Below are 72,089 nucleotides of genomic sequence, written 5' to 3'. Positions count from 1 at the left end.
ACAGCTTGGCTGAGTCCCTTGACCATAATGAATGGTGTGGGAAAACAATGTATATATATATATATATATATATATATATATAGTAATGATCCTATGAGACCCTCCCACACCCATGTGTAGGACCCTTAAGAATCAACATTAAATTTGGCACAGATCTCTAGAAAAGTTATCACATGGGTATGGGACTTGATTTTTCTAGATATCTGTGTCAAATTTAATGGTGATCTTTTGGGGTCCTACACACATGGGTGTGGGAGGGTCTCACAAGGTCATTTCTTATATATATATATATATATATATATATATATATATATATATATATATATATATATATATATATATATATATATATATATATATATATATACGGGTGCAGTTGGCAGTTGGCGTACGGACGCCACTATAGGTATAGAGGTAAGGTGTCGTTCAAATTTTATTACGGTATATAATTTTGATGTAAAATGTTCTTAGGGTTATCTCTAAATCTATTTTTATATTTAATTATAAAATTTTAAATTTCAAAAATGGTTAAAATCAAGTAGATCCATAAACATATGAAAATATTGAAAATGGACGGTGTAGATAATTTGTTGTAAAATGCACTAGTTTGGAGACTTAAAATCTTTTTATTTTTCATAGTCATGCATTTCGATGTCGAGATGATCAATTAAAGGGTTTTTCAACATTAAAACTACCTTTTCCGATGGATTTTTTAGGGGCATCAGTACTTCTACATTATAAGGTAGCATCTTTTTATAAACTTTTTCTTATATATTCATGGGGAGTGATTTCATGTAATGGTTGTATAGTAATACAATGAAACAATCTTCAAAAACTGTATTAAAGCCATTCATATTACCCAAAATTTTAAATATACACTCTTTTCATCCTAATGAACAATCACAAAAAAGAAAAATTTGAAAACACAACCTAGAAAGTGTTTTTTAGCCCAATTAACATAAGTCATCCATTCTAGTGTGATGCTTAGATCAAGGCCTTGAAGGATATTTTTTCTTTTTAAATTGTTTAGATAACTTTATTATCATTAGACAACAATGTTAAAAAATATTGATTTTGAATTTATGAAGGCCTAGATCTTGAAATTCACCAAATATACCGTCTCGATTCATTGTTGGAGATGACTCATTTTGACCTTATGTAGGGTGCAAATTTAATTTTATTTTTTAGATTGATTATTGAGATGAAGAAAGTCGTATGTGCAAAATTTTGGGTCATACAAATACGACAAACATGATTTTCAAGAAGTGTGGTTTCATTGTATTATAATTGCATGGTAACATAATATCATTTCCCTATTTTATATATGGGTATGGTTTCTATAAGATTGCAAGTTTGAACAATCCAATTAAGCTACACCTTCAAATTTTATTATAACATGTAATTTTAGTGTAAGAAATTATTAGGATTATTTGAAAATCCATTTTAATATCTAATTATAAAATTATAGGCTCCAAAAATAGTTAAACTCAAGTAGATCTACAAACATATGAAATTCTTCAAAATGGTTGGTCTAGATAATGTGTTGCAAGATGCACTATTTTCAAGACTCAAAATCTTTTTTGGTCATATTCATACATCCCTATGTCAAGATGATCAACTAGACGGTTTTTCAACATAAACGATCTTCTCTGATGGATTTTTGAGGTGCATCCTCATTTCTACATTTTAAGGATGCAACCTTATATATATATATATATATATATATATATATATATATATATATATATATATATATATATATATATATATATATATATATATATATATGGGTGCAGTTTGTATAGAGCTCTAAACAATCAAATTAGAGCCTACCTTCAAATAGTGTAGAGAAATGTAGTTTTACTACTGGAAATCTTTGTGATAGCCTTAAAATATATTTTCATATTTATTTGTAAATTTTAAAGCTTAAAAAATAGTGTAGATCGACAGATCTATGAAAACACTAAAAATCTTGAAAATTGACGGTCCAAGAATGTGTTACAAAATTCACTAATTAAATTCACTATTTCAAATCTTGAAATCCATTTTTTTCTTATGTCCATGCATCTTGATGTTGAGATTATCAATTTGAAAATATTTGAGCATCAAACCAACCTCTTTTCGTGAAATTTTTGAGGTAGGCTCTAAATTGATTGTTTAGAACCTCGGCTCTATATAAATTTTTCCCTATATATATATATATATATATATATATATATATATATATATATATATATATATATATATATATATATATATATATATATAGGGAGTCACTATTGTACGCCCATACGCGAATGAGGTTGTTTTTTCTCATGTCCATGCATCATGATGTCTGATTAATTTGAGGATATTTGGGCTTCAAAACAATCTCTTCTAGTGAAATCTTTGAGGTGAGCTATATATATATATATATATATATATATATATATATATATATATATATATATATATATATATAAAGAGACTACAAAACACCTATGGGCGAAAATGAACAGTATTTTCACCCATAGGCTCGGCGCCATCCGGTTTTTTCCGACAGCAAGGATTAAAGACCGTCACGGACTTAGCATGTATGTGGCAGCCCATCATGAACATAGCAAGTCCATGATGGGATTTTAAGCATGAAAGTATAAAATTTAAGCATGTATTTCCATAAATCGTGAAAAGAAAAGGGTGCACATATGCTCTGTTTTCCAGGAAATTAAGCCTTCAATTCTATAATAAAATGAGCACTTAAATTAACTACTATTGATCATGAAAAGCTGTGAATTGGTGCTCATATGTATCTAGTATAAGATATAAAATGTTTCATATTAATGTCTGACCTAAATTGGGAGTAATTGACTGTTATTTGAGAGATGCCATGTTTACACCTTGAAATTCTAAGGAAGTTTCATGTTTTTGTGGCACTCCATTGACCTATCAAATGATATCCAAAGGATACCAAATCACTTTCATTGGAAAGATGTATATGTCTAGTATGATTTTGATGTTTAAATACAGTCCAAATTCTGTAAAATTGGAGAGCTATGATTCAAATTGTGAAAACGTGTCACTGTTAGCAGGTTTTAGTAAATTTCATAACAGTTGCTTCTATTGTCTTGAGCTTTTGAATTACCAAATGAAGTCCAATTGCTTTCAAACTACTAACATTTGAAAGATCTATGTGTTTACTTAAAGTTTCATGTTGAAATCATTACTTTCTAGATTGAAAATTATGTTCCTGATAAGAGGGATATATCACTGTTAGCAGAATTCAGAAATTCACTTTTGTTGCTATGAGCTTTTGATCTACCAAATGGAGTCCAAATGCTTTCAAATCACCTTTGTTGGAAAGATATGTGTTTCTACTTGAATTTTGGTTTTGAAACCATCGTAGAATTCTCTCAAATTTGGGAGTTATGCTTCTGTTGGTGTAAGATGTCACTGTCATAGATTACTGTAATTTCCAGAAACTGTTGCTCTTGTTCTGTTGGGCTTCTATCTGATCAAATGATGCATAAAAAACTTCACATTCTCTTTGAACGAAACATATACATGTCTATTTCAAGTGAAGATTGAAGTTGAGTTGAAATTCCTTATGAATTGAATGCCATGTCTCATTTAGTATGTGCATATTTATGATGGGAATAACAGTAAATCCCAAGCTATTATATGAATTATGAAAACGTTATATACTGATGTTTATGAACATAGCTAAATCCCTTCATAAGGAGATTGAAATTATCCGTCATGAGATACTGAAAATGCTTGCTTATGAATACTATGAATGTTCGTAAAATCTTGAAATGATAAAGCATGAGCAAATGAATGCTTGAGCACACATATACGCAGCGCAACTAAATGTGATATATTGTAATACTGATCACTACGCAATGGGTCACCCATTGGTAGTTGGATACTGTTATATTGTGACTGTGAGATACTGTAATACTAACCACTAAGCAATAGGTCACCCTTTGGTAGTAGGATATTGTTATACTATGACTGTGATATACTATGATACTGACCACTACGTAATGGGTCACCCATTAGTAGTGGGATATTGTTTTACTGTAATTGTGATATGCTGTGATACTGCCTATTGCGCAGTGGGTCACCCATTGGTAGTAGGATATTGTGATGTCGACAAACATTGACTGTGCCTCGAATTTAAATGGGCACTATGCATTTAAATGGGCACTACGCATTAAGACACCCCAATAATAGTATAACGCCCTCTCGCCTAAAAGCATAAGGAGAGGATCGTGTCTTGCAAGGTCACTGCCTATCGAAAACCCTAAGCGCATTGGGGATTGTATGCGGGAGTGAGGACATTATGAAATGGGACATTCATTTGTCATTGTCCTCTCTCCTGAATAAAGGTAGAAGTTTCAAGTTCAAAATTGGCTTGGCCTGATCAATGTGACTTCTACTACGGAAGTAGACAACTCTAGACTTTGCTTGTGTGCTTTTTGCGTTCTTTCTGGGGTACTGACCTATTACTGTGATAAGAGGTGAAATAAATGTTAGCCCATACAATATGTACTGCCTTGATATCTGAATCATACTCTGTCTTACACTACTAATGAATTGTGATGCATGACTTTACTTTGTGACTCGTATGAATTGTGATGATCTGCGGACCACATTATTTTATATGTGTTCATGTAGGTGGGAATGCAAGGGCACTGATCTACTTAGTGGGCTTTTGGCTCATTCTTCTTATTTTTCAATCTGTGTAGAGTGATAGCCAACCATTCTTGAGGGAGCAACTTGATAGTGATGGCAGGTGGTTGAAGTTCGGGATCTGACAAGGAACTTTTTGATAGTATGTGTCGGGTGACAGTGCCACAATGTTGTTTTGATGTAGTATTAAAATTTTATTGTCAAGCCGGTAGTACCTTGGGCAAAATTGTAAAGAACCTTTGAAGATTGTATATGTATATAATGGTTTTAATTTGCGCAGTCTTGTGACGCATGATGAATGAGTTTTTATTTTCTTTCGTGGTTGCTTTGATTCCTCATTTCTAAACGCGTTAAGCCACTCCCACCTGAGTGACATTCGTGACCTTTGGTCGCGATCCTGCACTCTATCGCCTTTTGGCAAGTACGGTAGAGGTCAGGGAGCGGGGTCGTGACATTTATATAACCACAAATTTTGTGTTGGTACTCTCTTAATCTAACAGTCAATTCTAAATAATATGAAATTGAATTTGCACTGCCATAGAGTCAAAATGGCTACTTTAAAATCAAAACTTTTAAGAACTCAAAATCAATTTTTTCTTTTTAAAATTCACATATAATGATAACAACGCCATCTACAAAATTTGAAATATATAATTCACATCTAATGATAACAAAAACGTTTACAAATTTTGAAATATATATATAGATATATATATATATATATATATATATATATATATATATATATATATATATATATATATATATATATATATATATATATATATATATATATATATATATATATATATATATATATATATATATATATATATATATATATATATATATATATATATATATATATATATATATATATATATATATATAAGATACTTCAACATGCCTATTGGCGAAAATAAACAGTGATTTCTCCTACCCTCATCACCATCCAAAGTTCATCGCATGGTCAAGATTGTCCGATAGTATTTTATTTTGTATTTTTTTCTACAAATCGAAATGATCTAAAATTATGTTCATGAAAAATAGGCGAATCTATAAAAAATATCAAAAACATATTTTACATTAAATAAATTGACTAAAATACCTCTGAAACTTTTCAGAGGTATTTTGGTCAATTTTGTTTTTGTGAATTATTTTTTTTATAATTTTATTAGGTACGCCTCACTAAGATGTACACATGCTCCAAATTTCAGATCATTCCGATTTGTAAAAAAAAAAGAAAAAATTAAATACTACGGGACAATTGTGACCGTGCAATGAAGGAAAATGAACAGTGATTTCGCCTACCCTCATCACTATCCAAAGTTTATCGTACAGTCACAAGTATCTGATAATGTTTTAATTTTCATTTTTTTTTCTACAAATATAAATTACTTGAAATTTGGAGTGTGTGTATATCTTAGTGAGGCACACCTAATAAAAATATAAAAACAATAATTCGTAAAATATAAATTAACCAAAATACCACTGAAAATTTACGGAGGTATTTTTGTCAATTTATATTTTACGATTTTTTATTTTTCATATTTTTATTAGGTGCGTCTCACTTAGATGTACACACGCTTTAAATTTCAAATCATTTCAATTAGTTAAAAAAAGCGAAAAATGAACACTACCGGATAACTGTGACCGTACAATGAAGTTTGGATGGTAATGAACGTAAGCAAAATCATTGTTCATTTTCGCCTATAGGCGTTTTATAGTATCTTTTATATATATATATATATATATATATATATATGGTTTGTCTAGCGTGAACAACCCCTCAAAATACAAAGGTTCAAGTTAGAAGAGGTTGTGATAGGTGCATTTATCAAAACAATAATTTTTTTTATTAAAAAATTATTTAAATATGTTACTTTACCTTTAAGCAAGGACAAATTTGAAATTTTCACAAAAATACAATGGCATTTTGAAAGTTATTATCCTGAAACTTTATTTGTAGAAGGCCCTTGTCCATTATGTAAAATTTCAATTTTACCCCTTATGGAGATGACAAAACTACCGTTTGACTTGTAGTAATATTTATAAAATTGCCCCACAAATGTAACTTTTTAAAAAAAAATAGACTACAAAATTAATAAATCCACCCATCACAATTCTCTATATCTTAAGTGGCTTACAAAAACACTTTTTAAGAAACATTTTTAAATTTTGTTTTTTAATAATTGTTCATCAAAACGAAAAGAGTATATACTTAAAATTTTGGATCAAACAAATAACTATAGCATAATATTTTGATATTGTTTCGTTATATTACTAATTATTACTTAAAATCACTATATATATATATATATATATATATATATATATAGAGAGAGAGAGAGAGAGAGAGAGAGAGAGGGGGATAATCTAAACTTCACAACCTTTACATTACAAAGGTTAAAGATAAAAAGACTAGTAAATGGTGAATTTACTAATTTTGTTGTCTATTTTTAAAAAAAAGTTACTTTTATGATATCTTCATCATTAAGTAAAAGGAATTTTCTAAATATTACTACATGACAAGGGGTACTTTTGTCATCTCCATAAATTGTAAAGTTGAAATTTTTACTAAAAAAAGAGGCACTTTACAAATAAAATTTTTGGACACTAAGTTTCAAAATGTCATTGTACTTTTATAAAAATTTGCCCCTGCGTAATGGTTAAGTTACCTATTAAAATAATTTTTTAAACAAAAAGTAATCATCTTTTTGATAAATACAGCCATCACAACCTCTTCTAACTTTAACTTTGTATTTTGAGGGGGTTGTTAACTCTAGACAAACTCAAGAGAGTCACTCACCGTTTGATCTTAGATCCGATGTCCCAAAGTATTTTATTTTTTGTTTGTTTTATAAAAATTGTATGAATTTGAAATTTAGTACGTGACATCTTCTCATTGGGGCGCACCTATAAAAAATATTAAAATTAATTTTTAGATAAAATATAATGATTAAAATACCCCTTCAAACTTTCAAAGGTATTTTGGTCATTTATTTTACTGAAAATATTTTTTATATATTTTTCACTAGTGCGAGTTTAATAGAGGATTGGACGTCCAAAATTTGGTGTCAAAATAGTTTATAGAAAAAAAATTAAAAATAAAATAGTATAGAGACGTGACATTGTGATTGGAGCAATCTTAACCCTCCATTCAGAATGGACGGTTGGATAAGGAAAAGTATATAAGTTTTATGCTGTAGAGGAAGAATAAAAAGTTATATATATATATATATATATATATATTAGATCGTGTGTTGGAAGGAGAGGATTGTTTGGCGAAGTGTTTCAAAGCCCATAGGATTCTCATTACTGTATTTTTCAACTTCGGTACAACGGTTAGCACCAACATCACAAGGCGCAACAAAGATGGGCATCTAATAATAAGAACATAAAAAGAGACTATGGCTATCTTAAAACATTTTCAGCGTTCATTTGAACTCTGCCGAAAAATCAACGGAATAGATTAGAGCTACTAAGGGTCGCCGTCACCACCACATCACATCATCCTTCAAGAAAGGGCCACCAACGACTCATGATACACCTTCCCACTTCAGACCCAACCATGGCCAGTTCCAAAGCACAAAGGCTTGTCGCCATAGATACTAGCTCCCCATTTTAACAACGCATGTGCGCTTCACTTTTAACTTCCCTGTTGTATCTAATCCTTGTCTTCCTCTTGATCTCTAGTAACTGTGCTGGGTCCATCATCGAATCCACCACCTGAAGCAAGCTCATTCAATCCAAGAACCAGCCTTTCCTTGAGTTACCAACTTCTTGTGAGGTGGGGCTACGAATTGGCTCATTTTCTTGGGTTTCTGACATGCTCTCTCTGGGTTTTAGAATGATGGGTTCATTAAAATTCTTGGTCTCGTCCTCCTCGCTTCCCATAGAGTCATCCTCTAGAGGGGGGCGGTTATTATTGCTTCCATCATCAGAATGAATTCTAGCAGACTTGTCAATCTTTCTCGACTCAGTTTCGGAGTCAGAAAGCTCATATTGTCTGTAATCAATGCGGGTTCGTTGTGTGGATGGGAGGTTCTTTGTGTGTTGATTGAGATTGGTGTAAGCTTGTTTTAGATCTCGGGGTTGAGGCTAGTGTGGCGGTAGCGGTGGTGGTGGCGGCCATGGTATTTTAGCGGGTTAGCGAGACCCATGTTTCCATAGTCGGCTAAGATCTGAGTGATCGGCTTGTGGGTCACGGGGTATATCCCCATCTTCCAAAGCTTCGTGTTCCAATAATTCTTTATGTCGTTGTCCGTTAGCCCCGGCAATTGGGCTGCTATTGAAGACCACCCTGCAATCAATTATGTACACATAATGGTAAGAAAGAAAAAGAAAACAAAAATAGCGATTTACGGATGGACCCTAAGAAATATAAAATGCTCCACTTGTATGTAGAAATTACAACGAAGGTCATTCAACCTAATTTTTTTTTCTCAAAGTTACCCCTCAGTCAACCCGAAATTTGATCCTTTTTTTTTAGTTAAAGCTTGGGCACTGCCTTACAAACAAAAAAAAAAAAAAATGAAAACAATAAAAAAAAATTTAAATTTATATCCAAGATCAATTTAAAAAAAAAAAAACAGATTGATCAACTTTTTTTGTAATTTATACTTTATCTATAAGTAGAACATTTTGTATTTTACTTAAAATTTTAATGTTCGTACGTAAATCAATCAAAAAAAATAAAAAATCTCTCTCCCACTCCATGCCTGGTTTTCTTCCATCCTACTCGGTATAAAAAACTCTCAGAGTTGAGAACGGAGGAAGAAAATATGTGTGAGAGATCATGAAACTGAGCCTGAGGCACGCCTTATGTAACTTGTGAGAGAGAGAGAGAGAGAGAGAGAGAGAGAGAGAGAGAGAGAGAGAGAGAGAGAGGAGTGCCGCTCAGTTTTAGACGAAAAAGCGTTTGTGTTTGTGTGAGGGATCATGAAATTCATCCAGATTCTTGTGATGCATGCATTATGTCATAAGAGGGAGGTATTCATTAGTTTTAATTATTTATTGACGTGGAAAAATTGTGCTGCTACAGTTGTCAAATATCCCTCAAACGAATTGGAAATTAAACTAGTAAATCTCCACCATGGCGCAAGTGCGATGCAGGTTATTCTCCATCACATTAGTTTATGACAAATTAACTTAGATCTAAAGAAAGAAAAGAAATACAAACACAATTATTTCACTTACTAGTAAATGTGCAATTGGATTCAACGGAATTCCCTGCAAACGTCAAGAAGACAAAAAAAAAAAAAGAAAAAAAAAAAGGGAAAAAACAGAAAAAGTTTATGTAAAGTTGCAACTTTAAAATATAAAATCAAGGTGCAACTCAAAAGTCCATCATAAAAGGTTGTTTTGATGTTGGAAAACTCTCTAATTGATCATCTAAACATTGATATATATATGAATATGAAAGGAAAAAAATATTTTACACTCTAAAAATGGTGTATATTGCAACATCTTATCTGGCCTATTCATTTTCAAGTGGTTATAAATCTACTTAATTTTTACCATTTTTTTAGTTTAAAATTTTATAATTAGATATCAAAATAGATTCTCAAGCTATCCTTAGAATCCAAATTATATTTATGATAAAATTTGGAGGTGCGCCTAAATTTGATTGTTTAAGGTGCAACATTATGCAAACCACACTTCCTCTTTCTTATTGTACTTATGGAGCTTCCCTCTTTTTATTAATGAATTTAACCGTGAACATTCAAATAAAAAAAGAAAAAGAAAGAAAAAATATAAAAAGCTAAGCAGGACCTGGAGGCTGACCATGAGGTCCTCTTCTTGCGGAGTGAAGCGATCATGCTTCAGATCTGGCCTCAGATAATTTGTCCACTGTAGCCTGCAACTCTTTCTGCTTCTTTTCAGTCCTGTTAATGCAACAACCACAAAAATATAGGTACCAAGTTGTTGTTAGCTTATTCCCAACTTAAAGCATCACTATTTTTACATCTCAACAAATTTGCCAAAATATTGTGAGCATTTAGAATTTTGTTGTAAAAGTTGTGGAAATTGACATTAAGCAATTTTTAAAACACGGAAATTTTGCTAAAACATAGCATCCATTTTTACGATTTTCTCATAAATAAAAGTTTAAAGCATGTCAAAATTTTACAAATATAAGAGATATAAATTTTGTTTTTTACTTTTGCCGCGGGTACAACATATTTTCTTTGGGACACTTTAGAATTTTGAAATTCAAATTTTAGAAAAAGTTAGGTAGTATTTTATACTTAATGTTATCCTGTTGTAATATAAGTCAGTGTTGTCCAATTTGCTTCGCTTTGGCCAAAAAGGCCGAAGCCTTCAGATTTTAAGCCTATATTGAAGCGAAACGAAGCCGCTTCGTTCGTAAAAATATACTCCCTTTATATTTATTGCACCAAAAACTATTTTCAACTATTTCAGATTTGAGATAGGTAGATTTTTTTAGGGCATAAAAATTGTCTAAAACAATATATGGAAAGACATAATTGTTTTTCATAAATTGCAACAATCATTTAAGATAGCCATTTAAAATTAGTTATTTCTCAAATGGACTCATGGCATGGGTAGTTACCACAACATGACATCTTAAGTTCCATTTCTACTACGGTAGAGAGGCTTTTCCCCACTAATCTACCTAATAAATAAATAAATGAAAACATGAGCATATTACAATTGTTTCTTTTTTTAACTTTGATGTTTTAGTTTTTGTAAATATTTTTAATTTGAATTGGGGGGCACACACAAATTTTAGGAGACAGGATTTCCCATATAAATATGACATTTTAGGAAGGAGTAGTGTTGTTGGGGGAAGGGGAAGGATTAGCATTGATTTTAGAAACAAAAGATATGTAAAATAGGGTCTTAAGAAATGGGAATCATATACCCTATAGCATACCCTGCATTCTTTTTCATTTCAAAAAGTCAACTGCTCTAAATGATATCTAGAGGTAGGGTCATCTCTCATTTTTACAAAATATATCCACCCTTAACTATGGCTTAATAATATAGTATAGTATGTATAGATAAGAAATAAGAAAAGCTTTCTATATTTTCCTGGCTATATATATAAATGTAGACACAACTCTAGAAAATCTAGCTAACGAAATTCCTAAAAACCCTGATTCTAATTCCCGATGACCCCATAAACTCTAGTGAACCCTAATACACCGCAACCCAGTTTAATTGTCCCAAAACCATTCAAAAATTATCTCAAAACATAGCAGACCCTGAGAACTTTCCAATAGTTCAAGAATCACTCAAATTAGACCTACATATTAGAAATTAAAAGCCTCGGAGGAACCAAAGGAAAAATGACAAGAATGCCTATGCACGGGCTGCGGGCCACACGGCGCATCGAGCCGCACGAGGTGGCCCATGTCGCACGCCAACACGGGCCACGTATCGCACTACCCGATGGGCCCGGGGAGGTGGTTCTCTCCCAAATTTTGTGGATTAACATAATAAAATTGGTTTTATTCTAATATTCTAGAAAAATACAAGAATCAAGACTATTTTACTAAATATTGACCCTTTGATTGAATTGGTCTATTTTCAACCATAACCCTAGTTCAACCTATAAATACCACCTCTTAAATCCTAAAAAATACACCAAAAATACTGAAAGTCCCTAGAACATTAGTTAGAAAAATCCAGATAAGTGAGAAATTTCCAAAAATTCCAGATAATTAGGAAAACCCCTCTAGGAAGCCTAAAACCCCTAGAAATACAGTTTATCATTTGCATGTATTATTTTAGGTAATTTTTATGCCCTCAAAAGTTCTACCTATCTCAAATCTAAAATATTTGAAAATGGTTTATGAGGAAATAAATATAAACGGAGTGGATTTTTATAAATGGAAAAGGTAAAATTTCTTTTTATAAATTTGAAAAACTATTTAAGATTAGTCATAAATGAAAAATAATTAAAAATTATTAAAAATTAGTTATTTCTGGAATGGACTCATGGCATAGGTAGTCAGGGTGATGAGTGTCAGAACAAGACGTCTTGAGTTCCATTCCTACACAGCAAGGAACCCTTCCCCACCGATCCATCCAATAAATAAATAAATAAAAATATGAGCATATTACTATTGTTTCTATTTTTCACTCTAATGTTTTTTGTAAAGATTTTTAATTTAGATTGGGGGCACACGCAAGGATATAGGATAGGACATTTTAAGGAGTAGTGTTGGGGGAGAGAAACCTACATATATGATGGGAATAGAATTGGTTTCAAGAGCAAAAAATATGCAAACCAGAGTCCTAAGAGATAGAAATTCATCTACCCTATAGCACCGCGACTATATATAAGTGTTTACGCCCCTTAAGAAATTATGACTAAGGGAATTCCTAAAAACTCTGATGTTGTGTCCCGAGGACCGCACAAACTCTAGAACCCTAGTACACCTCAACCCAATTTAATTGTCTCAAAACCATCCACTATCCTAAATCATAGTATACCCAAGAGCTTTCTGAAGGCTCAAAAATCACTCAAATTGGACCTACAGATTAGAAATTAGAAGCATCGAAGGAATCAAGAAAAAATAACAAAAATACCCCTGCTATAGTCGTGCGCCACACAACGCGTCGAGCCGTTCCAAGTGGCCCATGTCATGCACCAAAGCGAACTGCACATCACGCTACCGGATGGACCCGGGGCGATGGTTTTCTCTCCCAAAATTTGTAGATTAACATAATAAAGTTGATTTTATCTAAATATTCCATAAAAATATGAAAATCCAAGACTTTTTTACTAAATCTAGACCCTTTGATCGAATTGATCTATTTTCAACCACAACCTTAGTTCAGCCTATAAATACCCCTGTCTAAAATCCTGGAAAATACATAAAAAACATTAGGCAAATGCTCCTAAGTCCATATCCTCTCAAAATCCCTCCAAAACAAAGACCAAATCCTAGAAACAAGTTCTTCTAGATCCAAAACTTTAGAATCTCGCTTCAAGAAGGCATAAAAAAGTATAAAGCAACATGCGGCACTGATACAGGCCCCAACTCCGGGTTTCTCAGGTATGTCCTCTTTATTCCACTTTTAGTTTTATTAATTTATTTCTTATTTTATATTTATTTTTTTTTACTTTTCTGGAGATTTTTTTTATTCATAGATTTAGTTAAATTTTAGAAGCTTTTTACGGTGTAACATACGGATTTGGAGTTGGCGTCGCCAATGAACTCAAAAAATGACCGGATCTATATAGATCTACAATGTTTTTTAGCCCATAATTTGAGCAATCCTACTCTCTTTACTTATCTCCTAAAAACTAACTTGTTTCACATCAGATTTAAGTTGATATCACTTAGAAATCGCTGCAAATCCGAGCGTAAACGATAAGTTATATACTTCTCCCATTCCAGCCGTCTGATTTGATTGGACGGTTGAGATGGACCCAATCACAATATCATGCCTTTACAATGTTTTAAGTTTAATTCTTTTGTTACAAAAACTTTTGACATCAAATTTTGAGTGTCCACTCTTTTCTTAAACTCACACCTGCAAAAAATATCTAAAACTTTTCCTGAAAAAGTAAAATGACCAAAATACCTCTAAAATTTTTAGAGGTATTTTGGTCATTTTACTTCATAGAGAATATTTCTAATATTTTTTTAGGTGCACCCCATTGAGATGACGTCAATGACTAAATTTTATATTCATATGATTAGTAATAAAAATAAAATACTCTAAGACGTTGGATCTAGATCAAATATCAAACGGTCAATGGCTCACTTGATATAAATTGGACTGCTGAATGGGAGAACTATATAATTTATATACAAGAGGAAAACTATAGAAAGCTTTCCCAAAGAAATATACCAATGTAATAGATATAATAATATACCAATGTAATATATATATATATATATATATATATATATATATATATATATATATATATATATATATATATATATATATATATATATATATATATATATATATATGTGAAACATAAGAAAAATTATTTGACATATTCGTATATTATAAAATCTTATAATAAATTATAAACTTAAATTATGAAATAGCCAAAATTCTGTGGATAAAAATATGTGAAACATAAGTCGGCACATGTGACATATACGTGTAATAAACATGTCACATATATAAAAATATGTGACAAAATTGAAATTCTTAAAAGAATGGAACTTTAGATAATGGGTGCGGTTTGTATAGAGCCTAGGCTCTAAACAATCAAATTAGAGCCTACCTTCAAAAAGTATCGTAAAATGTGGATTCAATATTGAAAATCTTTGTGATTGCCTTAAGATATATTTTCAACTTTATTTATAAAGTTTAAAGATTAAAAAATAGTATAGATGCAAAGATCTATGAAAGCATAAAAATCTTAAAAACTGACGGTCCAAAAATGCGTTACAAAATATACTATTTCTAAAACTTGAAATCCATTTTTTTCTCATGTCCGTGCATCTTGATGACAAGATGATCAATTTGATATATTTGAGCATCAAAACAACCTCTTCTAGTGAGATTTTTGAGATTGGCTCAAATTTGATTGTTTAGAACCTTGGCTCTAGATAAACTTTTGGCTTAGATAATTATCTAAAAATAACGTGATTCCTTTATGACTCCTATAAAAAATCCTAATCTTCCTAAAGGAGGGGATAATATTTTATTTTTTTAAATATAAAATAGAAAGTACATAGATTTTCTCTATCCTATTCTAAAATATCTCTCTGTCCAAAAAGTAGGATTTACTAATGGGAAAGTATACAACGAGATCATTTACCTCTAATACAAGATGGTCACAATTAATCATATACCACTCGATGTGAAATTGGGTGGCTGCATTTATTTCAATGACCAGGCTCAAAGTACATAAGAAATTTTCTCAAATTTTATGACACATCCAAGCTATCAGATTTCATATCGTATGGGTATAAGTAATTGTGATCATTTTGTACCAAATATAAATTGTCTCATTGTATACAATCCCTTTACTATTTTTTGAAAAATAAAATGATACCCTACATCATGCCCTAAATTTCTCTATTTAACAGTCTTGTGGGGTCCTCCTTTATTCTTGTGGCACATGTCCAAATCTACATCGACCGGAGATGATAGTGAGGCTTCTTCAGCCCGTCGTAGGATGGTGAGTCCGACCCAGGTCAAGATAGGATCCATCTATCTTGCCTTGCCCCCTATGCCGATAGGGTAGAGTTACAAAAGAAAGTATGGGCTCACAGACGAGTTGGATTTCGCCTAAAGATCCAAGTTACGGTGGATCCAAAAAAACCAGCCCTAAGAGAGAGAACATCCAACTCAGAGCCATGTATTCTTTCTCACTCATGGATCTATGTTTGCCATACTCGGACATCCCCGATATCATACTTAATAACAAAAACTGATTGATTTTGAATTCAACCCACAACCTGTGTTGCAATGCTAAAAACCTAAAAGTATTGTCTTGTTCCTTCTTCTGCCTCGGCCAGACGTTATAATATAGATGCACATACAATTATGCACATGGGCGAAATGCGACAGTGTTTCGTCATCTTTACGAACTTGCTATGTCTGTGACGGTTTATTGAACGAACGCATCGTCTATTGTGGTTCCACGTAAATGTTTTACTGTCACGGACATGCTAGGTCCGTGGCGGCTGAAAAATACCACGCTGTCCGATTTTCTCAAGTGGTGGTGAATCTATGGGCGAAAAGACTATTCATTTTCATCCGTAGGTGTTGTGAAGTCTCTTCCACATATATATATATATATATATATATATATATAGGAAAAGTCTTCCCAACACTTATAGGTAAAAATGAACAGTGATTACGCTTGTACTTATCACCGTCCAAAGTTCATCACACGGTCACGATTGTCTAATAGAATTTTATTTTTTATTTTTATTTTTTTGTAATTCAGAATGATATGAAATTTAGAACATGTGTAGATCTCAGTGAGGCTCACCTAATAAAAATATGAAAAAAATATTTCACAAAATATAAATTAACCAAAATACCCTCCATAAACTTTCAGGGGTATTTTGATCAATTAATATTTTATGAATTATTTTTTAAAATTTTTATTAGATTCTCCTATTTTTTATTAACACACGCTCAAAATTTTAGATCATTCTGATTTGTAAAAACAAAATGAAAAATAAAACACTATCGGATAACTGTGACCATGCGATAAACTTTAGATGATGATGAGCATAGACGAAATCATTGTTCATTTTCGTCTATAGGCATTGCGTAGTGTTTTCCATATATATATATATATATATATATATATATATATATATATATATATATATACATTTTTTTTTTATAAATTCAAATTACTTGAAATTTGGAGTGTGTGTACATCTTAGTGAGGCACACCTAATAAAAATATAAAAAAAAATAATTCGTAAAATACAAATTGACCACAATATCCTTGAAAGTTTATGGGGGTATTTTGATCAACGTATATTTTACGAAAAAAATTTTCATATTTTTATTAGGTGCGCCTCACTAAGATGTATACACACTCTAAATTTCAGATGATTTCGATTAGTATGGCTCATATTCAATATGGGCTGATCTGACGGTTACAATCTCATTTCATATTTAATTTTTTATTTTTCTTTTAAAAATCCAAATCACTTGATATTTTAAGTGTTCATTCTTCTCATCAAAGTGCACCTAACACAAATATATAATACAAAAATTCATAAAATATAAATTGATCAAAATACCCCCGAAATATTTCAAAAGTATTTGGGTCAATTTATATTTTTTGAATTATTTGTTTTATATTTTTATTAGATTCTTCTATTTTGACTTAATAGACGCTTCAAATTTCTATTGATTTGGATTTTTAGAAGAAAAAAATAAAAACTCAAAAGAAAATGAGGTCGTGATTGTCAAATCGACCCAGATTTAATATGGACCAGTGACTGACACTGTAGCTATCAGTCTGTGGGCTGATAGGATCTATATATATATATATATATATATATATATATATATATATATATATTACAAAACGCCTGTAGGCGAAAATGAACAATGATTTCGCATACCCTCATTACCTTATCACCTTCCAAACTTTATCACATGGTTATAGTTGTACGATAGTATTTCAATTTTTATTTTATTTTTACTACTCATAATGTTCTAAAATTTGAAAGGTTTGTACATCTTAATTAGGCACACCTAATAAAAATATGAAAATAATAATTCGTAAAATATAAATTGACCAAAATATTCCCAAAAATTTTTGGGGGTATTTTGATCAATTTATATTTTTCGAATTATTTTTTTTATGTTTTTATTTGGTGCACCTCACTAAGATGTATACACGCTCCAAATTTCAAGTAATTTGGATTTGTAGAAAAAAATGAAAATTGAAACACTACCAAACAATTATGACCATGCGATGAATTTTGGACGGTGATGAGGGTAGGCAAAATTACTATTCATTTTCGCCTATAGGCATTCCGTAGTGTTTCCCATATATAGGCAAAAATAAACAATGATTTCTCTGATCCTCATCACCGTACAAACTTCATCACACGGTCACAGTTGATTGGTAGTTCATTTTTTTCATTGTTTTTTTTTTACAAATAGAAATGATTTGAAATTTAGAACGTGTGCATCAAAAATAGGAGAATCTAATTAAAAAATAAAATAAAATAATACATAAAATATAAGTTGATCAAAACACCCCTAAAAATTTATGGGAGTATTTGATCAATTTATATTTTGCGAAATATTTTTTTCATATTTTTATTAGCTATGCCTCACTAAGATATACACACACACCAAAATTTTAGATCATTTCGATTTATAAAAAAAAATGAAATACTACTGAACAATCGTGACCATGCGATGAACTTTGGATGGTGATAAGCATAGGTGAAATCATTGTTCATTTTCGCCTATCGGCGTTGGAAGACTTTTCCTATATATATATGTGGAAAATGTTGGAATTAGTCCACTACCTCATATGAACATATGATCCCAATTAAATCAGGGCCAATCTAACGGTTACAACCTCATTTCATATTTTAATTTTAATGTTTTTTCTACAAATCCAAATAGCTTGAAAGTTTAGGCGTGTATTTTTTTCATCAAGGCGCACCTAATAAAAATATTTTAAAATTGATGAAAATACCTCCGAAACATTTTTAGGGGTATTTTGCTTGATTTATTTCCTACAAATTATTTTTTTGATATTTTTATTAGAATCACCTATTTTTGAGGAATATACGCCTAAAATTTCAAATAATTTAGATTTGTTGAAAAAATATTAAAATTCAAATATGAATTAAAGTTGTGACAGTCAGATCGATCCAGATTCAATCTGGACCATTGGGGTCATATGAACACATATGTTCATACCCGCTAGTGGGTTAATCTTAGCATTTTCATATATATATAAATATATATATGGGAGTCATTATTGTACGCCCATACGCAAATGACCTAAATTGAGTCTGGGTCATTCTGTAGCCGATCTGACACTCACGGATGTCTGATAGTAGTTGAATTTTAATATATTTTTTTGTACAAATCCAAATCACTTGAAATTTTAGACGTGGGTTCTTCTCATAAAGACACACCTAATAAAAATATAAAATAATAATAATTCAATAAAAGCATTTATCAAATACCCCCCAAAATGTTTCAAGGGTATTTTGATCAATTTATTTCAAGTAAAAAAAGAATTGATATGTTTTGTAGATTCGCCTATTTTTTAAGAACACACGTATAAAATTTCAAGTGATTTGGATTTATAGAAAAAAAAATTAAAATTCAAACACTATCGAGCATCTGCGATCATCAAATCGGTCTAGATTCAATCTGGGGCATGGGCATTTACTGTAACAATATGCACATAGGCACACAGGATCTTTTCCCTCTACATATATATATATATATATATATATATATATATATATATATATATATATATATATATGTTGCAACCTTAAAATGTAGTATTAGATGCACCTAAAAAATTCATCCGAAAAGGGTGTTTTAATATTGAAAAATTGATCTCGATATCGATATGCATGAATATGAAAGAAAAAAAAGATTTTGAGTCTAAAAAATGATGCATCTTGCAATACATTATCTAGACCGTCCATTTTCAAGATTTTCATATATATATAGATATGCTTGATTTTAACTATTTTTTAAATTTAGAATTTTATAATTAGAAATGAAAATAGATTTTGGGATAATCTTAAGAATTTTTTCACCAAAATTACATGTTACGATAAAACTTTGAAATGCGCCTTGGATTGTTTAAGGTTGCAACCTTATAGAAACCGCACCTTTTATTTATATATATATATATATATATATATATATATATATAGAGAGAGAGAGAGAGAGAGAGAGAGAGAGAGTACATCGTGTGTTGGAAGGAGAGGAGAGGATTGTTTGGAAAAGTGTTTCAAAGCCCACAGGATTCTCATTACTGTCTTTTCAACTTCAGTACAACGGTTAGCACCAACATCACAAGACGCCCCAAAGATGGGCATTTAATAATAGATTGCATGAAAAGGTAAGAACATTAAAAGAGACTATGACTATCTACACATTTTCAGCGTTCATTTGAACTCTGCCGAAAAATCAACGGAGTAGATTACAACTACTAAGGGTCACCGTCACCACCACATCGACCCAATGTAACATCATCCTTCAAGGAAAGGGCCACCAAACGACTCATGATACACCTCCCACTTCAGACCCAACCTTGGGCATTTCCAAAGCACAAAGGCTTGTCGCCATAAATACTAGCTCCCCATTTTAACAATATGCATGTGCGCTTCACTTTTAACTTCCCTGTTGTATCTAATCCTTGTCTTCCTCTTGATCTCTAGTAACTGTGCTGGGTCCATCATCGAATCCACCACCTGGAGCAAGCTCATTCAAATCCAAGAACCGGCGTTTCCTTGAGTTACCGGCTTCTTGTGAGGTGGGGCTACGAATTGACTCATTTTCTTGGGTTTCTGATATGCTCTCTCTGGGTTTTAGAATGATGGGTTCATTAAAATTCTTGTTCTCATCCTCCTCGCTTCCCATAGAGTCATCCTCTAGAGGGGGGCGGTTATTATTGCTTCCATCATCAGAATGAATACTAGCAGACTTGTCAATCTTTCTCGACTCAGTTTCGGAGTCAGAAAGCTCATATTGTCTGTAATCAATGCGAGTTCGTGTGGCCCTTAAACTACGTCTCAGACCCGACTGTTGCTTCTGTATTTCACCAACAGATCTCAGTTTCATACCCCTGCGCCTTTTGGACCATGTTTGATCAGAGTTCCTAGAAAGCCTGTTGGATTTTATGTCAAGTTCTCCACTGCTACTTAAAGAATCAACGTCTTCTTCATCTTCTTCCTCTTCCTCTTCCTCATCAGCATTTTCTTCATCCCATTTGTATTCTTCGTCGCCTTCAGAACTGCTGCTCGAGGCTGCCCTTTTATGTTTTCGGGTGCGAAGGTACTCCTCATCATAGATTGCCTCCCCCACTATCTCTTCATCACTGTCAAAATCCGCCTCATTATCCGAGACAGCTTCTACAAACTCTCTCTCTGAATACCGTTGTGGCCGTCTCCTCTGCCGATTGCTGTAATTTCATAAAATTTAAACATTAATTTTTTCAGTGGTGGCAATTCAGATGGGGTACTGATTTGCCTCATTGGACAAGATTGTACCTGCGATCCAGGGGACCAAAGTTCTGTTCAACATCTGTATCTTCATCATCCGTTGACCTTGGGGACAAGGTATCGTTTGAAGCATTCTGTAGAGGGACATGTAAAGAACCCCCATTTACTTTACCGTTAGTTGAAGTTTCAGGCTTCCTGACCACTTCTTTCCTTGGAACAGGCTCAGGAGTAGGTTGCCCTTTCCTAAAACATTAACATGGCATCAAAACTTAGAGAAGAACACCAGCAGAAAATTAGACTTAGTATAATTGCACTCAATGCTATGAAGAGAAAATCCAACATGGAAATTTTCAAAAATGCCAAGGAGAATTCTTACTTGGTAATTTTGATTGCCTCATTGATGGACCGATCATAGTCATCTGCGATACCAGAAAGAGCCAAAAGATAAGCTAAGTTCAAAGTTCTATACTTCACAAGTTCTAACTAGCAAATCGCATTTAAATTAATTAATTATGAACTCATATAGAGGTAGGCTACCAGTAGGTTTTAAAAAAATTAAAAAATAAAAAAAAATTGGAAACTACAACGTACACACGCACGCATGCATGCACATGGGCATGCATATGAACACAAAAAAATACACAAACATGCGCACGTGTGCACACACAAAACACGACACACATACACAGACAGATGCAGACAGAGAGCGAGAGCGAGAGAGAGAGAGAGAGATTATCCATCAAACACTAGGACAGATATATATATATATATATATATATATATATATATATAGAGAGAGAGAGAGAGAGAGAGAGAGTTAAATTATCCATCAAGCACTAGGATAGGTAGCATCCACAATGCAGAAAAAGAAATGAGGAGTAGTACATTTAAAAGACATCCACTTAACTAGAGAGAAGAGAAATACAAAATCTTTTCTTTTTTTTTCCTTTTTTGGTAACTTGGATTTTATTAATGTAGAATCATGTAAATCTTATAACTCTGTGATAGAATCAGAGTTCCGGGGTCGCAAGATTGATCTAAAAACTGATACTGATGCAAGAACTCCGTCCTACGTACTCCCGATTTGGCACACAAAAATTACCTGTATAACTAAAGATCTATCACAAATTTCATTGAAATATTTGGTCATCCTCCATGGGACCTTTGAATCACCTTTTGCCTGAGCTATAACATTAGTTGAATCCCTTAGAAGATGATTGAATCCGACATGGTTTCAGGACACAATCTCCTGAGAGGAGGGAGATGGCATCTGCTCCATTGGAATCGACAACCCCAACAAAACTGCAGAATGCGATGAGAACTTCACCACTACGATCTTGAAACATCCATCCCACACCTGAAGGACCTGAGTTTCCTAAACAACTACCATCAATTCAACTGATGGTCCCTTTGGCCAGAGGTTCCAAGCACCTGATCTTCCATCTCATTGAGACTTGAGAATCTATGATATTGAGGAAATCTGAGAATGAGCAGCCCGAAAATTCTCTTTTGAAAAGTGCCCATGAGATACACGTAGACCCTGATCTTCTTTGTGCTTGAAGCACCTATAAACAAGTTCAATGGTCCTCTTCTTCCTTTTGATCCAAATGGAAGATGGCCATCATGGAAAGCCTCCACAATATTAGGGCTTCCCAAGGAATCTCTGGGGTGAACCATTCTCTGAAGGGAGCCTCAAAATTGCTCAGTGCAACCCATGTAAACTCAAATGATTTCTTGCTGCAATGCAATATGAGATGACTAACAATTTCTTGAACTTCCTGACACATGATGTATATGTCAGATACTGGCATGCTTTTGTGCTGAATGTGGTCAATGGCAAGGACTTCATCCACATGAAAAGTTTGTTAAAGTTCCATGCCCTCCTCACTGTTCTGGGGTGTAGTGCAGATTCCACCAACTAGCAATAAAATGACTTGACTGTGAATTTGCCCTTTCCATACAGACTCTGAATTATCACATCCTCCATGTTTCTAGGAGTTGCAGCTTCATAAGTAACTGCATGAACCCACAGAACTCTTCAGCCTTGCAGCCTCTGAGATTTCATCCAAGTCTGCGGCATTATGTTCCTTGAAGCTCTCAGTAACAGAGGATTCATTATGACAGAGTTGTGGAAAGGACTCTGCTACTGTACCAGGCCAACCCAAGATCTTTCCAAAACCTAATCCTATGCACATTTCCTATTTTGAACTGAATAAAACTGTAAATTTGATTTCTAGCAGAGTACATTTTTGCACATACCTGGGAGTTTGATTGCCATGGTCTGTTGTTCTAATGGTCATCCATTTTCCTGAGAATCATATTTCTGGTCTATGATGGTTGCCCACAAGTGCTGACCTCCTTGCTCATATCTTCATGGCCACCTTGTTTTAAGGAAATATTTCATTGTATTAATGAATATATAATTATACATCATCATCCAAGCCTTATCCCAATTATTTAGGGGGTCGACTACATGAATCTTGCTCCTCCATTCTTCCCTATCAAGGGCTAAAAATTAATATGTAAATGTACATATCACCAAAATGACTGACTCCACCATTGCTGGTTGATGAGAAAGGAGGATTGTGTTAGGTACGCAGCCAACAGAAAACTTTCCACATCCCCAACATAAATCATGATCAAACAGTATATGATAACATCATCAAAATGACTGCCCAAAAGTCAGGAGCTCCGTATAAACGTGCTAAACCATGGGAGAGAGTAGTCCCTCAGAAAACTGGAGTGGGAGAACAAAAATGGCAGCTCTCGAGAGGGGCTCCTACACATCTCCGTTCGATCAGAAAATCAGTCCACAGATAGATTCCATAGCTACTTTCCCAACAGTGCTATGATGAATTCCTCGATTTTCTTGATCCGCTGACCACCATAGCTTTTATTTGGCGCAACGAGTTCCATTTAACTAAATGAAATTCCTGCTGGTTTATCGAACCCTTACAAAGGAATTCTCACAACATTTGATAGATTTTGTGAAGCAACTTCATTGGCATATTGAATAAAGACATAACACCCTGGTACGTTGGCTTGATCAAAGTTATTCGACCGACAATTATTATGAAATACTTAGAAACTTTTCTACGATTGTAACCCATAGTGCCATTCATGGTTTTCCAATGCAAAGCCAGCCCCAACTACTTGTGTGGTAGTGATTCAGCTTTGCAACCCACTCTTTTTGGCAGGGTCCGATGGTCTGTAACATCTCTTGCTCCACCCTAACACCCTTTAAGATGGTTGTTGTCATATTAATTGGGAGGCCTCATGCCAATTCAAAGCATTTGCAAAAAATAACTACAATGCATCAACTTGCTGCTCTGATGGGTCACAGAAAATCAGGGCATCATCCGGGTATTGTAAGTTGGAGATTCTTGGGAATACACCACCTCTGTGATTTTTTTTTTTGAGAAATGTTGACTTTTGTATTGCTATAGGGAGATAGATTACAGTTTAGGTTTTGATCCAAGAGTACCCTCTAGATGGGACTCTTGGTAAAAAATAGGTCAACAGACCCTGTACCAAAAAATGGGCTTATAAGAATGCCCCCTTACAAAGTTTACAAGGAAGTTGCAAAAAAAAAAAAAAAAAGGCTTATAATACCACCTCTGTGAATTCTTGCATTACATTGCAGTATTGTATCATTTCCATCATTCGACTCAATGATGGTGAATAAGAATGGCGACAGAGGGTTCCGCTGTCCAATCCTCTACTTGAAAGGAAGAAGCCACAGGGAGTACAGAGAAGGAGGCCATGAATATCCAAGCAGGTATCTAGGCCCTCCATATTTCCCCAAAAACTCATCTTCTCTTCAATATTATCCAATATCTCCCATTGGACATGGTCATAAGCTTTCTCCAAATCAAGCTTACCAATCTGGCAGGTTTTTGTGGTATTGCATCAGGCATCTACATGTTCATTCACTATCATGGCCCATCCAAGATCTCTCTCCTCAACAAAGACGAATTGTGCAGAGGATATGACACTAAGGAGGACCTTATGAAGCCTTGAAGCAAGCACCTTGTCTACATGATATTGTAGGCACTGTTGACGAGGCTTATGGGCCAGAAATCCTTGCAATTTTCGGCCCCTTTAAATCTCAAAATCAAGGTGATATGGGTAGCATTCATCCCCTTCTGAATGATTGATTTGTTATGGGATCTATTAATCATAACCATCACGTCATCCCCAAATAGATCCCAGAACTCCTGCAAGAATCTTTCTAATTGAAAAGCAGCTTTCCTGATTTCTTTCTCATTGACTCCAGCCAATCCTTTTGGTTTTGAGACAATCCATTAAACCCCACTGTGGTTGGGATGAGAATAGCTTCCTAAAGAAGTGGATAATTGCTTCCTGTATCCCTTCTTTCTCATCATATTGTTTCCCATAGACTTTGATTCTTTAGATCAGGTTGTTGTGTCTATGAGGGCTGTTGGGCTGTTTTCTGAAAAACATCTTGTCCCCCCCCCCCCCCCCTTCAGCCACTTCACTCCAGCCCACTTCCAAAAGATCTTTCCCTTTAACAAGTTCACGGAATTCAGATTTTGCCTCAGATCTGCATGCCTTTCTTTGGTAACAAGATGTTATGTTTCTTTTATGTGATCCCAATTCTGTATTTCTCCTAATATCATGACCCTCTTGTTTATTGTATGTCCCAATACTTCACTATTCCATACAGATAATCTCTACTTGGAGTATAGCTTAAAACCAGCCATTGTGAAATCTAGTAAGATTGCCACCAACTGGAATGTCTTTCACCTCCCACCGCATTAATTTGAAAAAAAAAAGGTCTGGGTCCACCTAAAAAATTAGGTATATATCTAGGATACTTGGTACGTCTGGCTGACTGGGAATGATTTTCAAAGGGCATTTGGGCGGGGCTTCCCAGTCTGGGTATACAACTATTGGTCCAGTTTGGTTAGAATTGGATCTTCAGAATGGTTTGACCAAGTAAATAGGGCTCCATAAAGAGGCATGTTTAAAAAGCAGTCTGTTCCGCAAAAACTCTTCCATGGTGGACATGATCCTATCTCTGTTTTTCTTATAGCTTTGTAAAGGTACATTGGAATCAACCCTAATACACCATGGCAAGGCCAAAGTTCATATAGGATCCAGTTCCTTAAAAAATTCTTCTCTTTGATTGAGCTTGTTTAGTCCGCAAACTGCACTCTAGATCCATTTGAAGCCTGATGCCATCTCTCCAAAACTAACCGGAATGGAGAAATGCCCCTTTATGTCTGTTCTTTATCAAGGTAGTTTGTATTCCATACAACCCACATGCCACCTGACACACCAGATGAGGGCAAGGCCACCCACTGAGCAAGTTTTCTTTCCGATATCCCTTGAATCTAGGTTTAGGAAGGTTCATCATTCCCATTTCCACAATAGGAGAAAATCAGAATCTATCCCACAACATGGTGATGACCATCCTCTTTCTTCGCAAAAAAGATGCAAATGCAGAGTCGCATCAAGAGATATGGACAAACAAGCAGAGCGAGGACCCCAGGGTAGACAAGTTGTTGCATGGAAGCATACAAAAGGATGTATGGCTACAGTGAAAAACTCACTTTACCAAATCGCTCTACTAGGAACAAAGGCAAAATACATTCTTGTACCTAAAAGTGGCAACTATCATATAAGCGGGGCTGACATGTAGATATTGGCCCCACAACCAAGACAAATTTATCTGGGCATGGCCTAGAAATTCTCACTAATCACAACTTATACACCATCTGAACATACCTAGTATTTCTATAGGGGATTCATTATAGCTTGTCAATAGTATTTACACATGCACAATCCCCAAATCCACTATCCCATAGTAAATGTCAAATTCCACCTCATCTGATCTTGTAAGAGAAATTTAAATATAAACAGGATATTATTTAAGTGTGAGATCTATCCAATCATGATTGGTATGTTCCTGCCAAGCGATAAGGAACCATTCAACTGCTACCCTTGGGAAGACTCGCATTTAAAAATGAGCATATAAGGGTAGTATCATTTCACATAACCGGCAAGCCATGTTGAATATCACCCATAAAACTATCAAGGTAATATTTTTCCTTTTTTTTTTGGATAATTAACTATCAGGCAATATAACTGTATGATCAGACAAAGTAAAATTTGGGTCAATGTCCAACAAATATGCCTTCCTAGGTAGTTCAACCAGCCACACAACTCAGGCAGCTGCGCTCTGTCTTACACAGAAGTATGCCCCTATGAAATGATAATCCAGTTCTTTTTAAAATCTATCCAAAATAATAAATGGAAGCCTTTGAAACCTTCTAGTGAGGATGACAAGACAACTAGGAAGTGGAACAAGAATCTGTACAACGAGAGTAAAAAAAGAGTAATACGTTGAATCCTTGAGTAACTGATTAGTTGCTGTTGACAGGATCAAGACAAGAATTGGACGACTTATATCATAGCAGGGTATGTTGTCCCATGTTCATCCCTAGCATGTCCTCTGTAATTCTTTACTCGCCAAATCTCATACTTTCTAGAAATGATCATTCTATTTTTGGAGTAATTTCATTTAAAAAAAGTTAAGTAACCTTGCTCATTCTAATGAACATTTTACCTACAGTTTAGGGGGTTCCCTGTATCTCTTCTCTCTCAGAATCATCTTCTATCGCCCTAGGCATCCCCTAAAGTTGTTCTTGAAACAGGCAATGGATAGCACAAACCTTCTCACTCCTATCTGGTCCTTATTAAGTCGTTTTTAACATTCAGAATACTCTGCACACTTCAAGTCCCAGACTAGCCATGCACTTGACTATTTATATAATTGTATTTGCATAGATTATGGACATTGACTGGAGGTTTCACGCATGTTGTGATGGATAATTTCTCATTGGCAATGCCAATGAGGAATTCATAATGGATGACTCATCATAAATCGTTGCTTATAGGTCCAGGCTGGACACGGACCCGACCCAACTGTTACGTCCATATTTCTAGACACGTACCAGACAACCAGAGTACTAAAATTGGACCTTTTTTTTTTGGGGGTAATTCAGTGAGGATGACAAGCCCCTACCCGTTTTTTGAAATCGTTAGTGGTTTTTTAATACGTTAGGTGAGAATGGAAGCCTAGACTTTAGCTGAGGCACAAGTGGTGCTACCATCACGACCCCAACCCCATTCTTACTAAAACTGGGCTTGAACCAGGCAGGTTGACCCAACCCAATTAACAGCCCTATTTGTGATGTCATATATAATCACAGGCTCACTCACAACTTACAATTTCACTCACAGAGCAACATATTCACACATAAAATGATTAAAACTGTAACATCCCCAACGGCTTCACCCATTCCAGCATGAAATCCGTGATAATCTATAATGCTTGGATGTATATATAAAACGAATTTTTTTCACTTTTATATGCAACATATTCGCTTTTAAAAAAGTAAATGAATATAGAACATATATTTTAAAAAAAAATAAACTTTTCATGGTACCAGCCGCCTAAACCTCCATGTGACCAGCAAGGAACCTGATGGACAAAGCACCTAGGGCCCTCACCTTCCCCTAACTGCCAATGTGTCATTTGACACTTTCTAATTCACTGCTCTTGATATAGACAAAGAAGTCAGGATTACATGAAATCGATTCCCAGTGAATCGAACATTCTCAGGTAACATGCAAATCTTTGCTATGAGATAATGTTGATCTGGTCAATGCATTTAAGAATGGCATAAATCTTCACTACAGGAACTAGTGAAATATAGTGAACATCAAGCTCATTTCCACCTATTTATGCTTTTTCAAGTGAGTTGATAAAGAATTAGCATATAATTATTTTTCAGCTAGTCTGTAATGGGGAAGGACACGATTTTTATGCGGACAAGCCCCCACCATCCAACTTAGTTGGACGGTGCTGATTGCAAGATAATCTTGCAGTCATCATCGTCCAACTAAGTTTTACAGTGGGAGGCTTGTGTGGGCATGGGGACATGCGCGCGTGAACCAATTAACCATTGAATAATATTCACTAAGTGATTATGAAGTGTCAAAGTAAGGAATCGTGATAAACTTTGTAAAGGAAATGAAGGTTTCTGAAGTAAAATTCTCTGCCTGGAGCAAAATTTGACGTTAAATACCTGTTCACAATGATTATAGACTTCTCCCTAATTGTAACTGTTCACACTTGCCTACAAGGGGAGGGGGAGCCTATTACCACATTCCAGAATTGCACAACTTTTCAACATTATGTAAACCCCAAAGTGAATTTGGCAATTCCAATTGAACTGTCCAAATAAGAGATTCTAAATTTACCAAAAGGCCTCAAATTGAGAAATAATTGAAATAACGAATAGACCCACCCAAAGAACCTCAGAATAAAGTTCACAAAAACACCCATATGCCTAACTTTTTATAGTAGAAAAGTATGTACCATGTCCCCTTAATAGAAGCTTATTTAATGATATATATCTGCCAAAATCTTGCCACATCCATTCAGAAGCTCCAAAGAGACTGGTCTTCCAAAGGCTTCGCTATGATATGGAGCAGTGAATGCAATATAGGCCCGTTCTGCTCAGAACCGGCCGGTTAGATAGGAAGCTGCCACTGGCGGTTCCAGTTTTGACCGCTTTGGGTGATCCGGCCGCGTATTCTAATAAAAAAATACTTTATAAGATCCTAAAAAATAAGGGATTTGTTTGTAATACGTTTTTAATTTTTTTTTATCATTTTGGCAAAGATTGGAAAGTGTTTTGGCCATGAATACTTATGTTTACATTTCCCCATCTTTTTTGAGCAATTCAAAAATACGCCTAGGCACAAATCGATTTTCTAAAATCCATTTTTTTCACTAATTTTTTACTTCATTTGGATGTGCTTTGTTTAATCATGCTTTAAATATGCTTTTCATATTTTTTTAGATTTTTTTGTATTCTTTTTTTTTATTAAACACTTTTTTTAGTGGCCGTGACTTGCCCGGTTAGGCTGATCTAACTGGCCAGTTTACCAGTAACTCAGAACCAGCCCTTGGCCAATTTCCTAGGCATGTTCGATTTTTCAAACACTGATATGGAGTTTCCCATCAAGACAATACTTCAAGCAGAGCTGGACAAAACTATTCTGAGTTAGTATTCAGATTGATGCACCTTGAGGGTGTTGTTGCAAAGCATGCATAACTAAAAAACAAAGAAGTTATCAAGCATGTCTCCATTTTCTCAGAGAATTCACTGAAGGACCATGATGACTTCATTGTGATCTAAAGCATAGGAAATAAGAGATCTTGCCCACATAACCCAATCAAGGCAAGAATATTACAATTCTGCAACAGCTTATCAATTGCTCAAGGACTGATTTTAATTCACTGACTTTCTTCGGTAGCGAAGGGGAAATTTCTGATAAAACGTTCCATGGATCCACAGAACACCCCTTGGTTTTCCTATATGAATAGCAGCTAATCTTAGCAAGGATTCCAAGACCCAATATCATTTTCCATTTGAGGGTAATGTTGGAGAGAAAATTGAATGTTATAAATCATGCTAAGATTTGGTAGTTTACTTCAATTCCTATCCATGTCACACGCATGCGCGCGTGCGCTCACACACACAATGTTACAGACACAGACGCACACACACACACGCGCACGCACACACACACACACAGAGACAGGCATAAGAATTGCCAGAGCCAAAACAGGTAAAGTTAAACAAACATAAACACATATACATATATGTGTGTGTGTAATTTTTATATATATGAACAATTAGATTGTTGAAAGAATGATATCATTGACCAGCCCTTACATTTGGGACATAATAAAGGCTCCGACTATATACTTCAAGGTTTGAAACCAACATATCCAAAAGGAAAAAGATAACAGAAGCCCATGGACTTATATAGTAGTGTAAGTCCATGGTACTAGATGGGCTTGTAGCAACCCAAATCTGCACACCTGCTCATCTCATTCCACAAATCAAAGCCTAAAAACAAAAAAAATTGAAATCGCACACTAATAAGTAGTCCAAAATGAATCCGCCTTTAATAGTAAATACAGGTCATCCATTTCATGAAAAATGGATTGCAGTTTCTAAGAACTCAAAATGCTTTTTTTTTTATTTGGAAACAGATCATTTTTTATATCGAAGATGTTGTGCAAACTTTCATTCCAAAAAATCCCTCTACCTATGTGTTTTGCCAATGAGCTTATATTGTAGTGTAGGCCCTTTGGCTTATAGATCTTCAGCCTATTTAAAATGCAAAAGCATAGTAGTACGAAGAGGAAATAAGAATTAGAAAATACCCACCCCGACACAGCCACCAAGAATAATCATGAAGAAGTCCCAATTGCAAGCTGGTATGATGCTTTGGTGTTTTTCTTGTTTGGCTGTGTATACAAACATAATATCTTGTACAGATGAAGTTTCACCACTGTAAGCAGCTTTTAGGTGCTGAAATGGAGGTATAGTTCATAGTAGAAGGAAATTGGCACTTAGACTAGATTAAAATGGCAGTTTTAAAAGCAGATATAGAAGAAGTTAATGCAGAAAGGCTTAAATGGTATAAGGGAGAAGAACAAGAAGCCCACATGCCAACAAGAGACCAAGAATTAGCCAATGGAGGAAAAGGAGACTTCGTCAAAGAAGGGGACAATGGGGAAGGCGTACAGGTTGACAGTAGGAAAAGCGGTGACAGCTTACTTGACCTCAAAAAAATATCCAGCCATCGGTCAAAAGGAAAGTATCTAGAAGGTTTCTACTTTAAAATGGTGGATGAGGAAAATGCACAACCAGATGACAAAGGAATCAAAATCCAACTAGCAGATTTTCTTTTGCTCAAAATTTTTTGGGTCCGTTTCAGAGTTCTTTTGAAAAAACCTAGAATTTTTTAAAATATTCTATTTGTTCTTAATATGATGCCAGATTTAGTTAGGATTTTTGCTCTAGAGATTAATAGGCACAATTTCGATCATTTGTCTCATTAATTTTCTTGCTGATTCGGACAGGTTTCCTTCCAATTACCATGCAATTTTTCTTTTTTCGACATTATTTTTCTCAATTTCCTTGAAAAAAGCTTGGTCTGTTTCAATTTAGGGCATTCTAATGCCAATGTTGGCTAGATCAGGCATTTTTTGCATCAAAATATGAACTTTTTACAAATATGTGATTTTACTCTCAGAAACTGAAGTAAAAACCAAATTTATATGCAATTTTGAATTTTGTTCGATGTAATAGTGTTCCCTAAATCATTTGATAATTTTTAATAAATTTTCATGAATTTTAAGAAAATTTTGGCTGGATTTTCATATTTAAAAATTTTTGCGATGATTTAGGCATGTAATTGAATTGCTATATATGTATTTACCTTTTTGTGGGGGTTATTCGCAAGTTCACCATGTCGAGCCAAAAACAATGCTCCCGACGAGCCATCTTGTTGCTCATTCAGGTTCTAAATTGTTTGTTTTGAGCCATGTACTTGTATTTCTGATATTTGTCTAATCTTATGGATGTCCTTATTGTTGTTTGCTACCTTTTACTGAAAACGAATGTCTGGCACTCAGATTGGAAACACACCATCAGAATTTAGGAGTCTTCATTAGTAGCTTCAAAATATGTATACAAGTAATACATATTTTTTTCAAAAGACACCATAACCCAATTTTTTAAAAATCTCCGATGTATACATTTTTTTTTTTTTATGGGGGGGGGGGAGGGTGGGTTTTCTATACGACCAAATCCTGTCAAAACCAGTCTGGAGAGCAGGTCCCACCAATCCAAACAGGTTTTCTAAGGTGACGCATCCAGCCGGCGGTCCAGATTTTAAACAATGATTCCACCTAGCCAATTAAGTGGAGGAAAAAGATCAATGTTTGGTATAGATTGCTACTGATGTCAGTACTTAAAGGCAGTTATTCTTGTTGATCACTCCTACATGGCAGCCAGACCCTATGTGAGTTATTTGTAACCTCAAGGACACCCTTCACTGACAAGTCAAGGCTAAGGAGGTGTTTTGGATAAGGAGAGACCACCTTGCTGTTAATATTGCAAGACTCAAAGGACTTTAATCATGAAAACTCAAAGAGAAAAGAGAACAAGGGAGCTTTTGCCTAGTGAGAGCAACTAATGTAAGAGAAAATGATTTTGGAAAAGGTGCATAAGTTGCAAAAATAGACATAAGGTAGAGAAGATATTTCTTTTGATATGGAGATGAGAAGAACCCGAAGTGTAAAGGCATCCCTCATATTTGAGGTTCTATAGATGGAGCCACAAATCAAATCATGGAACCTGATCTAAAGAAATAAATAGCAAGCCACATCACCCTTCTCACTCTCCAAGGAGCACATAAAACTGTAAAAGACCTGACTTATATGGAAAGCAAAAACAGAAAGGCTCTACGAATAAAAAAAAGGAGATCAAAATTTTGGAGGCTTGCCTTTCTGCCTCCCCTTTCTACACTCAATTACCCACCCTCAGGGAGGCAGTTCAACTCCGTCCATCTGATTTTCCACTTCTTACTCCAGAGGTCCCCACAATGAAACAGATTGGCAGGCTAAACAGAAGGCTAACTCGAACCACAAGGATTGGTATCAACACTGTTGGCATTTAACACCCAGGTTTGACCATGCTTTCACTTCCATATCTATCATTTTTCATTTTTTTTTAACTTATTTTTAACCACTCATTTTATACGTCTCTGCAACTTTACTCAGAAGGAAAACTTCAAGTCTAAATTATTTCATGAAATAAGTAACTATACAGAAAGGTTATAACAAATCAGAAATGCTCCAGTTTCGAAATGCATTTATGGGGTTTTAGGCAACATGGACACAATGTAGATGCAGACATGCATATAGAAACACCAACAACGCATACGGCATGACCAAAATGTGACGTGAACAGTTTCTTGTTTGAAACATCATGTTCTAGAGAAATATGCTGGAGTTGCTTTTAGTGGCATTTTGGACCTTAAAGAGACCACAATTTCCATGTAAGTTTGAACTTTCAATCAGGGTACCATAGGAAATCAGTGTTTTACAGATTTAGCTGTCTTTGGCAAGTCATAATTGGGTTTCATATTTAATCTGCATACTTTCTGGACAAGTAATAACTCTTATATTCTTTTAGCTTTTGCTTTATTAGCAAGCTAGATTTAAAGAAAATGAGGATATCCTACTATACAAATGTACGGAGGTTCCATTTCTAGCACAAACTTATGAGCTTCATGATTCAGATACGTCGGCTGTTTTAGGCAAGTCATAGTTGTGTTTCATACTTATCCCATGTACTTTCTAGACAAGTAATAACGATAATATTTTTTAATTTGTTGCTCTATTAGCAAGCTACTTGTAAAGAAAACAAGGATCCCTAGCCATACAAGTGTGCAAACACTTCCTTCCCAAACACAGATTTTCGAACGTCATGTTTCACACATGTTAAGAATATGTAATATTTAAGGAAACTGTTCAACGCAGTTTACATTCAAGGGTATGGGCCTTTCTATCCCCCTGCTTACTAAGAAAGTACCACAAAAATTCCCGTAACTTATAAAAAAGAAAATAAAAAATGACACATTAGTGCCCCATTTGGGCAAACCATTAATTTTTTGTTTTTGAAAAGTTGGCAATTTGTCGGGCACACCATTTATTAAAACCTGTAACTGTTTAACAATTGAAATTACACCATTTGGACAGACCATTTATTAACAATTAAGTCTGATTACTCCACCGTCCATTTATGACTTAGAAGCCTAAAAGGAAACAGTTCAATCAGCTTTTAAGGGTACAGGCCTTTCCATCCCCTTGATTATCAAGAAAACACCACAAAAACTCCCATAGACCATAAAGAAGAAAAGGGAAAATGACACATCAGTGCCTAGAATATTTCCATAGGAAATGTACAGGCATTTAAGAAGATCATTAGTCCAAGCAGGTAGCACCGAGAAGTCAATTGTACTCTATAGATGGTTTGCCCCTCATACAAATCCTAATGAAGAATACCAAAAGGTTCAAACATACATTTTACAAGAATATTCCTCTTTATGGTAAATAAATGTTGTATTTGTTCTTTGAAAGACTAAATATTACAGGGCAAAATGATAAAATGTAAAAGACTCAAAGTTACACTAAATCCAACTTCAATGCCCTTATGTTGTTTCTCAAAGCCGGTTTGAACCATGCAATTTCGTACTCTTACAAGAAGTCAAATCGTTATAAACAGCATACTTTGACTTATCCAAGCACTAGTTAGGACTTTGAGGCTTTTGGGCACTTAAGTGTCCTATGCAAGTAATTCATGCACTGACGCATTTTGGCAAGAAAAAAAAAACAAAAGAAGAAGAAGAAGAGAAAAAGAATAAAACTGTTTTTGCTTGTTCCCAAATAACTCCGTGCTTTAATGGTATTTTTGGAGCCTTCAAAATGGGGCTTTCGAGTATAGACTAACTTTAAAAAAATGTACAGAAACCATAAAATGTAATTTTAGGGACTGTTCGGATGTTGATGCAAAAGGAGGCCAGGGAATTAAATTTGGTCTTCTTTCGATCTTAAAACAAGCAAAAATTCAACAATAATGAAAGGGAAAATATGGTTGTAAATCAAGCCATGGAGAAGAAGAAGTTATCTTTCTTCATTCATAAACAAATTCTCTACAAAAATATTCAAGTCTCCTTTCTAAGGGAAAGTATCACCTTAAATACAAGCCAATTACAAATGAATAAAAAAAAGAATAGACTCTCTCTCCCGTGCCAATCTCTCTCTCTCACACATTAATCTCTTTCTCCCTCTCTCTCTCTCTCCCACGATTCTCTCTCTCTAACTCATCCCTTTTTCACGTGAATCTTCCTCCCTCATAAAATCTTTCGTTAAATCTTCACTCCCATAAAATCTCTCCTTTAAATCTTTAACTCCCCATCCATATCCCCCTCTCGCTCATGTTAATCTCTTTCTCCGTCTCTCTCCCACGATTTTCTCTCTCTAGCTCATCCCCTTTTTCACGTGAATCTCCCTCCCCCATAAAATCTTTCGTTAAATCTTCACTCCCATGAAAATCTCCCATAAAAATTTCTCTTTTAAATCTTTAACTCCCCATCCATATCCAGCATATCAACCCATTTCCAAACTTTCCTATTTTTTCCCATAGATCCTCTTTTCTAGGAAATTTCTCTACCCCACTGGTGATCAACCCTCTCCCACCATTCTCTTTCTAATTATCTAACAATCGACCAAGTATCTAACTATCCTACCAAAATAACAAATAAATCCATTCATATATATTCTTGCTTAAAATAACATCAATTGATAACCCTATACATTAGAAGACATACTTTTTTAAAAAATTGGTTTTTAAAATATGAACTATTGCAAGCACTATAATCACTATCAATTTAAATAAATTTATATCTCTTTAATCAATTTATATCCATTCTACCTGTACTAAATATTCTAGGATGTCTGTGTTTGTTATCATAATGCGATCAAGCCATCAATTTTGTTTGACACAAAAATAGCCTTCAGATCTTTCCTCTCTCCTCACAAAGTAGAAAGCTTGCACATTAAAGTCCTAGTAAATCAGGTTTCCTTGTCTATCTTTCTCCTCCCATAAAGAAGCAATCTCTCCTTAAAATAAGGTTTTGTTGCATGTATTGGATTAAGATAATTTTTTACTTTTTGGATTTCTTCAATTTTTTTTAATTTTAATAAAACAAAAAAAGTATCTCAGTTTTGTTATTTTTTGTTACAATTTTTTATTGTTGAACACTTCTTTCCCATTTTCAACTTAGGGATATAAAATAAGTTACCTTTATAAAATAGAGTATTAATAAGTTGACCTCCAAATTTCATGAATTTGTATGCTTTAATTCTAAAGATTCCTTCAAGTGTCGGGAAAAATTTATTTATAAGGTCAATACCCCAGACAAAAACACTCCTTTTTTTTGGAAGTAAGAACACCTAACAAAATCATTCAGGGGGTCAAAAGATCCCAATTAACATTAGAGAGTTTACTTATTAATTTTCATTTCACCACATACCTCCTCAAAAAATATCTTCATAAATGGCCAAATTGCCATTGTTTAGGATTTGGGAAACTTGACAAAGCGAGGGCCATTTCAGTAATTCAACCCACCATAAATAAGCGGCGGCACTGTTGTCATTTGGTTGGGGCCACTTAAGTGGGTCAAATAACTATAATACCCATGCTTTTCTGGGGTTCCCAACCCTAAATAGGGCCAATTTGGGTATTTTTGAGGATATATTTCATGGAGGTACCTAAATGAAGTGAAAAATGAAAAGTAAACACTCTCATGGTAGTTGGGATGTTTTGACCCCCTTGATGTCTTTGTAGGATTTTGTTATCCCTTAGATAATACTTTCCCTTAATTTTTTTATTTTCCAGTGAAAAGAAAATATATCAGAGTTTCTAATCTGTTTATCTTTAGTCATAAATGTCCATAGGTTAAATACAATTTATTTTAATTTAAAATACAATATTTAAAAATAAATAATTTGATTGGTTACACCTGTTGATCAAAGTGGTTGTGCGCTAAAGTAATATCAGATGTTTTGAATTTTCTAGAGAAGAGTAACTTTATGTTATGTAAGTGGGAAATATCATTTGTATACTATTTTTTCATTGCAAGATGCCTCTTTTTTAAAGAAAGAGGCAGCACGCGAAGGTACATCAAGTCTTATGAACCTTAGTCCTACCTAGTACAATCAAATTAGCTAAGCAGACAATCTAGTTTTTATTCTCCTGTTGTACATGAATGATATTCAGCACAGTTATCAAAGACAGAACCAGATCACACACTGGCTTGGGTGTACAAATGTACATGCTCCTTCAGATACACGTCTGTGTCCAAGTAATATATGAGCTTGTAAGCTGTTCTAGGTGTTTTCAACCTTTTGTAGATGCGCACACAAATGCAAAAACCTATATAACACCCGCTGCATCATGTTTATCTATGAATTTGCAAACAATTTACTAGCATAGGCAATAGAACAATTTGGGTTTCAATAAAAGCATATGAAAATTTATAAATTATTAGAGTTCTGTGTTAATTTCATATTCATAGACCAGAATGCATGATAGCTACGAAAAAAGAATGTAGACTTTTTAAATAAAAGCTCTCACATGTTTTAAAAAAAAAAAAAAGTTCTCTTACCAAAGGTATATGTAACTGGCTTTCTATCACGAAGAGATCGTCCTGAGGTAAGTCCATCAGCACTTATAAAGCTATCTAAGAGGACAGCTTGCCTATGTTGTTTCTTCAGCTGCCTTTCTTTCCTCTGTGACATTTAAATCATAAAAAATATAACTTTCTTTGCACAAAATCCATCACAATTTGAATTAGCCCATCAAAGATGTTAAATCACTTAACGATAATTTACAGGGATGACTAAGGGTCCAAAGAAGAAAAATAGTTCAAACAAATACAGTGGGCAGTAACCTAACATGATTGAAAGTGAGCACCACTACCTTATAAATTTTCTCAATCTCTGGAAGAATGTCAATCTTCAACCTCTTTCCAAGGGCAGCTTCCGTCCTATTTTTACTCATAGCAAGCTTTTCCTGGAAGCATATAAGTGCAATATAACATAAGATACATAGAAGAAACTATTCATACATAGTGTTCTTATCCAGATTCTGAAGTACTATAGGTGTACTGCAAGAAAAACAAAGGGAAATTGATGTCCACTTAGTGGGAGCTCACTTCGCACAAAACACTTTATTTTTTCAATATGTTACTACCAAACAAAGTTGGCAATCAAGGAATCTGTTTCAAAAGTTGAAAACCTCATAACGGTTTAAGAAATATAACAGATGGCAACCAAGGAAGACTACATAAATCTTCATGATTAAACCCTCAAAACAAATCTTCACGACTAAACCCTCAAAACTACACAAACCAGAAACAAAGGCCAACAAATCGAACTGGGCCAATGAAAACAAAGGACAGTGTGGAAGAATGGCAGGGTTACAAAGTCTGATATACAAATGTCAGAATCCAACATGGAACTGAGGGGTCAAATATGCCAACCATTAAATCAGACACATACTGACTTTCATATAATTAAAGTCCTATAATATTATCAAAATTTTAAAGAAAGAAGAATAAATAGAAAATTAAAATTAAAATCATCTAATAACAAAAAAAAAATTTAAGAGCACCCAGCTTGTCTTTGCCTTACACTCACTTCTCAAGAGTAGTTTCTGTACATAGCAATACTTAATAATATACTGTCACCAATTTCAAAAAAAAAAAGAAAAAAACATCATTCGTTATCTCTCATTCATCCATTCCAAGAACTTTTTGCAAACCTTAGATCCTCTACTTTGGCATCCCCAAAAATCAACTTCCAGTGTGTTTCCACCAAAAACCTACATTTTGAAAGACTTTCTGGTGAACCAAAGCAAAGATATAAGACTTGAAATTGCCCAAGGTACCATCAGAAGCCACTTAAAAAAAAAAACATTCGAGACTTCAATTTCTTCATCCATTACTCTCTCTCCTCCCAAAAGCTTCCATTTCTGATCTTCACTCTCTTCATCTATTAATTATTTGCTGTCTATCTTCTTATACAGATTCCTTTCTCTCGGACTCTCTCGCTCTCTCCCCCCCCCCCCTCTCAAAAAAAAAAAAAAAAACAAGAAATCCATTCTGTGCCCTTTATCCAGAAAATGCTATTTTAAATAGAAACTAATGCTTGCTTTATTTCATATTCTAGCTAATTTAATGTTTTTTCTTTAATATGTAGCTAACTTAATGTTAACATCGAGTACATACCCAAAGAAAATGATTGAATTTATAATTGAGTAGAGACAACGCATCATCTAACAACACAATAGAGGTGGCAACAATATTATGTTCTACATCAACACTGTACTTTTATGTCTATTGTGTTGGCAACAATATTATGTTCTGCATCAATACTTTACTTGCCCAAAAAATGGAGAAATATACAGATCACATGGCCATTGCATGTTGTTTACATATCTGTCTAAGGGTCACTAAGTGTCAACACATGACACCAGAGAAACCTAATCACAGTTGCACATGCTAAGCACCTTACCTTAAGGAAGGTCGTAACACTCATAGTCTCGTAAAGACTACTCTTAAGTGTAATCTATATACCTAAGGATAATTATTGAATCTATACTGGAGGAGAGACTATGCACTATCCATGACACTAGAAGCGACAACACTCTTATGTCGTGTTTCAATACTTTTAAGGGCAGTTTATTGAAATACATCTAAAGTATCAACTACTTGATATCTTTTACACGTTTATCAAAATACCCCAAAATGTAAACTGGTATAACTCACGATTAATGTCCTTTGATGGCTTTTTGAAAAATCAAAAGGAATGAGCAATATGTTAAATAATTCATCTCTAGGTGCATTACGATAAATCTCTCATACTTTATTTTTATGTCCTGACAAGGGAGATAGATAGAGACCGTATGTCTAGCCAATATTGGAATATGCAGACACGTGTCTGACGGTCTCCACTTGTCAACACGCAAAACATAATTGCAAATGCCATGTGAAAAAAGCAACTAAAAAAGTACCTAGCGACACCCCTTACTAAAGAGCACTCTTTATGTGCCAAGAAAGAAAAATCAGATCAGGACCACAAAATAATACTAACGCAATCCAACACAAGACAAGAAGCACTGACAAGACAGGCCCGAAACCAACAAGACGACCGTTGCCAGAGTCTTACTTCACAGTTTCTAAGTACCAATACTAGAACACTATAGGTAGAATCAATGTTTCCACTTCACTTCTGAGCCTGCTTTGGTTTTGCCAGGCAAGGAGTGCTTCGGAGCTTCAGCCAATCCAGGGAAGGAGATGGAGTTTGCTTTCTAATTAAAAACAAAAAAATCAGAAATCTTTTAGAATAATTAATATAGAAATATTTTAGACAGAGCCACCATGCTTCCACCCAAAATTTTGTGATGTGATGGGCTGTTTCGTTAATCAAATATGGAATCTACCAAATGAAATTTAGGTTTTCTGTTGACTACAGAAAAAGCCCCTTTTTAAATGGTAAGAAAAGGATTTAAACCAGGATCCATGAGACCTACAAAACAATAGTTAGAATCTTCCAGCAACTTAAACCCTAAAATAAGGGAAGCTATATACCCTATGACACTTATGATGCTTCTTTTAACTTACGCCACAAATTTATGGGAAAGTCAATACCCTAACAAATCTAGAATTTCTCAATAGCTGCACTCGCAATTTCCACTTTGAAAGGAGATACGAAAGTAGATGAGGTAAGACCCAAAACTAGAAATTACTAAAAATTTTGAGAAAAAGACCATTCATTTTAATAGGACTTGAATTCAGCCCCTTCAGCTGAAGCAAAACAAATTTGACGATACTGGCACTGTGGCACATGGTACTAGCAAGCAAGGGTCTACGAGTTTTGGGCAAGTTCTACGATAAAAAAGGGGAAAAAAAAAACATTAATGGCATAGTACCTAAAAGATGTGCAATTCCTGATGGATTAGCCATATTTTTACTGTAAGATTTTTCTTAAAAAAAAATGTTATCTTTAAAAATAGTTGTAGCATGACCACAAAACCCATGCATATCCATATAATGCTCTGGACAGGAAGGACATTTTTATAAATCGCATAGAACATTTCAGCTGACCTTATTTACCAAAACAACTATTCATTGTACATTTCATTATATTCATTGTACATTTCACTATAATTAATAGGCCAACGAAAGCTTCTAATATATTTGTAGCACATTTCAAGGTCAGGACACATTTATAAGAAATTCTGAGTGCTCTTGTTCTTCAGAGAGAATGGTACGATTTCTTCAAAATGGTCCCCATAACAGTTTCCTGCCAATACCTAAGACATATACACCTGGTACAGAAGAAGGATGCTCAAACAAACCTTTCTTGTGTTTACCCCATTCAAAGAAAGGCCAGCATTGAAGAGAACCACCCTTGTCAATGATGACTTGTGAACAGCCTTCAAAGCAAGCTCCATGTTCAACCTAGCTCTAAAACTAAAATTCAAATATGCTACTGCAAGGCAGAGCAGTCCTTGTGGGGGAGCAGACAAAACAATAGACGATTAACCACAGCAAACCAACCCACCACCAGATCAAAAAACTTGACACCAGCCATTAAGGCTCACCACCGAACCCATGACTATTATGGGTCTTTCTCACAATTCTTGATTTAAGTTTTGGAAGATCCAAAAAACCATGAAGTATCAAAAGCCAAGACCGACTGTCTTTCTTAAAATGACAATTGCGAGTCTTTCGTACATCTCAAGTTCTCTTAAGAGGCTTTTGCACATTATTTTTATTTTTTTATTCATTTTTTTGTTAAAGTAAACCAGTGTACATCCTACTTTTCTCTAGTTAGATAAGACAATAGCCCAGTTGGCACAACATTCAAATATTCGCTGATTGAAGCAGGCATGGGGTGCAACACCAACCTCCTATCTACAGCTGTTGCAAGTTCCTCAAGAATGTCTGTCGTAATGCAAACCACAAAATCAAGAATAACGAGAACTTCCACTAATGCCCAGAATAAAAATGAGGATTGAAGGACATTATTTTAACATTTGGATGAAATAACATTTGGATGAAATACAGGATTTGAGTTCATAAGTTAGAAAAGAAAATATTATGCCATCCCCAAAAATAAATAAATAAATAGAAAAGATTACACCACTCCCAAAAATAAATAAATAAATAGTATATACAAAAGAAAATTATCCATGAAGACATTCACAATACTTGTCATACAAAGAGACATAGAAAACAAGGCCATAACTCATCTAATCCTACTCCTAACCATTACAGTGTTCCTGCTTCACTTTTATAATTAGGCAAGAAAATGACGCAGTCAGAACAGCCAAAAAAATTCAGTTCCATTTCTTACATACATATTCAAAGAAAAACAAGAATACATTCAAATTAATGGTCCAACTCGGTTTGTTCAACCATCTAAACCAGAAGCTCACACAATCTGAGAGGAATAAAGAAGCGTTTGAACAAAAGAGTTCGACCCCAAATGCGTCTCATCTAACCCCATCCCCTGTACACGTACAGCCACACAACTCCATTACCAAACTCCCTACAAAAAAGAACATCTGTAGACCTCCATTTGCAGAAGTATTCATTTTTGTAATCTTCATTAACATGCAGCGAAAACTCTACAACTGTAATATCTTATGTCAATACTGATATCTTCACGTTGCTACCTATAGATGTTCAAAAATCAGAGGTGCAACGGCCTTCTCCATGCCTACTTTTTCACGGCAATGTGCTAAGAATGCTGATCAACCAATAAGTATATAATAAGCTTCCATATTCATCCCTTTGTACTACAGGGCAAGTAAAAGGAGACATCTAAGGGAGTGAAAAACCAACTTGGAACAAGAAGTTGGAACAAGAAGATTTTCCAATGAGAAATACGTAGACTGCCAAAGGGAACAGTGGTCTTAGGAGCAAGAATGCCAGACAAATACCAGAATCCAGTATGTAACCTTCATCCCTAGCACATTACAACAATACCTATTAGTCTAGGAAAGCAGCTTAGTAAAATTAGACCATTCAAAATAAGGCTTCACATAAACAATAATTTGCTGTAAGAGTTGGATAGATATGTGAATTAATTTCTCTTACCATTTTTTACACTTGCCCATCTATTTTAGAATGATAGCAAGTTTTCTGTATAACCTTACTGGCAGCAATTTCATACATGTTTCTGTACTTACACAATGAATAAAATTAGTTACCAATCAAACAGTAAACTCCTGATCCGACAGATCTATCTTCAGGATCCAACATAATTAATTTTGCTACCACCAGAGAAAGTTATCACACACATGATGAATATTTAGGCATATAGGGGTGCTTACTGGTTGTGCAAATTAGACATATAATGCAGAGGTTTCATCCAAGCCCCACATGCCATAACGTAAGCCACATCAACAGCATGCAGAGTTAGCTGTGCAACTTATGCATACAAGGCTTAATTTTCATCCGAGTCCCAGATGCCATAATGTGAGCCACTTCAAGCACATGCAGCCCATTAGTGGACCGAAACTCCACTTAGTTTGAACTAGACACATATAATCAGTAAGTAAATTGGCTATCCATGTAAAATTAATATGCAGCACTGCAGAGTAGAATATTATACTCAGCATTGACTCTTACTTGTATCCTTCTTCATAGAAACACCAAATTTTCAATGAGGTGTGCCCTAAGATAGTTATCAATTAATAGAAATATTCACTTCACCAGCTTGGATTACATTTGTGATCCAAATGACAAACCTCATTACTGTTGCAGATGGGGGCCCACAAGGCTTACACATGAAAAAAACACCATGGTCATTTTATTCATCAGTTCAAAAATCTCATAAAGGAAACACAGTATTTTCAACATAGTCACTAGGTTCATCTAGCATAGATCACAATCACTCTAAGGTATCGTCCGGCACTCCAAAAGAGGGATAAGAACTTCTTAATTTAGGGCCCAATCTCTACTTTTGGGATCACATATAAAAATCTTCTAGTCCGAGCTTTGCAGGTGAAAAATCAAGGTCCTCAAGGCCATCATTCCAGATGTATCAGGAACAGGAGTCCAAAGGAATGAGTTCTAAATCAAAAGAATTTAGTAATTTGAATTAAGGTCAGTCCTTCCAATTTTCAAATTGCCTATATTTGTCGCACTGCCTAAACTCCCACCCTAGGAATCTTTTAGCCATCCATAATCCCCTGCTCCTACACATAGGCCCAACAACTACGGTGTTCAATATCTACACACGTAGTGTGATTTATGACCTTTTTACATGTTTGCACCAATGAGTAAGTAACTAAAATACCACAATGATAGATACTACCTATTGACACTTGGCAACAAAGCAAGATGGTAGAGTTACTGAATACAGTTCAAAACAAGAGGACTTGATTGCTCAGCCCCACCTAACACGCTCTGACCTTTCAATTACTTTACCATGAGAACATAGATTTGCATTTCTATTGACACTTGCCACCAAAGCAAGATGGTAGAGTTACTGAATACAGTTCAAAACAAGAGGACTTAATTGCTCAGCCCCACCTAACACGCTCTGACCTTTCAAATACTTTACCATGAGAACATAGATTAGCATTTCGATGGCTTAAAAAGCAAGATTCGTTCACCAATACAAAGCGGAGTGTTCATGAATCAAATTATCACTATTCTGAACAATCACTCAGTTAAATGAGCGTAAGGTACTTACGGAAACTTCCTGAAATTCATCAAAATTAGCTGCTACTGTCTCCCACTGGCAAGTAATAATGGGCTGGGATGGGATACCCTTGGACTTCAACTTTTTGTATTCAATTTTTCTCACTTCACGATATAAGCGATGGCCAATAATTGGATCATCTTCATACCTAGAAGGAAAATGATGCAGATTCTTATGAAAGATCAAACATCATAAAATAACAAAGATGGAGTTTATGCAGTGTGTTACATACAGACACACAATCACAGATGCTGTTAAAATCGTTTCGGAGACAAAAAACATTTAAAAAATCTCATGCAAGGCATTCAATTACCAGTATGAAGTTCCATGTGAATCACCCCCAATTCGCTCACTGCGGAATGCTGATGGATGAATTCCATGCTTTATGGAGTCATCAATATAATTCCTGATATCTTCTTGCTGTTTGATAGTAGAACAAAACAAAGTCTCACATTTTTATACCAAGAAGGCAATGTGCATAATTTGAATGACCACAAATAAGGTATAAGAAATTTCACAAGATCAAGACAGGATCACAAGCAAAATTTAGCAAGTGAAAGTATAAAACCTGTTGTTGTCAATCATTATATCCACAAAACAAATGCATGTTGAATATACATTTTTTTTGTTTTTTGATAACATGTTGAATATACATTATTTGTTTTCCAAGTATGAAAAAAAGGACATAACCACCAAATGAGTATGAGTGTTCGAATCAAAAGAACTATATAAAAAACCTTGGCATTTCGCATACATGCATGTGTATGTGTATACAAAGGATGGATACCTATCAACACAAAAGAAGAAAAAAAAAACAAAAGCATTTAGAAAATCACAATATAACATAACCAATGTCAATCTCACAACTTAACTTTGATATACAAGCGAAACAATGAGCACATCCTAGCAAGCAATACAATACATAAAAGCATGTGTATCCCCATAAACAAAGTCAAAAAAAAAAAAATGCACATCCTGAAAGAAAAACCATGTCAATGACAAAATAACAGAAAAACAGCAATACCTCTACGCGAATATCACATAATGCTTTCAAGATCAACACACGCGTCCCGGGCTCGAGTGCCTGATATGCCTCAACTTCCTCCCTTGAAAATTGAACAAAAACTTATCTTACTTGTACAAATTTTCAAGAATGAAAACAGAAAGCCTACTCACCAATGTTATCAAGAATGAAAAAAAAATACAAGAACAAAAAATACAAATCCTACTCACCCATGTGAGGCAATAATCGGAACCTCTCCATCAGCAACCTGATTACACAAAGAACAATTTCATGAACATTTTATCAAGTATCCACAAATCAAAACAATCAGCTTCCTCTGCTGCAATCAAGAAATAACACTGAACCACTATGAACTTGCATACCCAATGCCACCAGTCCTTTAACTTTCGGCATAAAACTGTAATCCAGGTACTCCGCCCCAGAGCAATTCTTGTTATAGGAGGAATAGCCTATAATCACATAAAAGCTAGATTAGGAGACAATGAATGCACGCGTCTGCTGTCAGTTGTACAAAACAGATACTTCCTCATGCAGAAAATAAAACGAGAAAGTTAAATGATGTGATTTTGCCAATATAATGCATGTGTGCAAAATAATGGTAACAATGTTAGGACAAAATCCTAGCAGAACACAATGCTTCACTGCAATGAGAAAAAATAAGCTTCCCTGCACAATGGTCCCATTATCTCTAATATCGTTCGTAGTACATTCAAGGTTGATACATGTCAACCACTGTGAGGACTCCATATACCAAAAATACATGTCAACCACGGTGAGGACCCCATATACCAAAAACGAACACCTCATTTCAATAAGGGTTCCAAGAGAGCATTCAGAGAATCTAAGAACCACTACTGGAAGAAAGCCCATTATCAAGGTCCCTTGGAGAAAATAAACAGGGAAAAAATCAAAACCCCAAAAACACTGCACAACTTCTTAGGAGAAGGATGCAGGATGCCCATATTAAATAAGTGTGTAGAATTGGATCAACTTAGTTAGACTCCCCCAAACAGAGGCTGAGAATGTGAATCCTAGCTTGCACAACATCAACCTCCATTACCACATTTTCATGATCTCCCCAGCTACTCCACATGACAAACTTCAATGACCTTATGCATTCATTGCATGTGATCTCACCCAAACAAAGTTTTGTGCATATGTTGCCTTGCTGTCTCTTGTTTTGTCTTCCTCTTTCTTATTCCTCTTTTCATTCATATCATGAGCAAAGTATGCCAGTGCTTTTAAGACATATAACAGATTCGATACATCAATAAAAGGAGAAAAGATAAGATCTTATCAGAAAAGGAGTTATAGATAAGCTACAGTAAAAATGTATGTAGTCAATAGTTAATAATATTAATCTAAATAAATATCAATAAATGTATGTTGATCATATTACTACTTGCAGAAGAAAGACTATTAGTAAAGAGTTAACATATACACAAATAAATAGTTGTGTCAACTATGGGAACGGAAAATATTCTCCAATATTCATCACTTGCACATTTTTTTATCATTCATTTTCCTCCATTATCACATTATCATGATCTCCTAGCTACTCTACAAGACAAACTTCAAAGACCTTATGCATCTTACTTCATGCTAATTCCTAGTAGTGTCATGATTTGTTTCACCACACGTGATTCACCCAAACAATGTTCTGCACATTTGTTCCATGCTCTCTCTTTGTATTTTCTTTTTCATCTTATTATTCCTCTTTTCATTCGTATTATGAGCAAAGCATTCCAGTACTTTTAAAAAATACAGCAGATTAGATACATCAATAAAGGGCGAAAATATAAGATCTTATCAGAAAAGGAGTAATGGATAAGCTACAGTAAACATGTACTCTATAGTTAAAAATATTAATCTAAATAAACATCAACAAATATATGTTGATCGTATTACTACTAAAGAAATGTCTTTATGATTAGTTAAGAATTAACCTATACAGCTTATAACAATTCTGTAAAAAATGGGAACATGAAAATATGCTCCAATATTCATTGTGCAATACCATATCTACCATCTTTGATTATCTAACACTTTCACATTGTTTTATCATTCATTTTCCTTAAGTACATGACTACAAAGAAATAAATTTGTCGTTCTGACCAAAGATGAGATCGTCATAATCCAAACTAAAAATTAAGCCAAGATTTAGAGTACCTAGAGTTCGGTACTTTTGTACAGTTTAAGCACCACAATGTGTTTACCTCAGTGATTTATTTTTTACCACTTTCTACCAGGAGGAGAAAAGGTTTTCTAATCAACAAATTGATCATGTTTACTTTGTAGGTCTACACCAAATAGCACACTATCCGCACAACAACCGACGTGCTACAAATTGAGTTTGCTACAAATGCAGTTCCCTAATGATTAAATAATTGACTGGCTGGTATTAGAGTTCACTTCAGACACAATGAACACTACTCACAAGAAGAATTGAGCATAAGGGTGTGGAGAAAAGTTTTTTTAGTTAAGCAAAAGCATGAAGCAGCACAAAGGCTTTCCAAGAGATTATTACTATCTTGGTACCAGCTCTTGATTATAGAGGTCTTATTGCCTGCTAGTGCATGCTAATTCCATGCTTACACAACAATTGGTAAAGTAGATACAGCTGAAACATTTGTGGAAATAGAACGAAAAGCAGCCACATAACACACACTTGCATGAGCGTGCGGGCAGATACACACAAAAAAGGAGAAAGGGATTTCTAAACATATATAACCTCTACCTTTATCAGCATGGATATTAGCTACTAAATATTTCAAAAGTGTTGCATAACCTAGAATTCAACAAGTGTACCATCGAGCAAGTTTAACCATCCAGAAAAAGAACAAAAACATATTTTAGTTATATCTGATCCTTAACGATGAATGTAATAAGATTAGGGTTCCATTTGCCAAGGATATCAAGGAAATCAAAATACTCAATTCACAATCTTGGATTAAACCAGTAAATGGGTAGAGATGCTAAATATATAAATTAATTCTCACTGATAAAGGACACCCCTCCATAGGAACACCATATCGGCCTAAAATGTTGCTAGCACTTAAAGAACTCTTGGGAGACTCATGAGTGAACAATATCCAATTTTATAAGAGTTCAAAGAACTATCAAGTACTCAAAGCAGAACAAAATGAACAACCTTGGAAGTGAGTTTTGTATTAATGGCATTATACAAGTAAGGATAATCAGGTTCCCCCTTTACATTTGCATGCATCTGAATTTAATAATAACCTCCCAAGCTACCAAAAAAACTTAAGAAGGCAACAACATAATTTGAAGGAGAACAAATTCACCATTGGATTCTAAGAATGATAATCGACTCTACATTGGAAATGATAGTACCAGTTTTCTCAATACATGATCCTACACTCCAACTTGTTAAACCAAGAATAAGTGAGGGAAACAAATAAAGATAGAGCTCAAAGAGCAAGGACCAGGAGAAATTTCTTCCATTCCAGTGCTAAAAGGCCCACAATGCGCTTTCTTGTTCACTGCCAAATGCATAAACAACAGAATGAACAAGTTCCAGGTTTCAAGTTTCAACTCAAGTCCCATTGAAAGAGAGTTCAAACCATAGAATAGTTATAGCAGAGAGAAGATATGGAGATGAATGAGCATCTGATACTGTAGGAGAAAAAAACAGCAGTTAACAGCTGTTGCACAAACATTTCCATATATACTCCTGCTTCAGATAAAAGCAAACGGTTTCAAACCGTGACCAGACATTCAGAAGCGACACAAGCCCACTTGACCAACAATGGTTCTAGTTTTTCGCACAACACTCAAAAACTCAAAACTGAAACGCAGATGCCTGAGATGAATCTAACATCATGGAGCAGAATCATGAGAGTGAATACCAGAGGAAAAGAAGTCATTAAGGGGGCGCATGTAATCCATCCCAAGAAGCAGGAGATCAGAGAGGTCTTACCTTCAATAGAGGCATATGAATGTCAGCCAAGGTGTCATTGGGGGTGATAAGGGCAGTCTCCAGCTCCTCCGCCGTGAACTCCACGCCAATGTTCAAAAGGGGTCTGAAAACCTGCACAGCTTCAAGTACCAAGCCCTCTGAGATCGATCATAAACAAATAGAAAAGAGCCATTTTTGCTTGAAACACAGAAACACAAAGAGAAAGGAACCACTTTGGAGAGAGAGCGAGGGAGAGGGAGATGGCGAAAGCAGGAGATAGAGGTGGAGGAAGGGAATACGTGGAGGAAGTTGAGGAGAGAGGCGAGCTCCCACATGGAGCGGAGGGTCCAGCGAGGGAGTTGAGACGGCGGGGGAGGCCGAGAAAGGTCCGTGATCTCCTTGCATTGATCAGAAGAGTCTCTCGTAGAGAGAGCCGCCCGCCGCGACTGCTGTTGCTCGATTGCAGGAGCGAGGGGAAAGAGGCGCGCAGCGGTGCGAGCGGTGCAGGCCCTGGCGAGCCGCTCCTTCCTCTGAGGCCGCTCCTCAACAGATCCTTCTTCCACCATCATCGATTTATTCCGATTGATTTCAGGAACCCCTCACCGTCATCATCGCCTGCAACATTCTAGAGAGGGAAAGGGCCTCCGACACAATACCATCGTCCTTGGTTAGAAGTCTAGAGAGAGAAAATAAACACTAAAACTGATAATAGCCAGAGGGAGAAAATAAAAAGAATACAGAAAAGAGCGGGCGTATGATCTATTCTCCTTTCCTTTCCTTTCCTCTCTCTCCTCCCCTCTCTCGTTCTCTCTCCTCTCTCTCCTCCCCCCTCTCTCTCTCTCCTCTCTCTCCTCCCCTCTCTTTTTCTCTCTCCTCTCTCTCCTACCGTCTCTCTTTCTCTCTCCTCCCCTCTCTCTTTCTCTCTCCTCTCTCTCCTCCCCTCTCTCTCTCCTCTCTCTTTCTCTCTCCTCTCTCTTTATTTTTTTGTTTTGACCCTGACCCAGGTCCGATATGTTTACTTCTCTCTCTTCCCCCACCACTGCCGGTTGAGAGCTTCACTCCTAAACAAGATTGCGCAGCGCACCTATAGCTATCTATATCCATCTATCAATCTATGTTCAGGATTTTCTCTCTCTTCCCTTTCTCTCTCTTTGTATCGCTCTCGACGATGTATGCCATCCTGAATAGTACCTTCCCTTGTAGGATGACATGTGGTGTACGGCCAAGGGTCGTGAGCCTCTTTTGACCCTAGCACATGCACATACGATTTATGAGGGGTTTGTAATCTGATGGAGCCTCTTTTCTGGCCAGGATTTTGGGTACGGGCCGGGTCTTGTCCTATGGGCCGGTTGGTACTCTTATATGTTTGGGATGGCCTTGACCTCCCGGCCCATACGCCCAGCCTCTCCGGTTTGATTTAAAGTTTCTTAAGTGCAAAATGAGATTTAAAAATTGTAATCTAGCGGGGATTCAAATATGAGAAAAGAGACAAAATATGCATTTATTACCTATTAAAACACTACTTTTAGAATAGATAATATTTTTTTTTTAGTAAGTAGGGATTGTATACAATGAGTCCATTTACTTTAGGTCACATTTACTTATAACCATTCAATGTGAAATCTAATAGCTTAGGTGTGTCATAAAGTTCAAAAAATTTTCTTTTGAACTTTAAGCTTTGTCAATGAAATAAATGCAACCACCTAATTTCACATCCAGTGGTTAATATTAATTGTGATCATCTTGTACCAAAGATAAAATAATCTCATTATATATCGTAGTAGTTATAAACCTATTAATTGTGTTACAATCTTATGTAAAATTGAGCCTAATAGTTTTTTAGGGCTCAAATTTTGGGGATTTAACATCTTCAAGGTAGTGGCTAAAATACTTACAAAAAAAGGCAAAGAAAAAAAAAACCACATTTTATAGTTGCTTAAAAAAACTATCTCAAACTTGAGTAGAGACCATCCAAATTTGTATATAGCAAGATCTGAGTGTGAGGATCTCAAAATCCAAATTCACTTTTCTGGAAATAATAATCTAGTGATTTTGAAGTGGATCCTAAAATTTTAGATTTAAAATTCCTCTTAAATAGCTATTTCACCCATTGGAGTAACTGTACATTATGCTCCCTCGATATCTCGAAAAGGCTCGAACATATAGTATTGCAATCTATCTTTTGCTCTCTTATAGGTAAAGAGAGAGCTTTCTATATATTTTCTAGTTGATAGAAGTTTTATATTTTCCCCTTATCCAACTGTCCGATCAGAATGGACCGTAAAGAAGGACTGAATCACAAAGTCACACTTCTACACTCTTTATTTTTTAATTTTTTCTAAAAAATATTTCGACATCAAATTTTGGCCATCCACTCTCTTAAATTCACACCTACAAAAAAAAATATCAAAGACATATTCCCGATAAAATAAAATGACCAAAATATTCCTAAAAATTTTTAGCGATATTTTGGTCATTTTATTTTATCAAAAATACTTTTTAATATTTGTTTTAGGTGCACCCATTTTGATGATGGAATGTATCAAGTTTTATATTCATAAGATTTTTAACAAAAAATTAAAATTAAATACTTTGCGGTGTCAGATCTAAATCAAATGGTCAATGGCTCACTTGATATAAATTTAAAGACCAGGTGGGAAGGGGGAGGAGGATATTACTTCTATATATTATGAGAAGTATATAAAGCTTTCCCATAGGTAAAACCCAATCTCTTTTCCAATAACCCGTAAATCCTCTCTTGCTCTTTCTATCTCAAACCTTTACCATGGTCTCTCTCTCTCCAACAAACTATTGTTATCTATTTACACAAACCCAATTTGTGACTCTCTCCCTTAAAAGCCCATTCTCTTCTCTCACCTAAAACCTAGCTCTACACAAGCTCAAACCCAAAACCTAGCTTTCTATACAAACTCAATCTTTTTTTCTCCCCCCAAAGCTCTCCCTCTCTCTCAACAAAAGTGCTATAATTTTATGGGAAAATTATCCAGATACTCACGTAAAATGAATTTTTTGACATTGAACCATATTATTTGAGCAAATTTTAAAATACTCATAAATATACATATTGATCATGAGTTGGAATAGTAACAAATATGTAAAATGTTAAACAATGTATCTCCCAATGTGGGTGTCTTTTTGGCATAGCCTAAACTATTGTTATAATACACTTTTGAGAAACCTAATCCTTCTTCCTATAGGTCTGTTTACAGCGTGAAATCGAGAAGATCTCAAATCTGAGATCCCCTAACCTATCGCTATAAAATTAGTTTATTAAAATTTTGATAAAGATGTGTGGGAACGGTCAAATTACGTTTTAAAACTAATTAACTTCGAAATGCCAATTTCTCTTTAAATCATTGGTAATGCCATGCATGATCTTTTCGTCAAAGTAAAGGAAATCTACTGCAAAATTAGATCTGCGTAAAATAATCAAAATAACTAAAATTAAAGAAAATGAGAAAAGAAAGGTTTACTTGCCCAGGTTAGTTAGCCTGGGACGCCTGAAGTCGGTGTATCAGAACCATGGGTTATTTACGCCTCTTTGCCTTCACTTTTTTCTCCTTGAAATTGGTTGACTTTCCACTATGAGATATGGAAATATTGGCTATGGATGGTTGAGAGAGGTTAAAATTGAATCTAGGGTTTTGTAGTTTAGATCTAAAGTCATTGTTTCTAGAATCTAGGGTTTGAAAGCTAAAGCTCAAGACTAAGGTTAAGAGGATGCAGGCTAAGGCTTTATTCTCTGGGATTTGGTTTAAAAAACTAAAGTTTTGGTATTTTGAGGGTTAGGCTTCTATTTTATATGTTTTTCTCTAGGGATTAGGTCTCTAGATTTCAAGCTATGTGTTAGTCTTGAATAACCCAAATAGAACCCTTATATAGGTTACAAAAGTCAGTTCTAAGTTGATTGGGAATGATTCCCAATGGATTTCTACAGAAAAATTGATTTTATCAAGTCAAGAGGTCTGGACGCAACAAACCGTGACTTTTTCATACTTTTGGTCTAAACGCCACAAAATGTGGCATCTAAAATATGGTCGTCTAATTTTTTGGGATTTCGTTGATCTTCTTGATTTTAATCTGAATTATGTATTTTTTTTATCATACTTATCCCGAAAGCTTCCATCTAAGTCGGTTTTCCTATTTTTTAGTGTTCAGGATAACTTTATAGATTTTAGGAAGGTTATTTAGGGTTTTACGATTATCTCGGAGATTCTATGGGATATTCTATAAGGTTGGGACCATGGTCCAAGGGACTACTGACCATAGAAAAAGGTAGACTATGGTATATTAGGGTAAATGTCCCTAAAGTTCTATTAGGGATTAGGAAAAATATGAAAAAATGGGGGAAAATAGCCAATTTCAAAATAGGGTGTCTACAGTTGCCTCTCTTTAGCATCCCATGTTTTTCGAGGAACAGGTAGGCGACAAAGAAGTAGACAGCTACTGACAATCTCAATTTAACATTTGCCTAATTGCCAAATGGTCAGAGGGCATATCAGTCCTTTTTCTAGAGCTATAACATGAGACATCACATTCATCCCACTCATCCACCTAGTTGCAAGTTCGCTCCTAGGCTTTTCGACCTGAGTTTTTCTTGTGATATTTTTCTCACGCTAGTCCATACTCAAAACTAGATTTTGTAGTCATGCCACTTAACCTTAGGCTTTTTCATTTCTAATTCAAAATTTGAATCTTGCCTCTATCTCCTTAGTCCCCCTTTAGGGTTTCCTAAGGCTTAGGAAGGCTTTTGCTACTGGGAAAGTTTAACCTGATTTTCCAATTTCACTTCTTAAAAGAGATGTTCAATCAATTTAAGAGAGATTTGGCGGCAATGTGGTAGCATTATTTACGGGTTGTCTAACTCCCTTGTTTTACAATATATATATATATATATATATATATATATATATATATATATATATATATATATATATATATATATAGAAACTTTGAAAAATAGATAGAAATTTTTTAAACGGGACCAGGAGTTTGGCGCACGATTTTAAAAATAAAATTTAAGTTTTTGAAAACATAAAATACATTGGAATTTTTTTGAAAAAGGGAATATATTTTTTAAAAACAAAATTTTGGTTCGTAGTTTTAACTCATGCAACCATGAAGCTCTCTAAGCAATTAACATCATTTAGTGATGGACGTAATCAACTCGACACTTTAACGTCATGTAATGGCGGACATAATCAGCCAGACAGTTTAACATCATTGGATGGCGGATGCAATCAACCCGACAGTTTAACATTATGTAACGATGGTCGTAATCAGCCAGATAATTTACGTCATGTGATGGTGAACGCTTTAAATACACTCGACCATTTTATGTCGGACGGGGATAGATATTTTTGAAAATAATACACTTGACCTTTTGCGTCATATAGGGCTACACTTTTTGATACACCTGACCTTTTATGTCTTATGGGGTTAGACGTTTCGATGCACCTGACTTTTTACGTCATACGGGGCTAGACATTTTTTGATGCACCCGACCTTTTATGTCATACGGGCCTAGACATTTTGAATTGGATTCTTGCACCTTGATTCCAACATTTTCACCTTTTTAGAAGCTTCTGGAATATTATGGTAAGTTTTTAGTGGATACCAGACATTTTTATGGTTAATATCAAGAATAAATACCACATCTACTAACATTTCAACTGATTTTGTCATATTCCAAAACAAATGCCACATTATGCAGCGTTTAGGGCCTCTTTCTCCTGACACCACTTTTCGCGGCTTTTAGGGCCTCTTAATTTAGGCGCCACTTTTTGTGGCATTTTTATCCCCGACATATCTTCTTGATTTCCCTCGCTTCCATTCAGATCAGGAATCAAATCCCTACCAGTACTTGACTTTTAGTTTATAAATAGGATCTCTGAAATCAAAATCCTTCACTACATAAGTTTCATTCCCTTCTTTCTTTTTTTCTAATCTTTAACCCTTCTTCTCAAGACCCTCTTTACTCTTTATCTTCAAAACTTTACACTAACCTTTTCACTAAGGATTCATGGATATAGTTTTTGTGGGAGTCATGAAGCATCTCTCTTTGCTGCTCGAATCTTGTCCCAAATATGATCATAATCCATCTTCACATATTCAATATTAACATCGTGAATCATGAACTCATCATTGTAGAAGATCTTCACACACCTTCATCAGTTGGGGTCGTATCTCTGCAACTCAAGGAAGTCCTTTTAATCATGATTCTTCCTTTTGTAGCTAGACAACCAAACCACATATCTGGGTTCCATGGTAGACAGCATTACATAATGTTGTTCCAATTGGTCCACCAAGCATAAGTAGGTACTCCCACTATAATGTTTATATGGATCCCTTTGGCAGTTTACAATAGAGGATCTATGTATCTAAATATTCAAGCAATTAAAACAATAGTGGCACTGTAACTGCTCCCACGCAAACAAAATAAACATGACATGTATTGTCTCAGCATGCTCATGCCTATGCTATGAAATAGTACAACTAGTCTCATGCCAAAATAACTCAATGCTTGTTGGTCTCGTAATATGCAATCATTTTTCGAACCACAAAGGTTCAACCACACTAGTCTCTTAGCTATAAATCCATACAAACCAAGTGGTTTTATCTACGCTACATGTGTCAAGGAAGCCTAACAAGATGGGCATCCTCAGACATTCCCTTTAGTTCATGATCTTAGGTAATCGAGGATTCTAAAACATGTAATCAAAATTATGAAAACATGTAGACACCCTCTCGAAATTTTGGCTAAGAAATGCTTAGAAACATCAGTTTTGAGTCTAAAGGGCCACACAAACTTTAGTAAAATATAGGCAACCTAGATCCAATATAGCTAATCTAAACTTGCCAAAAAACATGTCCCAATTGAAGTAGGCCCCGAGAGCTTTTCAACATTTCAAGAATCACTAAAATAGGACCTATGGTTAAAAAATCCAGAAAATGACAATTTGATCCCCGTGAGACCCAAGTGCGAGGCCTCGGGCGGGCTCGACAGGTCCAAACATGGCCTGATGACACAGTAAACACTTTATCTTTAATTAAATAAAGCCAAAAGATCAAAATAAATAAAAAAATTTGAAAAAAAAAAATCACTAATTGAAACCTATAAATACCACCCTCTAGAACCCAAAAAGAGAGATCATAAATCGTCTAGAAATCCTTAGAAAATAGGACGAAATTCCAAAAATTAGAAAATAGCCTAACAATACCCAAAACTAGAAAAAAGCCATAGAAAATTCCTAAAAAATTAGGAAGAATCCCAAAAAATATCAAAATTCAGATTTAATGTTAAGAGCTTACAAAATCCTTAGAAAACTAAGAAAAATCCCTCATAAAAACCTAACCCTCAAAAAGCCTAGGTAGACCCTACTTGAAATTATCAAGCTTTCCGCAGCCCTAGGAACCCTAGTTCTAGGTCAAATAATATTAGATCTACCAATTTCAACAAGCAAAGACATACAAAAAGAAAGAGATGGTGGTGCAAATCAGAATAGTCGTATGATCCAAGTCCGAAAATCTGGGTTTTAGGGACTAAAGGTAATTAATTTTTTTTTATTTAATTTAGTTTGTTTTTCTTTATTTAATTCTCTATTTTATTTTATTTTTTCTAAAATTTAATTTATTATTATATTTAATTAAATTTAGAATTGTTTTTAAGGTCAAAATACGGATTTGGAGCTAGCGCTATTAGTTGACTCATAAAAAAATAGGTTCTATATAGATCAGATATTTTTCTAAGTCCATAATTCAAGTGACCTCACTTTCTTCCCTTTATAAAATTAACTAAGTTTTGCTAAGATTTGAGCAAATCTCATCCTAGAGATTGTTGCATATCGGAGTGTAATCAGTTTGGCCCCACTATTGGGCCATTGAGTTTCAGATCTGTATTTTAGACTTAAAAAAGCTTTTATTTTTTCTCATATTTATTTTTCCAGCAAAAAGAAAAAAAGAAAAAGCAAGATAGAGTTGAAAAGATTTCCTTTTCTTAGATTCTAATTTTTCCTTCTAAATCTTAACTTTTCTCTCCATAAAAAAGTTAGAACCTTTTTTCTCTTAATCTTTATGACTTTTTTAGATCAATCTTTATGATCTTTTAGGTCATTTTTTATCATCTTTTTTATATGATCTTCTTTTAGATCCATTTTGATCATTTTTATATTTAGATCTTCTTTACATTCATCTTTTGGGTCTATCTTTTAAATCATCTTTATCATCTTTGTGTTTTTAGATCATCTTTAGATCCATCTTAATCATTTTGTTTAGATATTCTTTCATTCATATTCATTATCTTTAGATCATCTTTGTCTTCTTTAGATTGTCTTTATATTCTTTAGAGCATTCTTTATCATCTTTAGATCATATTTTTCTTCTTTAGATTATTTTTATCACCTTTAGAGCATTCGTTATCATGTTTTAAAGCATCTTTATCTTTTTTAGAAACATCTTTTTTTTTTTTTTAGATCAAAAAAAAAAAAAAAAAAAAATTCCATATGGGACTCGCTGATTCCGTACAGTGAATCGGCGAGTCACTGTGCAAAATCGTCCGGTTCTCTTTAGAACCGGACGATCCCCGTTTTTTTCGCCGATTCGATCCGTCCATGGCGATTCCCGAGTCGAACCGGGGCGAGTCCGGTTCGACTCGACGTTTTTTTAAACATTGGTTTTACCACATCTTGATTAGACTAGATATTTTTTTAATTCATGCTTATCTTGCATTAAAAATTATGTCGTTTTTTACATGTCTTTTTTTATCATTTACTGGACACACATAACAAAGTGTTGATTTTTCCGCACCTCCCTCAAATCTCTCTGTCCAAGGGAAGTGTTGTTCAACTGGCAGTTCATCCTACACCGTCATCAAAGTCTAGGGGCGCATCTCCCACAAATTGCAAAACTTAGAGTTGATGCTGCCCAATTAGGGGCACATTAGCTACATCCTCAAAAGACCCATTCTAGGGGCCGCTAACTTAGTAAGGTCCATAGCAACCCAGATGATAAACTCATAAGGCAGGCTAACTTGTTAAACTTTAAGTAATGCCGATGATTAAGTCAAGGCCCAAGTAAGGCTAGCCAACAAAGAAAACTAGATAATAAGACATTTCACCTCAATCCAATAGTTCATCAAGCTATGTCTCTATTCCTCAAGGTTCACCCTTATCCAATTCTAAGGACTACGAGTCCCTTTCAATCGAGTGTCTTAAGAACTTACATTAAGTCAAGGTTTTATTGAGGTGTATTGGTCATGTTGAGCCACATGCCCCACTCAGAACATCGAGTCGTTGGTCAGATCAGAGTCAAGCGACCTCTCTAGCCCCTGAACAATAAAGTCATGTGAGTTCCACCTTGTTGGCGAGCTGGCACCGCCAATCTTTTCGTCCTCCACCTTCCATAGAACTAGCTGGACTACAGTACTGTCTATCCCCTAGCCAGTCCAAACCTGACCCTCCTCAAGTCATGTATAGTAACCCACTGACGCAACCTCTTCAGGCAGCCTCGGTCCCACACCATTATTCATAGGTGACCTATTTAGCCCTTGTTCCAACTCGATATTCCACGAGTTAGCCATACCTGTCCGCTCCATATCCTCCGGCCGCACCTCTGACTTCTAGTCATCCTTATTCAGGATATCCTGTGCATCAAGCCTCAGTTGTCCACTTTCAGGCATCGACACCGACTTTCCAGCCCCTGGCTCCTTCAGTCCAGGTCACTTTTCAAACCTATCATTATTATCCCTGGGCTCAGGCACCATTGCCTATACCTATTCCATATCAGGCTCCGACCGCCCTGGCTCAGGCCTCTTCACCTGTGTCAACACCTAACGCAAGTCCAACCATCTCACAAGATAATCTGCTCATAGTCCAATGCAGCTCATATTAGTTGCATCTCTTGTACCACAAATTATGTCATTAGTTCTAGGGACCCAACAGATCTCTGATGTTAAACCCCTGAGTTAGTTGAGCTCGCGCAACTGTAAAAAATATCTACATTTAAAGAGATACTGGTTAATATTGGACTTCCAAATATATTCCCTCCATGATCTTATGTCAAGGATATTCTTAAGAATGTTGAATCCCTTCCTATGGGTTTCGGATTCACTCAGTTTGAAAACAAGTTCAATGGGAAAGATGATCTTGAAAATCACATCATCGCTTACCTATTAATTGTTCCTGCACATGAAGAGAAACTACGTCGTCTCAAGGTCATGTTTCAGTACACTCTCTTCGGACGATCTTTAACATGGTCCCAAGAAGTGGTATCAAAATACCCGAATCAAACTCCCGATGAGCTGTTTCAACATTTTGTTGAGCAATATCACAGGACTAGAGAGAGACCAATGACCCTCGGAGAATTGGTCTCCACTAGACACAATCCCAGTGAGTTGTTTATAGATTTTGTCAAAAGATTTAGCAAGGTTGCATCAAAAGTCATTGATTACACATTTTCTGAAGCCTCTGAGATCAGTAGGACTATAGATGATGGGTCCCTGAAGTATAAACTCTACTTAAGTAAAAACATTAGACCTTTTTCTTTCAACTCGATGCTCGAAATGGTTTCATGTTATGAGAGAGCAAAGGAAAGCCCGAGATCAGTCACAAGTCACATTGGGGTAAAAGTCCAATATAACCATATTGGGGCAAGAGCCAGATGAAGTTATAATAGAACAAGAGTCTGATAATGATGAGATGACATGTTAAGAATGTGAAGCTAATCCCGAGTTGAAGCCGTCTTCAGAATTGCTTAGGGATGTAGGTGGGGCTAACTTATGAAAAGACCATGAGTTGTTAGATGATACGAGTGAAGATGAAAAAATCCTAACCGATATCAACTTGATAAAGACCAACAAGTCAAAATCCCTGCTCAAGCCTGAAAATCATAGTATGGCCTTGGGGAACAGGAAGAAACCTCCTTAAAAATGAAGACCGAAATGGTAGAGTGACTTGTTACTAAAGAATTTCAAAAACCAAATGATAAGAATTGTCTTAGCGTTGGGTCTGTTTCATGGGGAGCTCTTATAGAATTAGAAAAGTACAACCCACAAAAGACGAAAGCAATTCCAGTAGTCCCAGTAAAAGTTGAGAACATAAAGATACAAAGGGACCAAATTATCTACCATATGAAAAAAATACTAGATGAACATGAGCTCATTCAAAACCATGTGGCTGGGAATCTCATAACGAAAATGCCAATTATTGTGTTAGCCTGGCGTCCATGATCCAAGAGAAAATGAAAGAGCAAACTTCCCCGCAGGAAGTTCCAATTGAAGTTGAGGGAACTAACATGCAGGAGACTCATGACACCCATGTCCTAGAGTGTGGGGCAGAGGCAAATAATCTAAAAGAGGAGAATAACTGTAGCTGGAGTTCTGAAACTCAAGGAAAAGAAAAAACTTGCAGAGGATCTTGATTCTAGTTGAAGATATGATCCCTAAAAATGTTCAAGATATGATTGTGATACATATCATCATAAAAAAAAATGACCTAATCAATCACTTCTTTCAAATAAGTGTAGTGGGTAACCCATAGGAGGCTCGAGTCATCAATGAGCTCAGCTGAGATCCCAAAGCTGAGGATTCCCAAGACTACATTAGTGACAAATGCCTTAATCTCGAAAGTGCAACCCAAGAAGAAACAAAGGAGTCAGGCTTAGAGGATTCAGTTGAAATATCCCTTAAGGTGAACTCAAAAGAAGGTCCGTTCCTTCAAGAATGAATGAAAGAAATAAAACTTTAAAAATCCTAAGGGACTTGCCTAGGCCACCTTCACTTGACTTCTTGGCGGACCCACCTATTTGGGATAAAGAGATGAGCCTAGAGCAGTCAATTACACCAGCCTCTAAGTCTATCTACCAGACAATATAGAAGAAGTGAATGACCCAAATTTGATTATTCTCGAGGATTCAACATCTCTACAAGAGTTAGAAGAGATCGAACCCTTAAAAGCTCTAAGATGATCACTTGAGCTACTTTTACAAGATTTCCTGGATAACCACCTATATGAGATGAAGAACCCCAAGAATATGATAGGGGCATGGGCATGACTCCATTACTTGGGGCACCCCATATTCAAGAGGAAAAAAAGATCTAGTAGGGGCAGTCTCATCCACCATCTTGATAGGGTTGCCCCCATCTGATGCAAACGTTGTAGAGATTGTCCCATCCAACATGTCAAGAATGGATGAAAGAAAGTAAAACCTTATTTTGTATTCTGTATTATTTTGTATTATGTATTGTCCCTACAGGAGAAGCTCCAGCAAACTACTTGAAAGGGGCACTCTAACTTGATGATGATAATATAGTAAGGGAAACCAATGAAGCAAACACCTTATTCAATGACTCCCAATATGCCTTGAGGCGATATACTCCCCAAGATCAAAATGAAGTTGCGACTGAAAAAGACTATCGAATAGGCGTGGGGTGATCACTTATTCCTCCCTCTCAAATAAGCCAAGTGGGGCGTTCATGCTTTGCTTAGGCATCCTACTCTATGGAATTGATAGCCTAAAGAGTCGAAAAAACAAACAAAAAAGAAGAAGAAAATGAGTTTAGCTAATAAGATATTGAAGGATTAGGAAGCTAAGAGTGATTTCGAATATGAAGTTCACGGAATTCAGCAACAGTTGTCAATGAAGTATCAGATACCTTCTAGAGTCAAGGAAAATCTAAGGATAACAAAGATTAAGACCTCCCTACCACCTGGAAGAAGGAATGATGATCGAGTTCTCATCTGGACAAATTGCTAAGAAGGAAAAACACCATTGACTTTTCTTCTTCTCCTCCTCTTTATTCATTTTCTTTAAAAAGAAAAACAAGAAAAGAATTCGGCCAGGTAAAAAATCGAAAGGAATACGAGCGTTGGAAAAAAAGCCACCTGGATGAACACCTGAAAAGGGCCCTGGGGTGAAAGACAAAAAAAAAAAAAAAAAGGAAAAAAATATGTCTGGCAGAAAATCCGAAAGGACCTGAGTGTTGAAAAAAGGCTACCAAGCTAAACACTTGAAGGGAACCTCAGGGCGATAAAAAAAAAAATAGAACATCTCTATCTTTTCGTCTCTTCTCCAAAATCTCTAAAAAGTATTCTTTTCCTAAGTCAGAATGGTGTTACAAAAGCAATGTACTGTAAAGGCATCAGTCCAAGTAAATCTGAAGAACCTCAAGTATTTGAACTTCATAGGGCTAGGTAAGTGGAGGAAAAAAATTTGAAGTCCAAGGGGATTCTGAACACTCATGGCCAATATCCGATATTATCCAAGATGTCAACTTGCTCAAAACTTCAAGTAAAACTCTCCCTTGAATTGTGTCACAAAGAGCCAAGATTGAAAAATAAAAAGTAGTTGATGATTACTCATATTGAAGATCCCAAGTAAAGGCTCAACAAGGTCATACTCGAAAAAAAATATGTATTGATCCTAAGTCCGCTTAGAGATCCCAAGAAGGAAAAAGAACAAGAAAGAACAAGAAAAAAAAAAGAAGAAAAAACGAAAAAAAACAAGGGAATGCACAAACTATCCAGGGACTCAAAAAAAGAGAAAAAAAAAAAAAAAAAATGAAAGTGAAAAGATCCAACATTCATAAGAGAGCAAAGTTAGTTTCAAGAGAAGCCCGAAGCAGTCAGAGAAAGCCCTTCACTGCGACCGACACATCAAAGGTCCTCAGACATATTTTTCATTAATAATCTTCGAAGTCAAAGAACCCCAAGGTGATGTGAGTTGAAATGGCTCACCAAATCCAAATTAAAGACGTCTATCCCATGAAATGTAGAAACAGTCGGGAAATCACAGTCAAACCCATGCGAAGTAAAAGAGCTAAGATAGGAAGGCGTCTAACCCGTATGACGACAAAAAAACTGCGGTACCCAATCTCAAATCAATGTCAAACCCATGCAAAATGAGTCAGAGCAGGTACAATAACACCCATCATTGCATGACGTAAAACTGATCAGAGTGGTAGCATGAGCTTAAACTGCTTACCAAATTTGTTTTTCAAAATTTGTCATCCATCTTCAAAATTTTTCCTATGTGTTTCGTGAGTTTTAAAAAACCTTTTTCTTTGGTTAAAAAGTAGCCTGGAACTCTATTTCTCTTTCAAAATTCAACTTATCTTCGAAACCTTCTAAAATGTTTTAAAAAATGAAGGAGTTTCATGGAGGCTTGGATGTGATGCATCTGTAACCACCAAATTCTGGATTGTCATGCTTGCAAACCCTTAGGACCAATAGGTTCCCAAACCAAAAGGCTTGTGGACCCCAAGAATCAGAATCAAAGGTAAAGAAGAAGTTCAATTAGCTTGGAATTCATCATCCCATCATTTTTTCTAAACTAAACTTTTATTCAACTGGAAAACGAGACCCCAAGAAAAAAGTTTAAAGTCGAAGATGATTGCACTGGCAGCTTCCCAGGTAGCATTGGAGTGGCTACAACAAGGAGTGTCACCAGCTCAAAGGTAACACAGTTCATCTTGTCGCTTTGGATCCCGATTGTCAGAGACCTATCAATTGCGCTGTTTCAGAGATAGCAGTGTCAGTTCGATGTCTTACGAATCAAAAGCATCAATCAACGTACCAGCTATCCAAATGGTACTGATCATTCAAAATGGTCTATCAGAAAAAAATTTCAAAAAATTTCATTCCGATCATATCTTAGGTGTTTACTTCTTTGCCATTTACCTGGTGCTCTAGGAGAATGCCAAAGAAGAGCAACTATCGACACCCTTTCGAAATTCTGGCTAAGGGAACTCCTATAAATTTCGATTTTAGGTCTAAATGACCACACAAACCTAAATAGACCATAGGCAACCTAGACCCAATATAGTTGACCCAAACTTGTCCAAAACCTATCCCAAATTGGAGTAGACCTTGAGAGCTTTCCAAGGTCTAAGAATCACCCAAATCAGACAGACGGTTAAAAAGATCTATAAAATGACAATTTGTTCCTTGTGATACCCAAGTGCCGAGCCTTAAGGCGGGTCGTGTTACGGCTCGACAGCCCAAACATTGCCTGATGACGTGGTAAACACTTTTTCTTTAATTAGATAAAGCTAATAGATTAATATAAATAAAAAAAAATCTAAAAACAAGCAAGAAAAATTCCAATTGAAAGCCTATAAATACCACCCCCTAAAACCTAAAAAGAGAGATAGAAATCCTTTGAAAATATGACACAGTTTTCGAAATTAGGAAAAATAGCCTAAAAATACAAAAAAAATTTAAAAAATCTCCATAAAATTCTTAAAAATTTAGAAAATACTAAAAAATATTAATCTTAGGATCCCCTAAAACCTTTAGAAAACTAAAAAAAATCCCTCTTAAACCCTCAGAAAAGCCTAGGTATACTCTATCTAAAATTCTCAAGCTTTTCCTCGGCCTTTAAGAACCCTAGTTTTAAGTCAGAGAACCTTAGATCTACCAATTCTAGCAAGCCTAGACATCCAAAAAAATGAGATGATGGTGCAAATCAGAAGAGCGGTTTGATCCAAGCCCGAAACTCAAGGTTGTGGGTCCCTAAAGGTAATTATCTCTTTATTTGTTTATTTTAATTTATTTTCCTTCATTAATTCTATGTTTTATTTTATTTTATCTGAAAATTAATTTATTATTAGATTCAATTAAATTTAGAATCGTGTTTGAAGTTAAAATACAGATTTGAAGCTAGCACTGCCAGTGGACTAAAAAAAATCCAGATTTGTATAGATCAGGGATTTTTCTTAGCCCATAATTCTAGTGACCCCACTTTCTCTACTCTTTTCAAAATTAACTAATTTTTGCTACGATTTGAACCGATCTCATCCTAGAGATCGGCGCAAATCGGAGCATAAACAAAACATGAGTAAAGATGTTTGGGTATTTAAAACCAAACACTTCTCCCATTTCTATAAAAAAAATTCAAGGCTCAAATTTTTTTCTTTATCAAAAATCTTGACTGTTTATTTTCACAACGAATAGTTTTCACAAAAATTGGTACACCTGCAAGACTATGGGGTCTTCTCAAAACATACCCATTGACCTATGTTTTCCAACATAAATGGTCCAATTCAAACACATATTTAGTCTTTGAAAACCATTTCACTGCATTCAACTTTAATTGTTTACCAAGTCATGTTATAGCCACAAAACGAATAATAAAATCCATCTATGATTTTATCCAAAACAAAAGCACGGCTAAAGGCTGGTGATAAAAAAAACCCGATAAAAAAAAATCCAAAATACATTTTCTTGGCAATTTAGAGAGCCTAAGATGAGATCCTCATTACATGCAACACACCACATTACTGGAAGGACAAACACAAAAAAATGGGTTCTATCAAGAAAAGCAAATGGGTGCAACACTCCCTTTGTGCTACATATTTGTATGAGCTATACTCATCTCTTGTGTTTGATACTTAGGCTATAAGCCTTGATCAAAACACCAAAACCACATCTCCATGTGTTTTAATACCTTAAGTAGTTCATATAAGTACAAGAAGATACATTATATATAAGGGTATTCAAAACTGGCTCTTTCAAACTTGTTTAGCACTTATCAAATAATGTCGTTACTATCAATACATATACATAAAATCAACCAATATGTAGTCAAAGAGGTACAAAGATCAGGTCGACTCAAAAAACGTATTAAGTTATTGAATCATCTTTCCTATATGACCTAATCATGTAAAGTGGGATATATTTCATACCCCAAAACCGTATAGTGTGGTACCAAATCTTTTTTTTATCCTTGCTTTTATTTTCTAACAAACATTTATAGTCCTTGAAGAACACACAACTGATGAAGAATCACTTGATCACCATTTGCACATTGTCAAAGAAACTTCCAATTGTTTTGGCCTTGGATTCTCCCTTACTCATACCATAAAGAAATTATCTTTCTTCATGGCATCACTCTAAAGGTCACAAATTGGATTTTGCTATTGATCTTAGAGTATCTAGTTTGCAACCAAATCTCTCTACACACCCTTTTATTGCCCAAAAAATGAAGAGAAACCAATATGCCTTCTATAAATATAACATTTAGTTTTTTATTTTTATTTTTTTGTAGTTTCTAGACTGAGTATTTTTAACATAGGGTGTCATATATCCCTAACATGGCATGACCTCTCACTAAAGTTTTTGCTATCATAAATCATACTCATTGCATACTATAAAACTTAGAATGGGCTCGAAAAGGTTTATAATCAAGAGAGTACAAAACATGACTTAACATGTCGCACCTTTCAATTTACTACAAAATAGAAGATGAACATCCCTTTATGAAAATACAATATCTCTCAACTCATAAGGAGTTTATATTTGAAAATTTGTTAGTTTGAAAATAGACTCAAAGTTATAAAATAATACTAAGTAACAACCCCAAACCGCACCATTTAGTGAGTCTACGAATTGTTGACATTTATGTCACAATACAATTCATACAACAGAAAATTAGGATGAGCATCCATCAATAAAATAAAATTTCACTCAATCAATAAAGAGTTTCTTCTTCAAACCTTTTATTTTGAAAACTAGACTCAAAACCACAACTCAACATCATAGTGTAAATCCCAGTTAATGTTGTTCATTAGGAAAATAAATAAGTGACAATCACATCACAATATAACATATCATACTGCATAAATTTAGGAGAACCATTCTCCAATAAAATAATATTTTCTCTTAATATCCCAATGGGCCCCTAACATAATAAACAATGTTTTAGGATATTCAAATAAAATTTATAAAGCCAATAAATATTTTATTTTCCTCTTTGATTAAAATAAATCTAGAAAATTAATTTTTTCATATTCAAATATTATTTTCAATATAATAAAATTCACATAGAAGTCTAAAAATTTATTCTAATTATAAAAAATATAATTAAAATATATTAAAAAAGATTTGATAGGGATTGAAACATAGAAATAAAAATATAACAAATATAATTAGGACTCCATCCTTTCAAGAAACCTACCTCACTATATATTCTCAAACTGGCATAATAGTTCCCGTGGCCTACAACCATTTACAAGGGTTAATGATTAGATTATCAAAGTCAACTAATAAATAAAGGAAACATGATCCTAGTCCATAGAAAATAAACCCCCCTTTGAGGACAAGTCCAAACCACATTCCAACATTATGCTCCATGGGTCATTATAACACTATCCGATGATGCAGGGAGTCATCTCTTCGGCACATGTACACACCACATACCCTTATCTAAAGTGCTGCTTCCCTGACGGCTATTTAGTGTGCATGCTTTCTGATGGCAATGATGAGAATTTAGGCCATTGTCCTCTCTAATCAACCATCACATACATGAGTCACATCCAATCTCCTGACCGACAACCATGGGCACAACTCTGACCTCATCAAGGGGTAACTCCACATCGAAAGTCTTATCGATTATGCTCAAAATTCCCAGGGCGACAGGTTTTAGATACCACCTTGAAAGATAGCCAGTCAAAGCTCGGGTGAGTCTCAACATTAGTAATGTCTCACAATCCATCATGGATTATGCCATAGAGTCTATCCGGACCACGCTCCCCTCGAAGTTATCATATCACTATAGTCATAAATTTATATGTTCTCATAAGGCCTTTAAATAGCCATATAACCCCAACAAGAACTTTGTAAGGAGGCAATGGTCTATGATGAACGGTTTCAATCTACACACCTTCCATAATCCAATCATGGACAATGCTTGAATCTTGGTGGGGGATAACAACTCTGCCCATCTCCCAATGTAAAGAGGTGGTAGGCAGTCACTATCATGAAATCCTGGAGAGAAATGTGATAAGGAAGAATAAAGTCTCAGATTGTAGTGAAAAATGGAATGGCCATCTACATATGAATTCCCATAGAGGCTCTATTTTTGCCCTCACCAGGGCATAGTGCCCTATGGTAAGATCAAATGTAATAAAAGACTTAAAAAATAGGTAACCCAAAAATGATTCTCAGCCATCTCAACCTTAAAGTAGAGGCAATTTGGTAAGTTTACATGTTTGCCAAAGACGAGTTGTCCTAGGGCAAATGTGTTATGTCCTAAAAAATAATGGTCATGTATGTGCATCCTAAGGTTGTCTTATGGATAATAGCGTCTAGTCATTAAAATTTGAGGAGCGATGCTATGTGCATAAACATGCAAAAGATCCCACTTTTGTCAGTAATGAACATGCTTTATGAGTTCAGAATGGCTCAAGGCAATGAAAAAATAAAAGTTAGCATGAAAACCGATCATGTTGCAGTTATACAATGGAAAGAAAGACTGGGAAAAGAGTAAATCAAAATTTATCAAAATGGTTAATTACATCATGTTAACATTCTTAGCCTAAAGAGTGCATGTGCCAAAAAAATGGTGAAGGACATATAATGCGTGCACCAAGAAATTTGTAGGGAAATTCAGAATTATGAAAGAAGAAAATTTTCTGCTTGGAGCATGATCAAAAGACATAACAATTCTCATTAAAATGTGCTACCAAATATTTGGCATGCTAGTTTTATGAAATAGAAAGATAATACAAGGAAAATGTTGGTCCAAATATAGTGGATCTTTTTTGTTTTCAGACATAAATATAGCTAAAATAATATGCAAGTTGGGTTTTGAACCTAACCATAAAAATAATACACATATGTCTTGCAACTCTTATCAAAACACCCACAAAAAGTAGCTGCAAATTTATTTGAGACTCAAGAGGGTGTACAAGGTCACTAACTTTGTTATCCACAAAAGAATTAAAATCCAAAATCAATTGCAATTATTGAAAACATCTTCTAAACAACAATCATATATCTTTCAAAAACCCATCTAAATCATTCCAACAAAATAAAATGATGCCCCATAATTTTTCCCTTGCTCATACAACATTTTTCAACATTCAAATACTATTTTTAGTTTATATTATATATATATATATATATATATATATATATAAGTTATAACAAACTCACCAAATGCATATGGATTTGCATGCAGAATTTTGTAGCTTTTCTAAAGAGAGAATCTTATTGGGAATGAGTTTTCCAACAATATCAAACATATATTTTGACCTATCAAACATATATTTTCTCTTTGAGTATTAAAATTCATTTGAATCATTTAAAATTCTAAAATATTAAGATATTTGAGTGTAACCAAATGTGTCGTAAGTCTTTCTAATGGAACTTCCAAGTGACCATTAATGGTTGAATTCTGGATGGGATTTGGAGATGAAGGTTGGTCTCACAATAGGAGTGGCAATGGGGTTGGTCGATCAGGTCCGGGTTCAGATTGGCGGTTTGGGTTGAGTCAAGTTCTCAACCTGATTGGACCCAAACTTGATTGGACCCGACCCAAAAATAAATAAAAAATATATAATTAAATATTTTAAATATGGAAAAAAATTTATATAAGGGCGAGGCCCTTATATATAGGAAAAAGCGAGGTACTTGTATATAGGAAATTTTATATGGGATAAAGCTAACAATAGTTAGGCAACTACAACGAATAGTACTATATGTGGAATCCCAGCTGTCAGATTTTTATCATGTGGTTCAGAATGCATATCACAATATGAATTTTAATATTTTTGTTTGAAACCGGATGATAATGAAATTTTAGAAGTGGGCAGTAAAACATAGGGGGTACAATTAAAAAAAAATATAAAATATTTCCCAAATTGAAATACCCTTGAAAAATAATGAGGGTAATTTGGTTTTTTAAATCATTGAAAATAAATTTTTTTATTTTTATATAGTGCACAATAATGTTAGGTATATATACCCAAAATTTCATCTTAAACCACATGATGAATGTCTGACAGCTGAGATTCTACCTATATTACTATTGGTTTATTCATAATTAAATATTTTAAATATGGAATAAATTTTATATAAGGGTGAGGCCCTAAACAATCAAATTAAGGCTCACCTAATAAATTCCATTAGAAGACGTTGTTTCGATGCCCAAAAATCCTTAAATTGATCATCTTAACCTCAAAATGCATGGACATGAGAAAACATGAATTTCAAGTCTTGGAATTAGTACATTTTGTAATTCATAGATCTGCTCGATCTACACAATTTTTGAACCGTCAAATTTTATACTTAAAGATGAAGATAGATTTTCAGGCCATCACAACTATTTCCCATATTGAAACAACATCTTTCGATACTATTCAAAGGTATCTTATTTTGATTATTTAGAGCCTTGACTTTATACAAACCACACCCTTTAAAGATTATAATTCAAATATATAGTTATATTTATTTAAATATTATATATTAAATACTATTTAAATATAAATACTATTCCGGTACGGTTCAGGTCTACATGACCCAAACCCATATCCAAATAATGTTCAGGTCTAAATCTTAGATACAGATCCAACCCGCCGGATCTTATTTTTGTCCCATACCGAAAGAGTGACGTCAGCAGACAAGCGCGTGGGATGATGTGCACGTGTCAAAGTGAAAAGAAGCACAGAATAGTGGTTACTTGTCGGTTTTTGAAAAAGGGCCGAGAAAAGCGAATGGGAATGGGTGGTGGTGGGGTCCAACGTGTGTTACTGCTGCCGCTCCACGACGTCCGAAGAATGGAAAGCAAGAGAAGCAG

At 34.9% G+C, this 72,089-nt stretch overlaps 1 protein-coding gene across 3 annotated transcripts; it reads right to left on the bottom strand.

The window, feature by feature from the left end:
- Window positions 1–20,096: 20,096 nt before the first annotated feature.
- Window positions 20,097–51,366, bottom strand: LOC18432590 (DDT domain superfamily). 3 transcript variants are annotated; one of them, XM_020666272.2, is made up of 12 exons: window positions 50,798–51,366; window positions 50,520–50,638; window positions 46,942–47,028; window positions 46,789–46,826; window positions 46,580–46,661; window positions 45,869–45,975; window positions 45,547–45,703; window positions 38,756–38,848; window positions 38,442–38,565; window positions 21,688–21,730; window positions 21,360–21,554; window positions 20,097–21,271 (listed from the first exon to the last, which is right to left on the bottom strand). In XM_020666272.2, the coding sequence occupies exons 1-12, from the start codon at window positions 50,901–50,903 to the stop codon at window positions 20,500–20,502; spliced, it is 1,923 nt and encodes a 640-aa protein (XP_020521931.1). In that variant the 5' UTR covers window positions 50,904–51,366; the 3' UTR covers window positions 20,097–20,499. The 3 variants fall into 3 exon arrangements, with proteins under 3 accessions (XP_020521931.1, XP_006842756.2, XP_088719598.1); XM_006842693.4 differs by having other exon boundaries at window positions 50,520–50,630; XM_088863472.1 differs by lacking the exons at window positions 20,097–21,271; window positions 21,360–21,554; window positions 21,688–21,730 and adding an exon at window positions 27,380–30,723 and having other exon boundaries at window positions 50,520–50,630.
- Between the last annotated feature and the right edge of the window lie 20,723 nt (window positions 51,367–72,089).

Source organism: Amborella trichopoda, chromosome 3 (assembly GCF_054954075.1).
Source record: "Amborella trichopoda isolate Santa Cruz 75 chromosome 3, AtrichopodaSantaCruz75HAP2 v2.0, whole genome shotgun sequence".
Classification (NCBI taxonomy): Eukaryota; Viridiplantae; Streptophyta; class Magnoliopsida; order Amborellales; family Amborellaceae; genus Amborella; species Amborella trichopoda.
The sequence above is the reverse complement of the archived record's forward strand: the minus strand, read 5'-3'. Positions and strand labels throughout refer to the sequence as shown.

Coding starts and splice junctions, on each gene's coding strand:
- LOC18432590 (XM_006842693.4), bottom strand. CDS start 51,067: ATGATGGTGGAAGAAGGATCTGTTGAGGAGCGGCCTCAGAGGAAGGAG. Junction 21,731..38,441: donor GCCAGTTACATATACCTTTG/GTAAGAGAACTT, acceptor CTGGTATCGCAG/ATGACTATGATCGGTCCATC. Junction 21,272..21,359: donor TTTGGTCCCCTGGATCGCAG/GTACAATCTTGT, acceptor ATGAAATTACAG/CAATCGGCAGAGGAGACGGC.